Source organism: Ursus maritimus, unplaced genomic scaffold (genome assembly GCF_017311325.1).
Source record: "Ursus maritimus isolate PB19 unplaced genomic scaffold, ASM1731132v1 scaffold_24, whole genome shotgun sequence".
NCBI lineage: Eukaryota > Metazoa > Chordata > Mammalia > Carnivora > Ursidae > Ursus > Ursus maritimus.
The window spans coordinates 4,211,478-4,282,229 of record NW_024424897.1 but is presented as its reverse complement, the minus strand read 5'-3'; the positions used below and the strand labels follow the sequence as shown (position 1 = coordinate 4,282,229).

The following is a 70,752-nucleotide window of genomic DNA, read 5'->3' as shown; positions in this document are numbered from 1 at the left end:
GTCCACCCCCCAGCTTCTCCCTCCAAATCCTCAGGTGCCGTTGCACCCGCGCTGGGCTGGGTACGTTCCCTCACTGCCTCCACCTCCAAGGTCCCCAACTTCAGACATGCATTCCTCAGGACATGCACTGAAGTCAAAGGGACAAGTTTCCTTCTGGGGCTGACCACATCCCCCCAGAAGGGACTCCCCCTCCCCGGGAAGAAGGGTTACACTCACCAGCCCTCTAGTCGCCCTGTCTCCTTTCACTGATGAGCCCAGAGAGGGTAAGCAACTTGCCCCAAGATGCACAGCAAGGCAGTGGCAGAAGATTCTTGGGGTTCTGAGTGCCAGCCTTGGGTCTCCTCCACCAAGCTAGTTTGACCACAGGGTAAAATGGGCCATCATTAAATATGAAAGGCCCCTCCCTCCCGAGGCCTCTTCAGAGCTGCTCTCATGCTTCCTGTTGTCTTCACAAGGTGGTTGCTGGCCCATCTCTCTTCTCCACCTTAGGACCCTGCTGAAGAAGACCTGAGCCCAAGTCAGGGAGGGGGCAGGCATGGGGCAGGGTGCCCAGACAGACGCCCGCCTCGCTGAGCTGCTGTGAGCACCAGTCGCCCCCTTGGCCCTCAGCGTGGACATCAGGCAGCACCAGCCCAGACCTGTGTCCCTGGGGCAAGCGGCTTCTCCCCGCCAGGGCTGCGCGGCCCGGAGCTGCCCTCACTCCCGCAGAGGCCTCTGGGACGAGGCTCTCAAAGGTCTGGGCAAACAGAAGTCACGGCGTGGTTCCCTCCCACACGCCTGTCCTTGGCCCCCTCTGTGGTTCCAGGCCCAGCAGGGAGAGCTCAGAGGACGCAGGGCCCGGGGCCTGAGATCGCAGGAGTACACGGTCGCTGGGACAGGCACGCGGGAAGCACTTCAGGTACCGGGTCCAGTCCCAGCGTTTCTTCTGTTCGGATCAGTGGGAAACAGAAGGTGGCATTAGCCAGACGCACTTTCAGGGACTTGATCTCGCCTGAGCCCACCGTGGCCACGGGGGGAGCACGGGCGGTGTTGTCACCCGTCTGCTGTGTGCGTCCTGCTGCAGCACCCTGCCCTCGGGAGCAGGGCCTTGGAGGCCCGTCAGCCACATTCACGGCTCCCCCCCTCCTTTCTCAAGAACAAGGTCGGCTAACGGCACCTGGGCAGGGACATCACGGGAGAACCCTTGAGAGCATGACAGACACCGGTGGGTGGAGCCCCCTCTTGCCGCTGAGGGGTTCAAGGGAAAGGAATGCTCAGGTTTGCACAGAGTCAGGGCTGCCTGGAAGAGGAGGACTGTGGGTCAGGTTTGGAAGGAGAGGTCCCGGGACTAACCTCGCTCCTGGCCTTAGAGCGTCTCCACCTGCTTTTTTCTGCCCACCTGCTCAGCGGGCACGAGCTGCCGAGTGGCCTCCAGGAGAGGATGTGAGCTCTGCGGTGTCTGGGGCTGAGGGCCTGGCTTTGGGCTGATTTCTACAGTGGTTCTGAGTGTCATGGACGAGATGAGAGGGGTGCTCTTTTCCTCTGACTCATTGTCACTTTCCCACGGTGACCTCGTTGCCTTGAAAGTTTGAGACTCCAGAAGCTGCGGCCACCTCGGAAACGGCAAGTGGGAGGGGCAGAAAATCAGGGGGAACCCAGGCACGGGCACCCCCTCCTCATCAGCTCTTGCCCTGCAGGTCTCTGGGTCCCGGGTCTGTCATTCTGGGGAGGAGGGGCTGCTATAGCACCTGCAGCCTCTTCACACACATACATCACACATGCACACGCGCGCACACACACACACATTCCAGGCTCACTGGGCCGCCAGCACAGGGCCTCGGCCCAGGAGAAAGGAGAGGGCAGACGCCCTGTCTGGGGGTTGTCTCAGCCAGGAGCCCGCCTAAGGGCAGCAAACCGCGTCCCAGGCACTGGGTGGACCTCATCTCAGTCTGGAAAGTAAAGAAAGGGACTCGAAGGAGGGCCAGAGCCCACAGAGCCCACCCGGCTCGCCACAGCCCACAGCCTGCCGTCCAGCCAGGGAGCTCCGCAGGCCCGGCCCAGCTGCCAGGGGAGGCTGCGTGCCGTGGACAGGGCCTCGGGGAGACCCGGACCCTCCGGCCCAGCAGCACCTCTCTCTCGGGCGGTTAACGTCTCGAAGCTGGTAACGGATCATCAGGTAAGCGTGTGGACCATGTTCACACTCGAAGCCGACTGGCCAACCTGGGAATCCCCTTGCTCCTCCTTGATTTTCCTGCCTGCAGGTCTATGGCTGGAGGAGGTGAGAGCAGTCCCTGAAAGGCTTCCCTGAGATAGAGCGGGGGACAGCCGGCTGTCTACGCGAGCCCCGTGAGGAAGAGAACACCAACAGCAGCCCCGATCCTGAAGCCCAGAGTCGCTCCTGCCTCCGTGGGAGCACGGAGACCCTCGGCGCCTTGGACCCCATCCGGGCTGTCTACACACGTCTGTGAGCCCAGTCCTTACAACGGAGCCCACCGCCTTCCTTCAGGAAGATCAGAGTAATGGATAAACATCATATTTAAATTGTGGTCCATCCAGACAACAGAATAGTAATCAGTGCTGTAGAGAAATGAGCTATCGAGCCATGAAAAGACAGGTAGGAACCTTAAACGCACATCAGTAGGGGAAAGAAGTTGGTCTGAAAGGCTAGAGAACTCCAGCTGTACGACGTTCTGGAAAAGGCAGAGCTTCGGAGATGGTCCAGGGATCCGCGGCTGCCGGGGTTGGGGGAGGGAGGTGGGAATCGGAGGAGCGCGGGGGGGTTTTGAGTGGAACTATGACACTATGGTGACGACTGCAGGTCATTATACATTTGTCCAAGCCCATGAGCGCACAGCTCCCACGTAACCCGGATGTAAACCGTGCACTCTGACTAATCACGGGGTGGCAACACTGGTTCAGTTACAACAAATGCACGGCCCACCTGCGAGACGCTGATAATGGGAGAAACCGCGCGCGCGTGCGTGTGTGACTGCGTGTGCGTGTGTGCCTGCACGTGCGTGTATGTGCATGTGTGTGACTGTGCGTGTGTGACTGCACGTGCGTGTGTGAGTGTGCACGTGTGTGAGTGTGACTGCGTGTGCATGTGTGTGTGACTGTGTGTGCGTGTGTATGTATGTGCGTGTGTGCGCGTGTGTGTGACTGCGCGTGCGTGTGTGAGTGTGCGTGACTGTGTGTACGTGTGTGACTGTGCGTGCATGTGTGTGTGACTGTGTGCGTGTGTGTGACTGCGTGTGCGTGCACGTGCGTGTATATGCATGTGTGTGACTATGCGTGTGTGTGACTGCGCGTGCATGTGTGTGTGCGTGTGTGTGACTGTGCGTGTGTGTGAGTGTGTGTGACTGTGCGTGCATGTGTGTGAGTGTGCGTGTGTGTGACTGTGCGTGTGTGTGTGTGCGCGTGCTGGAAATGGAGGGTATGCGGGAACTCTATACTTTGTGCTCAATCTTTCTAAAACCACTCTAAAAAATACAGTCTATTATTTTTTAAAAATGACAAATTACGTGCAGCACACATTTTGTTACGTGCCGTATTAACCCTGTCCTGTTCTATGTTCTCGGTGCGCTGGTACCCAGGGCCCCTCCCAGGGCTGGAACTTCCAGAAGGAGCAAACCACTCTGCTCCCAGGGAGCCCGTCTTTCATATACAAACCAACCCAGAACGTGCACCCTAACCATCCTCTTCGTACTTGGGGCCAATACTGCCCTGTCCCGATCACCCCAGGGCCAGGGACCAGACAGTGAGAGGCCACCCCGACACCTTGGAGTCCATGATTCCAACTCGCCCATCCCAAGCCCGTTCTTTCCCGTGAAAACCACAAGGCAGGCTGTGGATCCCGCCTTCCCCTCTGTCCCTCTGCCCCCTGACCGACCCTGGTACTCCCCCCATGGCCCTGTGGGACACAGCGTGCCCCGCCTCTTGGGATCTACGAATCACAAACTACCTTCCCGATGGAGTTGACCCCTGATCTGTTGGTCACCATACTTGAATGACAATAAAACCTACATTTGAAACCAGTGGTGACTGGAGTCCAGCACAGCACGCGGCCCTGGACAGTGTACCCACCCAGGACTCCAGTTGCGAAGGTCACCTTGGCTTCGTTTCCAAGGCAGCACCGATAAACTCTAAGCAGAAGGGAACTTCTACCTGCAGAGTCGTAGGAGATCCACGGTCTTTGGGGCTCCTGAATCGGGAGCAGGGATGGAAGCCGGCCCCTCATTTCCCAGGTGGGTCAACTGAGGCCCAGAGAAGGAAGGGTTCAGCCCAGGTCTCTGGGCTCGCTGGTGGCCCATCTGGCACTCGGCTTGTGGGGGAAGCCACAGATGCAGAGCATGGTTGCACGTGCCCGACTCCACCACCCAGCTGGGCGCCAACACGGCCGCCCATTCCATTCAAGCTTCTGGAGGCCCGGGGGCCACACAGAAAGCATGTCCCAGGGATCCCATTCTCCCTCCTGCTGCTCAGCGTCCTGTCCTCACACCCAGGGGGCATGCAACTGGCATCCTAGCCCTGACACGTGGGAGAACCTTCGACGCACACAGACAGCCTCCTCTTCCTCACCTCGCTGAAGTTAGCAGAGGGACCCTGGAGTGTGGCTGCCTGTTCGGGGAGCTGGGGGTCGTGAGCGGCCCACAGATGGATGCAGGGTCACCTCTAAAACCTAAATGAGGCCGGCCAGAGGGGACAGAAAAGGGGACCGGGCTGTCACACGAGGTAGTGTAGGGTATCAGGTGGTGGCCTGCAGAGAGGGGGTCCGGGGCCCCGATGGGGTGTGTGCCTGTTGAGAGGTGGGGGGCCCTCCCGAATGGTAGTTTGTTAAGTAGCTGCTGGGGAGGTTTCCAAGGGGCACCCAAACCTGCAGAAGGAAGCATAAATCACATGCAGATGAACAGCAAGGCTGGCAGGATCTTTTCGGGAGAAGGGAGCTGGCGGAAGCCCCCAGCGACATGAAGGGGTAATGAGTTCCATGTCACTCCGAAGACTGCTGCTCCATGAGGCGCGCTGGGCCCACACAGGACGCTCGGTACCTCACGTCAAAGTCGCTGGCGCTGGGTTTGGGAGGGGACGGCTTCCCCCCTCCCTGTGGACCCAAGCCCAGATCCCCAGCCAAGCCCCATTCTCTGTGCCCCTTTAACTCAGCCCCCACTGTGGCAGCCGGAGACGTCGGCGTCTGTGGGACGGGAAGCAGGGGCCCAGCTCGTTGGCGCGGTGACGTGGGGAAATGCGCGCTGTCTGGCATCCAGCATCCTGGGCAGAAGGGAGGGAGGTGGCTTAGGGCCACGGCATGTGAAGAGGGACCTCTGTCTTCACGCAAGGATCATACAGCCGTCTGCCCCTGACTGGAATCCCGCCTCCACCCTTCTCCCGAGTTGTTCTCCCCTTGGGCTGAATGGTTCTATCTTCTCAAGCTCCAGACAAATGCGTCTACACTGCAAGTGCTTCAGGACCCCAGCAAGAGCTCTGCAAAATGGGGCAGCGTGAGATGCCACAGTGGCACGTCAAATACAGAGCCCCAGGCTGGGCCTGGGCCCGACTGCTGGGCCGGCAGGTTTGGAAGCCGCGAGAGAGACAGGGGATGTTGGATTCGGGCGTGTGACGCCAAGACAATCCCCCGCTCACTCCTCCCTGCTCTCAAGCTGACCGGCCATGTGAACTTCGGGGAGCCCCCTTCACTTGGCTCTGGCTCAGGCTTTCTCCTCTAGAAAGGGGAGTCAGAGTTCTGTGTCTGCCGGCCTGTCAGGCTTGGGGCAGATCGCATGGGAGACAAAGGAGTGAAAACACTTCTGTAACCCATCCAGCCCCCGACAAATACAAGATGCGGTTGCTATGATGTCACTTCCCCTGTGCCCTGCAGAGCACCCGGCCACATCCTCGCGGCCTCGGGCCAGCCTTGCCCCCTGCGGACCCGGCTTCCAGCCTCCCCTGTCCGGGCTGCATGGCGGGGCCTTCCCGACCCTTCCTGCTCCTGTCCATCCTGGGTCCGCCTGCCGCCGCTGTGCGTGATTCTAGTAACGGCGATGGCAGCTGAACTTGCCTTAGTGCACTCCGTCCTCTCAGCAACCCTTGTCCAGATGAAGAAACGAAGGCTTAGAAAAGCTTACAAGTTGTCCAACATCTGAGCAGATGATTTTGGGAAACTGGGTCCCCACCTCGGAGCTGTCTGGTGGCTACTGCGCCAGGCTTCGCAGATCATTTCTGCCAGATTTATGCCCCCCACGTGTCCTGCCAGCGGTAACACGTGCAGGTCATGTCCACTCATCCATCAGACACACTCCTACGAGGACCGAGTATGTGCCAGGCTCTATTTTAGGGGCCGGAGTCAGAGCGTGAACAACACAGACAACAGGACCTCCCTGTGTGGGGCTCACCCCAACACTGCTTTCCAATCACTGTGTGAAGTAACCCTTAATTTAAAAAAAAAGTTTATGTCACTACTATAATATGAAAATTCAGTATTGGATTTTCTGATCCTGTAAACATCAGTACCATTAAAAATCAAGGTCATCGAAGTCTAGCTGAGTGCTCTTACCGGCTGAAGTTTTGCATCCTGAAGCCTGCTCTTGTATGATTAAAAAGAGACATATTCATTCTTCAAAAATGTAATCATAGGATTATTATATAACCTAGGAATTCCACTCTTAGGTATATGCCCAAGAGAATTAAAAATTGATTTCCAAACAATTACTGTACCCTATGTTCACAGCAGCTCTGTTCACAATAGTCAAAAGGTGGCAATAGTCCCATCGTCCATCGACGGAGGGAGGAATAAGCAAAACGTGGTCTGTCTGCACAATGGGGTATTTTCAGCCGTAAAAAGGAATGAAGTGCTGACATACACCGCAACATGGATGAACCTTGAGAACATTATTCCGGGTAAAAGTTCAAAGATAATGTAATTGCATTTCTATGAAATATCCTGAAGAAGTAACTCCATAGAGACTGAAAGCAAACTAGGGACATAGGACACTGGGGGATGGAGGTGGGGCAGTGGTGGAGGTGATGGGGGGGTGGGGGGAACATGGGGGGATAGGGGAGGAAGGTGGGGGACAGTGGGGGCAGGTGGGGGGACGCTAGGGGATAGGGATGGCAGGGAACGGGGGGTGGGGTACAGTGGGGGTGGGGAGATGGGGTGACAGTAGGGAGCAGGAGGGATGGTAGGGGAGCAGGGGGGTTGGTGGGGGGACGGGGCCAGGTCTGAATGGAGTGATGCGTCATGGGCACGGGCTTTCCCTTGGGGCTGATGCCGGGGTCCCAGAGCTGGACAGGTGCTGGTTGCACACCGCTGCGGACGTGCTAAGTGCCACGAAAGCGTCCGCTTTCAAACGGTTAACGGTTGATTTTAAGCCATGAGAATTTCACCTCCCTTTTAAAAAGGGAGATTTCCAAGTGTTAGCAGGCAGTAAAGACATATCTTTTCCAAAGGAGATTTTTCTCCTGAATGGAATACAAGGGAAAGAAAGAGACTTGCTCAAGGCCTTCTGATTGCCGGTGGTCCCTGGCGGGGCCCTCCAGCCACCCGGGCTGCCCCCAGGAAGGCGCAGGGTCCATGTTGGTCAGCTCGGGCTGCCATCAGAAAGCACCATGGATGCAGGGGCTTCTAAACAGATCCTTCTTTTCTCCCCATTCTGGAGGCTGGAAGTCCAAGATCAAGGTGCCTGTCTCCAAATATCCTGAGGCCCTAGGAATTAGGGCTTCAACATGTGGATTTTGGGGGACACACTCCAGCCCATCGCTGTGTCCCAGTTGACTGATGAGAAGAAGGCATGGAAAAGTCAACTCAAGACACGGAACTGGTGGGACGCAGAGCAGGCCAAGAACCCAGGTATCCTGATCCCCGTGCAGATCCTTTCCTCCATTCTCACCACTTCTAGTGGCGTGGACGACCACAGGCGCCCTGGCTGCTGCCCTCGAAACTGTTGGTGGGAGCAAAGTCATCCGCACCCGAGACATCTTATTTCAGCAAGTGGGTCGATGTGGTCCCAGCTCCCGGCTGCCACGGATCCCACTGCGTTTCCCTCTTTGTCCTACAACCAGGCTGGACTTCACCAAGGATGGAGCATCTGGGAGGGGACTGTGTGAGCAACTAATCAAATCTGATGAATTATGTGTCCACAAACCTGGCGGGAGGGTCCCACACGGAGGATGCATGCCCTGAGCCCAGACAGAGTTTGTACCTGGAGAGATTGCTAACTGCAGGGGAGCGCTTGGAATTCAGGGCTGGGTCTTTGTTTCATGTCTTCTCCAGGCATCAGAGAGATTAATTTGTTAGAGTAAACAGACTTCGAGCCGGGATTTAGTCTCTGAGCGTGTGTACCTGATTTGGCAGTCCTGGCTCAGACTGCCCCGAGCCTTCATCATTTTACAAGTGGATGAAGGAGACAGCAGAGAGCAGCGGGGCGGGGGATGTCCGCGGAAGTGCCCGCATCCCGGTTCCGCTCCTGCAACCGAAGCCAGGCCAGCGCCAAGGGTGTCGGAGCCAGAAACAAAGGGAATCGGACAGTGCCAAGGACACCCGCTCCCTGTCCTGTTCCTCCCCATACCCACCACCTTGCAGGAGGAGCCCTGTCTCCTCACCAAATAGGACAAAGCTGTGCCCGCGTCATTCCAGGCTATCGTAGAGGACGTCCCTCAAAAAGGTGCTCACCTGGACAAGCGCTTTTTCTCTGGATCAGTCTGTTGGCTCCCTTTCCTCCAGAACGGCCCCTGCACTCTGCTCAAACCAGAAGTAGGAGTCCCCTTCAAGGTCTCTGCTCCCCTCACCCCTGCAGCCAGCCACCAAGCCTACAGAGCCCATCCTCAGAAACCCCTCATTCATGTCACAACATGGAGCTCCCACTCACACCCATCACCCTCCAACCGCATGGCTCTGCCAAAGCTTACAGCTGCCGGGCCTCTCCTGGCCGCCACGAGGGCAGCTCTTACGTCTTGGGCCTTGAACACACACACCACCACCACCACTGAGCTTCCTCTCCCAGCAGCTCCTCTACTCCTGCAGAACCCAGCTGGACCACCTCTGCCTCCAGGGAGCCTCCCCATCTTCCTATGGGCTCCAGGTGCCCCTGGCACCCAGTACAGTTGAGTAAACGCTGGATGGATGAATGGATGGATGGATGGATGGATGGATGGATGGGAAGTCTTGGCTGCTTAACAATGAGCCAGTCCAAGGGTAGTGGGAGTTTACAACACATCATCAGAGAAGGCTCCTTGGCTCTTGGGCTCAATAACCAGCCCCTATCGCCCTGCAGAGCATCATTTTGGATAAATGGCTACCACCTTGTCATGTGATCTGGTGGGTCTAGAAAAGTGCTACAGGCCATGGTGACAGAAGAGACACAGTTCCCACCTGGGCTGCCACCCACTCTGTCACTTGATGCAAATTACTGCTCATAGGTTCTCCCTAGCACCCTGTTTGCTGGCAATCCCCGAAGCATAAAGGGCCTTTCAGGAAATGGGTCAAGCTCTTCTCCGTTCAAACATATCTTCACATGTACAGCAAAGGAAACCATCAACAAGACAGAAAGGCAACCTATTGAGTGGGAGAAGATATTTGCAAATGACATCCCATAAGGGGTTAATACCCAAAATATATAAGGAACATGTACAACTCAACACCACCAAAAAACCAATAATCCGGTTTAAAAATGGCAGAAGGGGGCGCCTGGGTGGCACAGTGGTTAAGCGTCTGCCTTCGGCTCAGGGCGTGATCCCGGCATTCTGGGATGGAGCCCCACATCAGGCTCCTCTGCTGGGAGCCTGCTTCTTCCTCTCCCACTCCCCCTGCTTATGTTCCCTCTCTCGCTGGCTGTCTCTATCTCTGTCGAATAAATAAATAAAATCTTTTAAAAAATAAAAATAAAATAAAATAATAAAAATGGCAGAAGACCTGAGTAGACATTTTTCCAAAGAAGACGTCCAGATGGCCAACAGACACATGAGAAGATGCTCAACATCTCTCATCATCAGGGAAACGCAGATTCAAGCCACAATGACGTATCGCTTTACACCTGTCAGAACGGCTAGAATAAAAAACACAAGACACAACCAGTGTTGGAGAGGATGCGGAGAAACAGGAGCCCTCGTGCACTGTTGCTGGGAATGCAGACGGGTGCAGCCGCTGTAGAAAACAGTATGGAGGGTCCGCAGAAAATTAACACAGAAATACGTATGAGCTAGTAATCCCACTAGTGAGTATTTACTCAAAGAAAACAAAAATACGAATTTGAAAAGATAGGCGCACCCCTGCGTTTAGCACCCCTGCGTTTAGGCGGCATTATCTACAATAGCCAAGATGTGGGAGCAGCCCACGTGTCCGTCAGCTGCTGAACGGATACCGAAGGTGGGCTGTATAGATACACACTGGAATATGACTCAGCCATACAAAAAAAAAAAAAAAAAAAAAAGGAAATCTTGCCATTTGCAACAACGTGGACGGACCTAGAGGGTATAATGCTAAGCGACATAAGCCAGGCAGAGAAAGACAAATGCCATATGATTTCACTCTTATGTGGAGCTTTAAAAACAAAACAAATGAACAAAGGAAAGAGAGATAAACAAGAAAACAGACTCCTAGCTACAGAGCGCGAACTGGCGGGTGCCAGAGGGGAGGTGATGGGGGGATGGGGGAAACAAAGTGGGGAAAGACGTATCTTTACACGATTAGTGGGAGGGGAAACGTCACAGACACTTTAAGAAGCAATTTAGGGCAGATAGCAGGGCAGGGCCACGGGGCAGGCCGGGGCCAGAGGCCTGAGGTCCTCATCTCTTCCCCAGCACAGGGGCTGAGACCTAACAGGGCAAATAAACTCCTCTTTGGAAAGGTGGTAAAAAAGCAGCCGCAGAGGCGGACCCCGGACCCCCTATGTGATCACCAGGAATTAAAAGAAACACCATGTCTGTCCCCAGCGGCACACGTTCTGTGCCCAGCCTACAAACCCAAGGAGGGCAGGAAAGGTCAGCAACACTGCAGACAGCCAGAAGCATCGCCCAGGCTAGCCGCACCCCCAGGCGGGTCAGAGCCCCCCAACCCATAGGCTCCTGTACTTTCTTCCCATTCATGGACTCGCCACCCTGTTCCCCTTCCCCTGCGGAGCGTGAGCTCCTGAAGGCAGGAGGACATGACCCCTTACTCACCACCTTGTCCCTCACGCTCAGCTGGGTGCCAGGCAGCTGGTGGGCGCTGGTACCTACTTGTGGAATAAATGAGCAAATGGTTTATCAACATCAAGAAGAAGCGTGGGAAACAAAGCCTGGTGGCATATTAGGAGACTGGGGCCACCGTGAGATACAGAGTAAGGACCGCTGAGAGCAAGACTCAGCCCCCACCGCCATCTGCCTGCACCCTGGCTCCCTCCGCAGCTCAAGTTCAGAACTGGATCACCCCCCAGGACCAGGTGGAGGTGGGGGACTCAGGCAGCCGGTGGGTGACCGGGAAATGAAGAGGCCCCAGGGCCCGCTGCTTAGACTCTTGCCCAAGGAGTGGGGACAAGCTGCTGAGCTTGGTCTCCCAACTTGGAAAGCGAGGATCCAGGATTTGTGGATCTTGACGTGTATGCATATGTGGGGACTCTTTCAGGAAAGCACATAAAAATATCTTACTCTTGGGGTGCCTGGGTGGCACAGCAGTTAAGCCTCTGCCTTCGGCTCAGGGCGTGATCCCGGCGTTCTGGGATTGAGCCCCACATCGGGCTCCTCTGCTGGGAGCCTGCTTCTTCCTCTCCCACTCCCCCTGCTTGTGTTCCCTCTCTCGCTGGCTGTCTCTATCTCTGTCAAATAAATAAATAAAATCTTTAAAAAATATATCTTACTCTCACACATTTTTATAAAACCCTGTACCAGGGGAACACTTCCCAGGGCTCCGTGATGGCCCTGGGAAATCCAACCTGGGTCATGCTCTGTGGCTGCCTCGAGCCTCCCCCACCTCAGACTCTGCTAGGAATCGCACACAGTACCACCATGGCTAAGTCAGTGCTCCATGCCTCCATTTCCCCACCCATGAAATGGGTACAGCCTTGGTGCCTATGTCGTAGGTGCGTGGGGACATGTAAAGGAGTTAACATAAGGAAAGGGTTTAGTCCAGGTCCAGGCACCTGATGAGGGCACTAGAAGGTGTTGCTGGAAGCTGCTGTTTTTTTCAAGGCTCCGCAGCCCTCCTGGGTCAAACGGAAAGTCACAACTCTCTGTGACTTAACAGTGCGATGGCAGCGCAGAAGTCCTGTCTGCTGTGAGCACAGATTGTCGTTACGAATTTTATGGGTTTTTTTATTTTTAAATATATTTACTTATTTTAGAGAGAGAGAGAGTGCACAAGCAGGGAGAGGGGGAGGCGCAGAGGGAGAAGAAGGAATCAGACTCCCCGACAGATGCTTAACCAACAGAGCCACCCAGGCACCCCAGAAAAAGACCCTTTTAAAAATCATAACCTCAAGGGCCCCTGAGTGGCTCCGCCAGTGAAGTGTCTGACTCTTGGTTTTGGCTCAGCTCAAGACCTCGGGGTCAGGAGCTGGAGTTCGCAGTGGGGCTCCACGCTGGGCGTGGAGCCTACTTAAGATTCTCTCTCTTGGGGCGCCTGGGTGGCTCAGTCGTTAAGCATCTGCCTTTGGCTCAGGGCGTGATCTCGGCGTTACAGGATCGAGCCCCACATCGGGCTTTCCCGCTGGGAGCCTGCTTCTTCCTCTCCCACTCCCCCTGCTTGTGTTCCCTCTCTCGCTGGCTGTCTCTATCTCTGTCAAATAAATACATAAAATCTTTAAAAAAAAAAAAAAGATTCTCTCTCTCCCTCGGCCCCTCACCCCCATCTTCCTCCCTAAAAAAAATAAGTAAATAAAGGGTCTTTATCTTATAGACACAAAAAAACATGCTTTTTTTTTAATTACCCACATCCTATTTCTTGCAGACCTTGCTCTTGCTCGAGCGTGATTTTTGCTTACACCTGGTAAGCAAGTAGTCGTGGCTTAAGTAAAACAATTACACAAATCAGTAAAAAGTGTTAAGTGCCTCGGGCACACCCACGATCTCCGATATTCCAGGAAGCACCTGACCGCTGGTACGTGAAGCCGCACCCTCCCGCCAGAATGGGTGACCCCATCTCCCCCCGCTGGCACCCCCGGAGCGCTGGCAGAGTGCCCAGAAAGACCCAAACAGACTCAACCCTCCCAGGCCCCCACGAGGCACCCGCCTCCTCCCAGTGTCATCACCATCACAATGGGTGGGTCCACACCCTCCTTTCCTGCCCCACTCCCGGCCTCGGCGGCCAAGCCCTGATCTGGACCGGCCCACTATTGGGGGGCAGGTAGGGAAGAGGGGACGGACCGCGTTGGGGGGAGACCCCGTGCAGCCATGCTGGCAGAGGACAACCCCATCCTCCCGGAGCCCAGTCCCAGCCTGGACCCCAGCGCCTCGGCCCGCCCTCGAGGCCTGGCTCCGAGCCCTGCCTCCTCCATCACAGGGCCGCACCAGACAGGCAGCGCCCAGGGCAGGGTGTGGAATCAGACCTGGGTGGACCCAGCACTTCCTCTGTGACATCTTGGGCACATTCTTCACCATCCTGGCCCATTTCTTCTTATGACAAATGGAAAAGATAACCGAATGTCCCTCAGGACTAACTGAGGGACAGGCTGCGAAGTGCCCACCCCAGGCCAGCACTCCGCGGTCACCGGCCCCTTTCTCTCTCGGCCTGCACTTCCCTCTGGCCCTGGGCTCCTGGGGCAGCCGGGAGCTCCGGCCAAGCTGCAGCCCACCGGGCTCCGCACCGTGCGGCAGTTTCCCGACCCTCAGCTCCCGGGCGCCACGCCCCCGAACCCCGGCCTCTGTTCATCTGTGCTGGAGAAGCCCAGACTGCCGAAGCATCCAGGCTGGCTCCAGCCTGGCCACCCTGACCACATACTCACGCTAATTCTGCCAGAAAGACCAGCCTGTGGTTGGGAAGAACGGCCATTATGGTTTCCAGAAAATTCCTCCGAGCCGGGAGAAGCTGTTTGCCATTCCTGAGGCCTCTCCAGTCCGTCTGAATGCGGTTTTCCAATTAAGCTGGGACTGCTCCCAGATCTCTGCTTTAAACAACCAGCTCTCCGCTTTCCCTCTAAAGAAACAGAACCCTCAAGACGTGCTCACCCCTCCCTTTCACTTTGTTTCAAACGACCTCTGGGTGTTTTTTCCTGCTTACTCAGGTGGTGCGTGTTGTATCTCGCAGGAGCGCTGGTGCGAGGGCACCTGGGGGGTCGGAAGTCCACGGCCATGGATGGGGTGGGTCTGCTCACCAAGTTGGGGACTGCACAAGGAGCACGGAGCCTGGGGAAGGAAGACAAGTCCTCCTCTGGGCGGGACGAGCGAGATGGCCCTTGGGAATTCTTAACTCTGCCTCCTGTCAGGAACGTGGGGAGAAGGTTGAAGACCCCGGGCCGGCTCTCAGGTCCTGAGCCCAAATGAGGTATCGGCATCACAGGGTGGCCGTGACCTCTAGGTCATGTGGGGGCTCAAGAGAGGAAAGAGCCAAGGACAAAGCAAGGGAGAGGGGGCTGGTGAAGAGGAATGGTCAGAGGCCTGGAAGGGAATGGACGGGAGAAGGCGGAGAGAGGCACGCTGTGGGTCAGCCACATCCCATGGCTACTTCCTCCCTCTTGAAAGGACCTCTCTGAGGACACTCCCCGGCAGAAGCAAGCCCCCGTGCCAAGAGGAGCCCAGCCTGGGACACGTGCAGCCTCCCCGGTCAGCATCGAATGCCGGCTCTGTGAGCAAGGCATCCCGGGGGCTCCGGCGTGCTCAGCTCCCCTGTGACGGCAGCCCAGCCCAGAAGAACGTCCCCAGAGCCCAGTCAACTCACAGGATCAGCAGATAAATGACTCCCGTCAGAGCCTTCACCAGAACAAGGTTAATGATTTGCTGGGGACAGACCCCGAACCAAAAGGGGTAAAGCGTGAACAGGGGTGTATGTCTGCGTGTGCACCTGCGTGTGCAGGGAACAGGGACAGCGTTTAGAAGCCCCTCCTCGAGGAAACTGACCGACCGTGAAAGGAGGAGAGGGAGGGGCCCTGCTCACTGCCCCTCACTACTTAGCAGCTTCCTTCCTCAGGTCCTTCCTTCCTTCAGGTCCGGGGCCCCGAGCCCACCCCTGAAAGCCGGCTCACAGCCTCCTCAGGGGATCTACCGGAGACACCGACGACGGTGACGGGAGCAGCCCTTGCTGATGGACCCTTGGCCGGGGGCCCAGGCCCAGCCCTGCCACTTAAACTCCTGGGCCTCAGTCTCCAGCTCTCTAAAGTGGGGCTAATGATACTTGACCTGCCAATGTGTCAGGGCTGTGGCTGGAAATAAACAAAAGGAAGGATATAGAAACTGTCAGGGGAAAGACCAGTGCAAGGGATTATTATGATGATGACTAGCCAAGGGGGGGAGGGGGCCAGGAGCTCACAGCCTCCCTCAGTGGCCACCACACACACAGAAGCCGCTCAGGGGATCAAGGTTGCCTGCAGGGCTTTGAATCAGCACCAACTGAAGAAGCCCCCCCGAGTGGCTCAGACCGTCCACCGAGCGCCTGCCCGGCCTTTGGCCCCCATGCGGGCTTCTCAGATCGGCAGGTACATTGAGGGCTGCTTCTGGGACCAAAAATGACGGCCCAGAGCTTCTCCCACAGGAGCTGGCACCCTCTCTGTTTATCATCATCTCATTTGCCGCCTCCAACCTCTGTAGCTGAAAATCAGAGCTGCCTCCTGGGTGGGGGGGAGCGAGGACCAGAAAATGAGGCTGAAAACATCATAAAGTATAAAAAAATTCTGAGCACCTTATCCCACTGACCCGCAGGCCGTGTCCTGAGCTGAGAGCGTACAAGCTGGGAGAGCAGGGGAGAGGGGGCATGAGACCCGTGAGGGGGGGAAATAAATAAAATCGCACATCGTGCTAGGAGAGGGTCCGCATGGCCGACCAATCGCGGCGGAGCAGGCTCTCTTGATGGAGGCAGCTTTCGGGCTTTCCAGTGGTTTCCATGGTACCCGCGCCTTCATAATCCTCACCCAAACAGCTCTCCTTCAGCTCACCTTGTGTCACCGAGCCAGAGGAGAAATGGAGTAAGTGTGACAAATACGCCGATAGCGAGAAAGTCGCATGTGCATGTGTGTGCGTGTGTGTGAAGGGGGCGGGCAGAGCTAGGGTTTTCCTCCAGAATAAGTGACCTTGGTCATTGCCTGGGGCTCCGAGGTATTTCTGGGAGCCAGACCAACCAAACTCCGATTTGGAGGAATCCGTGGACTCAGACACCAGCCGGGTTTGGAGGGGAGGATGCCCGGGCCCCCGTGCCATGGATGGTCGGGTCCTCCACAGCCGGTGGCTCATGAGTGCAGAACCTTGAGCCTTTCTCAGCGTCAGAACCCCTAGGAGAAGGAGGTGTGCAAACCTCCCACCTCCCCGTGGAGTTAACCGCCCTCCATCTGGTGGGGTTTCCTCTTGCATTCGTTCAACAGCTGCTGAGCGTCTCCGCGGGCCAGGCACAGGACTGGGCGGCGGGTGCAGCGTGCGGCCGGACCAGCCACGCGCCGCCTCTCCCTCTCTGCACCGGGCTCAGCAGACAGGCAGGTTGCCCGCGACATCTCGCCCCTGTGGCATCCTTCATTTGCCCGCCATTCCGATCAGAACCCCAGCAGCAGCAAAGCTGCAGAAAAGGATTCCAGGGGCTCCATTCTCCCTTTCATCTGGTTCTCGCTCCCTTTTTTGTCTTTTTAAAAATGCTCTTTAATGGTGGGAAAGTTAGCATGAAAAAGACAGAAAATGAGGCTCAGGAAGGATGTCTAATGGGCAGCGGTGTACTAACCTGCCAGAGGCTCTTCCTCTCCAAGCCCAGCAGCTGGGAGACGGGCCTCCCTCTCCCCTCTGCCAGTGGAGGCAGGCGATGGGTCAGGGGGGCATCTGGCCTCATGGTACCAGGTGAGCTCAGGACCATGGGGGACCAGCGTCCACTGCTGGGTCCGTGTGGGCATCTGATGCATCACCCTAAGGCCCTGGAGAGTCAAAGTCTCCATGAGGTGTGCTCCTTCTCTACCCAAAGACTCAAGCCGCCACTGCCCCCTCCTTCCCACCCGGCCCCTGGCCATGTGCCCCCCCCCCCGCCCTCTAGAAGAGCCAGTTGGGCACCTGCCATGGACTCCCCCAGGACCCCAACTGGGCAGCCCTCTGGACTGACCCTCCTGGCACCATCACTTACCCGCACAAACACACCAGGACCCTGGTCCAGAAAGGAGCCAGCTAGAGAAGAGCCACCCCAGGTCCCGCCTTCCCAGAGAGGGGCTGGCTGCCCACCATGCGAGGCAGGGGTCTGGGCCGAAGTGCCCTCAAGGTGAGGGGGCTGCTTGAGCTTATTTCCCTGGAAACAACGGAGGGGGTGGCCCAGGCTTGCCTGCGAGAGGAAGGCTAGATGGCCCATGGTTGGAGCATGGGCTCTAGAGCCAGTCGGCCTGGGCTCAAATCACATCGGATCAACTTCCCACTTAACTGTAGGACCTGGCCTGTCCCTGTTTTCCTGCGCATCCCGGGGCGGGGGGTGGGTGGGGCAGCAGTAGCGCTGTCTCCCTGAGTCATTGCCAAGGTACCAAATGTAAAGCACTTAGAACAGTGCCTGGCACATGGAAGGGACAGAGCAGAGACCTGGGGACAGAGGCACGAAGCAGAGCTGTGCGTTCAGCCTGGCCCTGAATGAGCTCCCCGCACCACCCCCTCTCAGTGACAGACAGGGTAATCCCTGCCCCCACTGGCAAAACACAAGGTTGGAAGATGTGTATTTTCCCCCACAGTCAGATCCAGGGACACAGAACCCCCCAGGGGCACCGCTGTCCCCAGAGCCCCAGGGGCCCTCCACTGGGACTGAAGAACCAGACTGGGCTGTGGGAATGGGGCTGAGCTGCTGCCTCAGGGTCACCCCACTCTGCACAACTCCAGGGGGTGCCTCGTACATCCATGGTAGACGGTGGCCTCGTCCACGTGGAGGGCAAGCCCTGTAGGAGTCAGGCTGAGGCCTTTCGTCCACTGGAGGCCATGTAAAGGCCCAGAAGGTGAGCCCAAGAAGGGAGAGAGGCAGACGGAGGACAAGGAGTGCATGGGAGCCCACTTTGCCAGCAGGGTCCAGCCTGGGGGGTCATGGGTTTTCCCTTCCCTGGAGCAGGATGGTCTGGCTCTGTCCTTGAGATAAAAAGGGACTGGGAGAAAGAGCTTGCCATGGTCCTGGTCCACAGCAGCTCACACCCCGCCTCTAAGACTGGTGACTCGCAGGGCCATGGGCTCCCTGCAACCCCCACCCCACCCCCGGCCAGAGCAGAGCTGCAGGCGCCCTGAGTGACAGTGTGGTTTCCTCCCTGTCTCTGTCCCTCGGTGACTTCCGCTCAGCAACAGCACCAGGGGGATGGCAGCCGGTCCTCACTGACAGAAGACAGGCGGGCAGACGGGGGACAAGGCCAGGCCCCTTCCATGGGGGGGGGGGCAACAGGTGGGGAATCACAGGGAGAGAGCAGTGACTAGGATACAGGGTGTGTGCGTGTGCACGCGTGTGCAGGGACGTGTGTGTGCGTAGGTACGCAGAGGAGAGTGTACGGGTGCACGCACACGCGTGGATTTGTGTAAATGCAGAGCGCTCAAGCGAGTGGGCGTGTGGATGTGTGCAAATGTGCGTGCAGTTGTGTCTGTGCACACACGTGTGTATGCAAGGGGGAGAGAGGGAGGGAGTCGGAGAGCAGAGCAGAAAGGCAGCCACAGAGAAAGCCCTACTGCCCAGCAGAGCCGGCCGACCAGAAGCCCCAGGAAGGAGGAGCTGCTGTGCTCGGGGCTGGCTCATCCTTAGAACCCGGCACACGGGGTGCACGGTGACCTGCTGGTGCCGCCCACCTGATCACGCAGGTCACAGGTGCCTCCCGGTCCCGGCTGTGTCCCCACTTCCCCCTCACCTTCAGCAGCAAGGCCCTCTGGGCCAGCACGCCCCACCCCCAGACCCCCAACGAGCCTTCTCTCAATATGGGCTGGCTTCTCCTCACCCAGGAACAAGGGGATTTCCTGCCTGTTTCTTCAGGCTGGGTGATGTAAGCTGTTTTTCTAGTGTTCAGCCAAAGAACCTTCCAGACCTTCATTTGTCTAAATGCAGAGGCCTTTGGGGACAAGCTTAGCTGGCTTACTGCCGCCCAGCATCTTGTAGCAGTCAGGCCAGCACTGCCTCTAGACCATGGGGATGCAAGAAACAGGGCCCTGCAAAAGGAGCAGGGGACCAGAGTCTTCCTCAGACCAGATGCGCCCGAGGACGTGGCCGCTGTTTCCTGCTGCGTCTGCTGGGGTTGGAACTGAGCCCAGTCACACCTGGGAGCACGAGAGGCCCCAGAGTGCCAGCCGCAGCCCCGCTCTGGGATCTGCACTGAGTATGCAATGGCCCGGACATGTGCAGAGATAAGCAGACAGCTGACCTCACCCCAGGAGGCCCCCAGAAGGCCCTTCTCCTCTGGGCTCTGCAAGGGTCCTGGCAGCCTGCTCTGGGCATTGTCACCCTCAAGGTCAGGAAATTCTCCTTGGGTGAGCCTGTCGAGTCAGAAGCCAGCTATGCCTGCGGACCCACCTGGCCTATCTAGGGCCCCAGATGCAGTCTGGGAATCACGGCATGCCCAGTTCAGGGTCTCGTGAAGACCAAATGCATCCCTCACCCAGGCCCTGGTCTGGAGCAGACCCCCTTCCTTCCTAATCTGGACCCCAAGATGGGCCCGGTTCCCCTCTCCACACCTCTTGCCTCACCTAGCTCCAGAGTCTAGGTGCTTGGGGCCCTGCAGACCCCGGTGCTTCTATCTCTGTCCCTCCCGCCGTCCCTTCCCTCTGCAGAGATCTCTTGCCCTATTCTTCAGGAAGCCATGGAGTCACTCCCGTCTCCTGGATACCTTTCTTGTTCCCAAGTCTGGCTTGGGTGCCTCTCCTAGGGGCTTATATCATGCCCCAAACGTCCTCGACCACAGCACCGATCACAGTGGACTGGGATTACCCGATTACCTGCCTCCCAGGGTGTGTAATCTCTCAGAGAGCAAGACAGCCCGGGGCGGAGTGGGTTGCGTGCCCACTGCCCAGCACACGGTACGTGTCCATGACGTACACGTGGAATGAACAGGTCTCCCCAGCACAGAGCCGAACCCCACCCTGGAGCCAGTGACCCCAACAGATGGGACCGAGGTGGGACTGGGAGCCTCTTCCAAAGGGCTGCTGGGAGCGCGGCCCATCTCCTGGCCCTACCCCCACCCTCCAGCTCCTGTCCCCCGCAGTCCCTGCCACCTCCTGATGCAGGCTCATCAGCTGTTGCCATGGAGACCAGCCCGCAATCAGCTCGGTGCCCTCCCACTGCACGGGGCGGGCAGAGCAAAGGTGGCAGCCAGCTGTGTGCGGAGAAAACCTGCCCAGCAAGACGGGCGCCAGGCTCTGGACTCAGACAAGCCGAGGTTCGGGGCCAGCGCCGAGGACGCTGCCCTGCCCTTCCCACAGCAGGGTGACCTCGGGCAAGTCACTTCACCTCCCTGAGACATGCAGGATTTGAGGGATGAGATGAACCATCCCAGGCAAGGGTCATCAACATGTCATTTTGGGGTGCCAGCCTCGACATTAGCTTTCCTTTCCCAGAGTTTCTGTCCCTTTGGCCTTTGTGTCCAATTCTTCCCAACTCAGGTGGGACTGGAGGAGGAAGGAGAGACTGCAGTCCCTGCTGGCAGTAAAAGACTGTGTGTGACATGTGAAGACTAAGAGGAAGCCTCCAGGGCCACTAATGTGGGTGCCACGCTGGCCACTTGCTATATAATGAGCAAACCCACACAGGGCCATTGGCTTGCCCTCAAAGGACGTCAGTTGGCCTCAAACTTGCCTGACGGCCTCCGTGTCTCCCTAGAGTAGGGTTGGGTCAGGAGGTGTCCCCTGGTCACCTTATTGCTTTACATGGTGCCTAGTTCTGGGGACAGCTGAAGATCCCTGAGCCCACGGGGACCTGGGGACAGGAACGTGCCGAGATGCCGCGAGTGGCCCGTGGCACCAAGAAAGCCGGCTCCCCGGCAGCCTGGGCCGGCTCGGGTCCCGCATGGAGCTGATCACCTGCATCTCAGGCAGGCCTGCAGGGGCCCTGATACAAAATGCGGCCCCCCCACCTCCCTTCCCAGAATGTCAGTCCAGCCCAGTTGCTGGGCTTTTGTCACTGCTGGAAACGGTCCCCAAACTTGGAGACAGGAAGTGGTCCCTTTTGTTAAATCATGGATGGACAGATGGACGGATGAGTGGATGTCTACAAGAACTGGAGGAAAACAGCAAGTAAGGGACAAAGGCCCTGGGGCAAAAGCCCACAGAAACCATGAGAGCAGGTGGGGGGCCGGCCAGGCTCTCAGAACCAGGATTCCAGGGCCCAGTTCTCTGAAAGCTTCTCCAGGGGGTGGGGGTAGAGAAGGATGATACCCACGACTCTGCTCCTTAGGCTCTTTCCCCTGGAACTCTCCACTCCCTGAAAGGCAGGACTACCTCCCTCACCCCCAGGCAGGACTCTCCACCCCAGACTGGCCTGTCACCGTGCCCCCGCCCCCGTGCCCACCGGCCCTACCCACAGACTCACACCTGTCAGAACAGACGCAGAATTGTGTCCTGACCTCGCTGCCGGGCCAGTCGAGATGAAATGAAGGAAGGAAGGTTGCAAATGGATTGCCCCAGAGTCTGCCTGTGAACAAACTTCGATAAGGCCTTAACACAAAGACAGAGGGTCAGAGGTCCTGTGCGCACTTCATCGATCTGGAAAACACCGAACAGAAAGTTGGAGGAAATTTAGAGAAAAGATGACTAAACATAGTTTTTGGTGAGGATGATAAAAATGAATAACGCCCTAACCTCTCAGAAGGCCCGAGAGTTCTCGGAGAGCTGTACTTGGCCCCACTGTGAGCTGTGAGGGGCGTCCGGTTACCCCATCCCAGAGCAGGACTCCGGGGCTCGAGCAGCTGTGGCTTGTCTGTACATAGGGCACGTGCGAAGCAACACTAGGGTGTCCATCGGAGAACCGGGAGCCTGATTAAGTTATTCCTACAGAGCTCGGTGTCTTCACTGTTTTACGAGATGCTGCTGGATCTGTTATACTGTGAGACATGGCCTCGGGGGCTTTCGGCAGGACCGTCCGGCTGTTTGTGCCGTTTGCTTACAGCTCCCCAAAAGTAGACAATCTTGGAAGTTCATGTTTTAATTCTCTCCAAGGCATTTGTAGACACTCACTGGGAAAGAGAAGTGCCGGAATGAAAGTGGCCATTCCTCATTACCGCAGCCTGTGCGGCTCGGGAGGAACCCACGGACGAGGTGAGACCCAGCGGGTACGCGGAAGGTTTTCACAGCTGCAAAGCAGGTGAGCAGCTTGTGTCTCCCAGGACAGAGAGTCTCCTGACCTCTCTCTCCACATGTGAGCACATGAAGAGCTAGGAGGGTTCTCACATGTCATCAGATCTGGTATTTGCAGCAAGAGAGGAAAGAGAAAGACTTTGCTAGTCACCCTTGGAGCCCCCATGGGGCCTGCGGTTCAGGGGCTGCACAGTTGGGGAAATAGTTGCTCAGGACCCCCGATAGGTACCAGAGATGATAAGGAGTATAGTTCTGGGTGAGCAGGGGGACATCCTGATTCCTCAAGTTCCCCTTCCCATCCTGGCCACCCCAAACTCTAAAGACCACCCCAGGATTTCTCTGATCTCCCCACAACTTGAAAGGCATGACTCTACTATGCCATCAACCCCTCAAGGCTCGGGACTATCTAGGGACACTGTCTTTCCATCTCCAGCACTAGCAGCCTTCCTAACCAATGGCAGCCCCTTGGTGTTTGTTGAGTGAATGAATGACCTATGAATGAGCCAGCCACTGCTATGATAACACTGTGTAACAGACAATCCCCAAATCTCAATGACTCACAACTGAAAGCACTGACCTTTTCTCTTATCTGTGAGTACAGGCCAGCAGGGGCACTTCCAGGACCAAGCATCTCCTTTGGGGACCAGCAGCTACAGGGGGCCTCTTCTGCTCACGGCGAATAACAGAAACACAAGAGCCCGGTCACATGTGCACACCCAAAGCCACTGTCCGGGTCACACCCACAAACACTCCACGTGTGGCCACAGCCAGCATCCACGGGCTGGGGCAAGCTGTGCACCCACTCCAACGGGGGCACCACAAACCACCTGGCCGAAGGCGCAGATGTGAAATTCTACGTAGAGAGGGAAGGAAGATTTTGGAACCAAGCGTCCGATCTGCCACAAAGCAGAGAAAGGAAACAAGGGAAGAGCATCGCCTCCTTTGCAGGCTCGCTGAGACGGGATGTACAGAAATCATGACGACATGTCCCCTCCACCAGACAGCACGGTCACCATAAAGAGACCTCATTCTTGGAGAGAGGAATGGCATGCTGGGTGGAGGGACCCGCCTCACAGTGGGACTGGAGCCGCGTGCAGCTTGTTAACGTGGCTCTCACAAGCCCCCTGAGCCAGCAGTCCTCGGAGGATGGCGGTGGGCCAGGCCGGGGCGCCAGGCTGGCATTGCAAAAGCTGTTCAGATAGAGGACATATGAGGGAATTGTCAACCCTCCCAGTCCCGTGTCGACGTATCCCCGGATCTGGGATAAGTGGGACGGGCCCCAGATTCGGAAGGTTCCTGCCTCCCCCTTCCAGGTGCACGCACGCACGCACACACACAGACACTCCCTCCCTGCTGGCTCCCCACAGAGACCCAGAGATGTGGGGACAGTGAGCCGCTGACCTCAGAGCCTCTTTGGGCGGTGGCCGGAGACCGGAGCAGGCTTGGGGAGACAGGATCCCTCGGGTCCCGGCGAGGCTCCTGGCGAGAAAAGGGAGCTCCTACCAGCTCTGCTTGTTCTCAGAAGTTTGTGCGTTTTCTAGTTTCCTTTTTTTCCTCCTTTCCAAAGCTCTGCTCACCCAAGAGAATAATGTGAACACTTAGGATGGCATTTTAATAGTCCCAGGGGCATTGATCATTATCATGAATTTGAAAATAGCGGAGTTATGAATGTTTGACGGTGCGATCACGCGGTGCTATATACGCTGTAAAATCTTAAGCGCCCAGCGGTGCTTTTATTCTCCAAGCACTTTCTGCTCTGTTGTCTCAAAGGGGAGGAGTTACTCTCCCAATTAGAGCAATTGGGAGCCAGGGGTCAAGAAGGGTCAGACCACTTGCCAACCGGGCGATGCCGCCAGGAGGGATCAGAACCCGGTGGCCTTCTCTTCTCGCTGCTAGAGTTCCCCAGGCTTCATCCGTAGCTCCTCGAACCACCTTCACCCCTCCTCGCCCCCTGAGACGCCAGGTCCCTGCCTCACTCCCCAGACCCCGCCCTGGCCCCACCTGTGCCGCCTCCGGGTCTCGTGCCACCAGTTAGCTCTCTCCTCCTGCAGCCTTTCCCGTGCACAGTACCGTCCTGCCCCTGCGCACAGATGTGTTCATGCCTGGCCCCCAGCAGTCTGCTCCCCGTATAGGTCACCCTCCTGCAAACACACAGATGCCCCCCCCCGGCCCCTCCCGGGCTCCCCCGAAAGCAGAGGCCAGCGGGCTCTTTAGCAGGTGGCCCCAGGCAGTGGGGGCCGGAAGGGGCCTGGGCTCTGCAGCCTGGTCCACAGCCACCACGTGGGTGCCATAAGGACGGACGTGCTATGGGTCACCCCGGAGACCAAATACGGATGCTGGACGTCTGAGGCTCCCAGACTGGCCTGGGGTTCTGGAGCATACGCCACCATCCTCGCTTCCTGGGTGGGTGCCCTGCCTGGGCTGGCGCTTAGGTCTGGGCCTCGTGCTGGGACCCCCTCCCCCAGTACCACTTCCCACTTCCCTACCTTCTGTGGTCGCTGGCTCTTCCTCTCCGTTTCCCTCGCAATGGGAATCAGCCTCCAGTTTCAAGGAAAGCGTTTCGGGGCAGACTAACCCCCTGCTCCCAGCCGAGGAGGAGGGCGTGCTAGGGTGGGGGAGGAAGCACCAAGAGTCATCAAGCCCCCATCCTGTGCAGGTGCCAAGACAGGCGCTCTGCACACATGCTGTCATCTCACTGTCCTTGAACCCCAGGGGGCGGGGCTCGGCATTCCCCTGTTGCAGATGAGAAAACGGAGGCTCCGAGAGAACAAGGAGTTCGAGTTTCCTCAAGGCTACTCGGCGTCTCAGTCGGCTCGGGCTGCTCTAACACGCCAGACGGGGGCCTTGAACAGCAGACCTGTGCCGCTCACCGCTCTGGAGGCTGGAAGTCCAAGATCAGGGTGCGGGCAGACTCCATTCCTGGTGAGGGCTTTCTCCCCGGCTTGCAGACCGCAGCCTTCTCGCTGTGTCTTCGCGTGGCAGGAGAGAGTCTGGCGTCTCTTCTCTTCTTATAAGGGCACGAATTCCATCATGAGGATCCAACCTCGTGACCTCATCCAAACCCAATGAGCTCCCAAAGGCCCCGTCTCGAAATATCACATTGGAGATTAGGCCTTCAACGCCCTAACCACCCCCCACCAACCGCTGCTACACGACCTGCCCGAGCCCAGCAGTGAGCAGCCGCGTGGGGAGTGTCCTGGCCCCACACGAGGCACTCCCGTCTTCCCGAGAGGGCATCCCCTGCTCCCCGCTAGGCCCACCCTGAACGCCCACCCTCCTCTTGGTCCAAGAGAGCTTGGCCACAAAGCGGGCACTGCACGGGGGGCACCGGGGAGCCCCTGAAGCGTCCCTCCAGCGAGGGCAGCAGCAGAGCCCAAGGCGCGAGGACACTAGCGTTGATCATTCTTCTCCTGTTCTGTCAGGCCCACCACGTCCTGTAGGTGCCACATACGTACGCTTAACCTTTAAAGGGGTGGGAGGCAGCCCCAGGGAGGGAGAGCTAAAAATCCTCAGCTGCTGCCCCTCCTCGGCCCCCTGACTTCCGCTGTCCCAGAGGGAAGGGGGTTCGGAACAAGGAGGAAGAGCTCCTCGCAGACCCAGCCCATGCGTCAGACTGACTGAGCTCGGGGACCAAGAATCCAGGGAGGTTTTCCAAGCAGGACAAAGGCCAAGGAATGATGTCGGAGTGAGCGACTGAGCCTCTCTGTCTACCTTCCTGGGGACAGCTGTGTCCCTGATGACGGGACCTTTCCCAAGGTCCAAGGGGGCAAACGGCCCTGAGGGTCCTGGGGGTCCTGGGGGTCCCTCTGCCTGGGGCCTGACACCGTGGGGCGCCTGTGCTCATTCCACCGTTTGCTCAGCAAAGCCACTGAGCATCTGGCACCTTCCAAGGCATGGCCCTCGGTGCCAGGGATGCTGGAGAAATCAAAGATTTCTCTGACCCCAGGGTCCGTGGGGGAGGGGAGCCAGGCTTGCTGGAAGTCATGTTTATAGGCATGAGGGCACACCCCAGGAGGGGGTAGGGAGGAGGCGCTGTGGAGCCCTGAGAGGGGAGAGAAGCACAGGTGGCCGGAGAGAAGACAGAGACCACATCTCTGCAGAGGGGTCTTTTGGTCTGGGTCCCACTGCACAAGTAGGAGTTCTCTAGGCAGACAAAAGGAACTTGGATGGAGTGGCAAGGACACGGATAATGATGAGAATGAGGCCAAGGCTGGGGTCCTAGGCCACCCGGGGGGGTCAGTGAGGCCAGCCCGGAGCAGCGCCACAACGTGGTGGACACTGGTCTGTGCCGCCCAGATCCCCGTCAATGCTGGCCACACGCACGCACACAGGGACAGTCTCAGCCGCAGAGGGGCGCTCCCAAGGCCTCACCGTCCCTCAGGGGGCCACAGCCAAGGTCCCATCGATGGAGGGTATGAAGGGTCAGCTCAGGACAGCTCTGAGGGCCAGACTCGCCCTCTGCCCCCTCCCTCTTCCTTCCCTGCATTCTTTCTCTAATTAACGTCCTGCAGGCTCAGTCCACCTCCGGGGAAACCAAACCTGCAACACAGCCGTTGGGTGAAGGTAAAGGCTGTAATTTAGAAGTAAGTGGTCAATAAACCAGATCAGAAATAAAAGCTCCCCACCAAGAGGAAGCACAAACTCATCTTAATTTCATCATCAAGACTCACTCTGCTCCTGAAACGTCCTCCAAGGAGAAGGGCGAGCATCTGCGTCCACTGGGGTGCCTGGGGTGCTGGGTCCTCCACGTGCCCAGCTCCCTCAACCAGGGCTCGGCCCACGAAGGACAGTAGTGGGTGGTGCAGAGAGCGCGCCCTAAAGAAGCACCGTGGTGTCAGAAGTGGGCGAAGGGGCGGAGACAACACGTCACCCTCCAACGATGCAGCCAATGCAGAGGGCGTCCAGTAAGGGCGCCAAGAGTAGAGCTCAACAGAGCTGCTGGAAAGCTCCAGCCTGCAAACAGGTCGGTCCCTACCCGTAGCTCACGGATCAGGAGAGCGGAGTTACCTGGGCAACAGATGAAGGCACCTGTGCTCTCAGGTTGGGAAATCGAGAGGTAACCCGCAGAACTCACCTCCTCCTCTTCTCCCCAGATCCCTGGCTGAGACACTCAAGGTTGGAGACAAATTAATTTGCCTTAAGGTGCTTGAGTTTATCCATTAATTACACACGTCCTCCCAAGCAATTTTCCACCTGCTTCCCATAAACACCGTCACGCCTCTCATGAAGTACCCACCGCACGCCCGCGCTGAGCGCCTGGTGAAGGCACTTGCTCATTTGTTTACTATGAGGACGCTTAGTTGCCAGGGATTCGTTAAATAGGACACCGAGCTATGTCACTCGCTTATTTTGACCTGCCTGGCTGTCTTTATTTGCAGCTTCGAGAAGGAGGCATTGTGTCCTCTGCTTCTCTAACGTGCCAGGCACAGGTGACGGCGGTCCCTCCGGATGCTTTGTTCCCATGACAATGTGCAGGTGAGCGTGCATCTTCCCCTCTCACCTCCTCCCTGGCCGATCTCCGGGGACCTGCAGGCTACGGGCTTGAGGCGGCCCAGGGTGGGGGGAGGGGAGGAGGCCCCGGGGGACACCAGGTTGAAGACCCACCCCCTAAGGCATGAGGGTGGGGGCAGCGACCTGGGGTGAGGCAGGTGCGCGCCCCTCTGGGGACAGCCCCGAGTCAGAGGGTTCTTACGAGCTGAGTAGCACCTGGGCAGCTTGGAAGGCTCCAAGGTGTAAGCCTAGAGAATAACTGGGCACAACACAGAGGGGCCTCGGGGGGCCTTGGGGGGACACGAGGGCCAGGGAGCCCAGAGTGGGATAGGACAAGGCCCTTCGTGTGACAAGTGGAGTGCGCCGCGGGTGCAGCTGTGGCACCCCAGGGGGCCGCTGGAGGGAGGACACAGGTGGGACTGGCAGGTGGGATAGAGTGAGGGCGGGGCCTGGCCGGCCGGGCCCTCCCTGGGCGCTGGGCATCTGGGCCCACCCCTCAGACCTGAGTCTGGGCCGGGTCCCCCTCCCAGAGCGGGCGGGGCCTGACAGGGTCACCGGAAGGCCAGGCCTGGAGAGAGGAGGCCGTCCAGGAGAGGAAGCAGCAAGAGCAGGGTGGGACAGCGAGAGGCCTCGAGGAGTGACCGGGGAGCTGCCTGCCACCGCGACGGCAAAACGGGTTTCCAGGGAGGCAGCCCGGCAGCTCCTGTGACGTCACGGGGCCGCCGGAGATACTCTTGGTAAAAGTCCGTCCCCACCGCCGCCAGCCCAGCCCTCCCAACATCCAGGCGCGGGGCCTGTGCAGGTGGCCCTGGTGCTCTAAGCTCTGAGAGCAGCTGTGACCAGCCTGAGCTTCGGGGTCACGTCTAGGTCACGTTCTCCGCCAGGCACTCAGCACTAATACGTCTAACAAGCTGACCTCCACCTCAGTTTCCTTGTACGTCAATGAGAAATGATAACGATCGGTAGGTGCCTCACAGGAGTGCCGTCGTAACTTGAACAATGTGCTGAGCAAGTGCTGAACACAGGTGAGCAAACGGCAAATGCGACAGGCCTGTTTTGAGGAGGATGCTGGCGATGGTGGTGATTGCCAGCGGCTGACCTCCGGCCCCGCGTCCCAGGAGCGGGAGGACAATGTCTTTGTCTGATATTCGGACAGAGCCGCAGCTGAGGCTCCAGCTCAGAGGGGTTGGGGAGGGGAGAGGCAAAGAAGCAAGGATGGCCCCACTGAGCTCGGAATGTTCCAGACTCTCAGCACGCCCGTGGGAGAGGCCTTCATGCCAGCTTTGGCCCCTGCAGCCACCCCCAAGCGCGGGACTGGACAGGAGGGTAACGGAGCCGGAGCAGGTGGCCCTGAATTTCTTCAGAGACTCCCCTGTGCCAAAGAAAACCAGGCACTCGGGCCCCCCGTGGCTGCTCCTGGGCTCCTTCCCAACCTCTCTCCTCCTGTCCCACCCCAGGAGCAGCAAGCAGAGCGGGGAGAGGGTCGGTCCAGTCCCCCCAGCTGCCCGCACCTGCTCAGACCCAGAGGGAAGCTGGGACTCCGTTCTGTCCACTTTGTCCACTCACCCATCCTCACCCATCTCCAGCAGCCCCCTGACTTCCCTGATACCCCGACACCCCGACCCCAGGCCTCCTCCCACAGAGACCCCGCCCCCCCAGCCCTCTACCTTCAGGTTCTCTGGGCTGACAGCACCCCGGCTACCCTGCCCCCAGCCAGCAGGCAGCATCCTGACTCCCCACCTGTCCCTCGGAGCCCCCTCCCCACCTGGCACCCCCAGCCAGCCCATGCGGAGTACAAGGCCAGACCCTGTTGCCTTCGTTACAGACCATAGCACAAAAACATAATAAAATAAAATGAATGTTTTCTCAGTGAAAATCCATTAGATGAGTTACTGGTGTAATTTAATAATAGGGACGGGAAGCTGCAGCAAATTACCGAAGTATATAATTAAAGTAAATCTATTTTAAAGTCCTTTATTGCTTGGTGTTTCCCAGGTCCCGGTCCCCACCCACCCAAGCCCCCCTTCCCTCCTCGGGTGTGGGGAGAGAGACGGGCTCGGTGAGCTCTTTTGGAGCCATCAGTACCTGGTAGTGGAGAGCCAGGCGTGGCTGAGGCCCCCAGCTGGCCTGCCCTTGGGCAGAGCAGGGGGCCAATGAGAGACGGGGACTGGCTGAGGTCAGATCCCAGGACCCACCTCTGCTGGAGCCTCTGGGTAAGGGCTGATCTTCCCCCTGAATGCTGGACCTGTGAAACGAAGGAGGGGGAGGGAACGGGACGGGGAGGTGTATGCCCTGAGAATCCCTGTCATGGATGTCATGGAGGGCAGATGCCACTGACCCCTGGGCTTCAGATTTGCTAATAGGATGGTGGCGTGGTTATGAGGCAGCAGGAAGCTAAGGCTCAGAGGGGTTCAGTACTCACCCAGAGTCACACAGGGACAAGTGGTAGAGTTGGGATTTGATCTTGTCCAGCTCGGGACCCAGGACACGGAGCTCCCAGCAGAAATTGCAGAGTCCGCTGGGTAGAAAAGCTCCATGTCCTCATCCCAGTCAGTTACTGTGTGTTTCCAAAGGAGGCAAGAGAGGTGGCGTGAACGCAAACTGCTCCCACGGCTGTTTCCCACCTCCTGGAATTCGGTGTCGGGGTAGGGGGCCCAGGGTGGGCACAGTCAAACCAGACCTGTGATTCTGTCCCAGTCCCTCCACCTTCCAAGTCTGAAAAGGGTAAAGGCGTCAGACCCTCTGGGGTAGGTCCCGGGGGGCTCCCCGAAGCCCCCAGACCCTGAGTTTGGCCTGGCATGCCATGGTGAGAGGTGGGCGGGCCCGCCAGCCTGGCCCAGGAAGGGGCCGGCGGAGCCTTCGGTCACCTGAAGTGGTGGTAATGAAAGAATTTTCTGTAGAAAGAATTGCATTCAAACCGAGTACAATGCATTTCCCCCTGTTCAGGAGCACTCAGGACCGCTGTGCTATGGGCGGCAGCAGGAACCGAGTGACCCAAATGGACATTAAGCCACAAGGGTCACTTACTTAGCACAGTGAGCTCTTGGCTTAAGAGAGAAAATGACACCCCCACACACAAGAAAAGGAAGAGCTTCCTGCCCACTGGCAGGTGTTCCAGGGAACGCTGGGCCTCAGGAGACCGATCCTGCCACTGCAGCCCTGGGCAGGGGCCCTGGCCTCCTCCTGCTGGCCCTCCTCCTCCTCCTCCCCACCCCCCCCAACCACCGTCACCCCCACAAGAGGATGAGCGAGAGGTATGGGCTTGGCAGGCTGCAGGGTCCATGCAAATGAGATGCAAAGTGGATGCAAATCCGAGCTTTCTCTGAATCTCCTGTCGTCATCGGGTAGCTGAACCACTGCAGCCCCCAGGCGCTCTGAAGGCCGCCGGCTCCTTGGTCTCCTTCGTGTCCATCAAGGATAGGGTGCTCTGGCGATGGGGCAGCGAGTAGGGCTTTGTAGGAGGCTGGGGGCGGCCCACCCACCCCAGGCCCGACCGACCCTCGGGATGCCACGTTTCCTGGGGTTCAGGTCACAGCTCCTTCCTTCTCCATAGCCAGCCCTTCCAGTTCCAGGGTGGTGCCCGAAGATGTGCCCCCCCAAAGCCCCAGGGAGTGCCCCATCCTGCATGTGCAGTGAGCCCAGAATGCAAATGCCCCCCACCTTTAGCCGCAAGGGTGGTGGTTGGGGGCGGGGACAGTACAGACGGTGAATTCCCCGAGCCTGGAGCAGCCTCAGGTCTGCTCCCTGCCCCAGGGAAGAGAATGGAATGGGGGAGCACTTCTGCTCCTCCGGGAATGCGCCTCAAAACCACACTTCAGTCCAGCGCAGGCCGCGCACTCAGCCCCCATCTGTCCTTGTTCCCAGGCCCAGGGCACCTGGGACTGGCCGAGGAAGCTCTCACGTTGTCCCGCTCACGGAGCTGTGGACCAAGGCTGATGGCCGTGATGTCTGCAAGCCACCTGGATCGGTCGTGGTCGGCCTGTGGCAGGCTCCACGGCAGACGTCACCGTTAGCTACCGCATCAGCACTTGGGATCGACAGTGGCCACCCCGTGTTGAAAACGTTCTATGCACCCGATGCTGTTCCAGGTGTTGAACGGCAGAGACGGCAGTGATTAGGAATACAGGGTCGGGAGTCCAAACGTCTGGGTCTGAAGCCAGCTGGACCACGTCTTACTGTGTGATACTCGACAAATGCTGCAACTTCAACAAAAGCTTCCTCGTACGTAAAACAGAGAGGTACAGACAGTCCCCCTCACCTTTCCTCCTGGGACGAATAAATGAGGTCCTGTGTGTGAGAGCACCTGACCGAATGCTTTGTCCACAGAGAGGGCTTCAGCTACAGAAATAAAATGTAATCTATGTAACAAAGCTGCAAGTATGATTGTTTTCCTATCTTACCAATGAGGATACAGAAGTCCAAAGAGGTTAAGAAACAAGTTCAAGGTCGCACAGCCAGGCAAAGGACCATGTCCCAACCGTTGACAGGTCTGTGCTCCCCTGAGCAGGCTCCCTCACCCCACCTGTTTATAACAGTGGCAATCGTGGCCTTCTCTGAGCCAACACGTCGAGTTGGCCGGATTTCAGCAGCTTCCCTAGGTGGGGCATGCTCTCAGGGCAATGGGGAGTGTGGTTCAGACTCCTTTTGTTGGTTTGTGTGTGTGTGTGCCTCATACAACTCAGAGCTGGCCAGGGCTGGAAAGCAGACCAAGGACACACATGCGGGGCTATGCACCCAGCGGGCCAGCTGGCCCCCGTGGATCGAGCTGGGGCCCCCAGAGGAAGGAGGCAGGCACAGCGGCGTCCAGGGCTCACAGCTGTATCCCCGGCCCCTAACAGGGCACAGCACTAGTAGGGGCACCATAACCATTTAGCAAATGAAGGGAACGGATGGGGTGGGGGTAGCAGGAGGCTGTCCAGATTGGCTTCCACTCACTGGTTTGTAGGGAGGAGGAGAAAGAGGGATGCAGGATTCACTTTCCTCTCCATGCCTGTCTTGTCATCGCAAAGGGCTGTGTAAATGAGCACACGGTCCAAGGAGCCGGGTGCGTGTATGCGGCACCTCGTTGGGCCGTCCTACTTGGGAAGAGGCCGTGTCTACAGAAAAAGCAGGAACACGCAGGGAGTTGAACTTCCTCTGAAGCTTAGACTGGCCTTCAAGCCACAGCCCTTAGCTGTTAGGAAGAAAGAAAAGGCTTTTGTTAAGAGAGCCCTCTTTAATGGGAAGGAAATGCAGTCTTGTCAAAAGCCCAGGGTGGTAACACTTCCCTAACACAATACACGCCAGTGACAACGTCTAATGAAGACTTTTATGATAGGAACATAATTGTTAAAAAAAAATGATTAAAAAATTGGTTTCAATGCTTTGTGATCCAAGAGTTCATTTGTTTCGTCATTCATGCACTAAATAAGCCCCTAATTAATCTTGAACCTTGAAGAAAGGAGACTAGATTGGCGTTTTCTCCGTAAGGACGCACTTCACATTTTGGAAAGTTTGAAGAGGCTCTTAAGCATTTTCCTTGAGTAGTATTTTATCAGCATTTTAGAGACGCCTCATTAGGCTGCCGGGGCTGCTAATTGCATTACCATATTTTTAAGCCTTATAGGTGAGGGTCAGGCTCGGGGGGTCTCCCAGTTCCCCCCACCCATTTGCTGGTTCGAGGCTTCAGAGATCAGACATTTGTTTTGCTTCCTGGAGGAAGGGAAGTTGAGCCCCGGGCCGTGGACTGACCAGGCTCCTCTCAGCCGTTGGCTGGCGCCAACAGAGGAGAAAGGCCTGCTCTCACACCAGCAGGGACCAGGCTGCTTTCTCTTTGCAGAAAGTGTAGCTTTCAGGAATCATTATGATGCCGTCATTTCTAGGGAGGAGGAAGGAACCTCCAACTTTCCAGCCAAGAAAAGCAAAGCAAAAGGAATGTGTGTATGTGTGTATACATAGATAGATAGGAATATACGTGGGGATAGATAGAGATAAATATATATGCATATGTAAATACATGTCTACGGACGTGTAGATGGATATGCAGAGATGTGTATAGAAATAGACGTGAATAGATGTGTGTGTGAATGCACACATATGTAGACGGCTATAAATATGTGTGTATATAAATACATGTGTGTGCGCGAATAGCTGGGAACGTGTGTGCGTGAGCAGTGAACGGTGAGGCTCACATGTGTCCGGATATTTCCCCTCTAGTTGAAGAAAATCTTGCTGGAGAACTCATTTCCACCCCTGAGCAGCTGGACAGGTAAACACGTGCCCTCCACCGTGGGTTCACATATGTGTGTTTGAGCCTCACTGCAACCTCAAGAAGAATGGATGGTATTTCCCTGGCTTTCTGGAGCAGAAAATGGATTCTGGGAGACCCTAAGTCACAGATCTCGAAAGTGGGCAGCGAGACCGGCCGACTCCGAGACCGACGTGCTCGGCCGTGGAATAGCCCGCGCAGAGTCAGGAGCCCAGGAGACGAACAGACCCGGGTCCGCACCCCAGCAGTGCATCCCTGAGCAAGCGTCTCACCCCCTGTGAGCATCTGGTCCCCGAGCATAAATGAAGCGCAGAGATAAGCTGAAATGAGATCATGGACGTAGAGCAATAGCCCCTGGCGTGGCCGCTGGCCTCTCACCCCAGCTGGCCTGAACGGGCCGCGGACACCACGAGCAGAGGCAGGGACCACAGAACCAACACGTACACCTGGGTCTCACCCCCAGCGCCACTCGGAGACTTGGGATGGAGACTTGGGATGGAGCAGCTCCCGGCCGCTGGCTTGAAAAGACCTCCCTCGTTTCTCCTTCCCAGAACCTCATCCCCCAAGTTGTCCTGGGTCAGTTCCCCGCTGGGCAGTGAAAGGCTTTCCCCTCTCAGCTCTGTCGCTGGTTTCCCATAGATTTTTTTTCTTTTTTAAAAAAAGTGCCTGGGACCCAGCAGTCACCCAGAGCCCCTCATATGCCTTCCCCCCGCCCCTCGCCTCCCCCCAGTCCTAACCCCACAACCCTGGGTCTGCCCACAGGCACAGAAATAATGGTGTTGGGCTTGGGGGCGCCAAGAGGCTGGGGCTCCTGTTCCCCAGTTGCCACCTGGGGTCACTGGCAGCAACCAGGAGAGGGCTTTTGGTTTTTAAAGATTTGAGAAAGAGAGGGCACGAGTGGGGGGTTGGGGCAGAGGGAGAGGAAGAGAGATCATCTCAAGCAGACTCCCTGCTGAGCACAGAGCCCGAGGACGATGACGCAGGGCCTGATCTCACCACCCTGCCATCTTGACCTGAGCCGAAACCAAGAGTCGGATGCTCGACCAACTGTGCCACCCAGGCAGCCCCCCGGAGAGCGCTTCAATCGCCCTGACCCGCCTGTGCCCCACCCACTAATAGAGCATCTGGGTTAATACGAGGACCACCTCTGGAGGTGAGCGGTCCCCTCCCAGCTGGGAGTTGAGGCCCCCAGACCAGTGCTGCTGAAGGGCCATCTGAGTCCTTGTTACACACAAAATAAAGAGACCCTCCAAGTGGACCCCAGGCTGCAAGGCAAGGACTCCCGGTCAGGCCACTGTGCCGGAGGAGGAAAGGACAGCAGGCAGCCGGGGGAGTCTCCAGGGCAAGGCCCGGCTGGTTGCCTCCTGCTGGTGGCCAGGACAGACAGTGAGAGTCATGTGCCCTGACAGGCTGGCCGCCGCCCCTCCTCGGGCTGGGTGGGCTGGCTGCAGGGGTGCTGCCTGCCGTGGGTTCGGTGCTCTGCCAATGCCTGGCCATCTCCTCTGTGGGGCCGGCAGTATTTGGGACTAGGTTGTCCAGGTGGTCCTGCCCGATCCATCTGTGTCCCCAGGTCTTAGAGAAGGAGAGAGGCGTGTGTGTGGGGTCGGGACAGCGTGCACGGCGTAGGTTCTGGAAACAGGCAGACACGGGCGCAAGCGCCAGCTCCGCCACGGCCCACGTGGGTGGCCGCAGTGGGGGACTCACCCCCCAGACGTCTGTTGCCTCACCTGCAAGAGGCAGCTAAAATCATCTCCTCTTCTAGGATCCTGAAAGGACTAAGACCGATCACTTGGGAGGTCTCTGTGGGGCACCCACCGCGTGCCAGGCTGCGGGCGCACCGGCCGGCTGGGGAGAAGGTCAGTGAGCAAGAGAACAGACAAGTGCGGAAGACGAGTCGTGACAAGCGCCGTGAAGGGGGCGGAGGACGCCGTGCGCGACGGCAAGGAGGACAGGCTTCCTGGTTTGGGGGTCAGGGAAGGCCAAGAGCTGAAGGGTCAGCAGGAGCCCACTGGGCACAGGAGGGGTGGGCGGAAGTGGGGCTCCCTCAGTATCGTGCGGTGCACCCCTGCAGAGAAGTTCGGGCAATACCCGCTCCCCCTCCCACCCAGAGGGCTCCCCGGAGAGCCATGTCCCCCACCCCAGCGTGTGACCTGGCAACGCCACGTGTGCGTGCCCAAACCCCAAACCCCAAACCCCATCCCGCCTCAGGACCAGGGCACCGAATCTTTCTTTCTTTTTTTTTTTAAGTAGACTCCATACCCAGCGTGGAGCCCAACTCAGGGCTTGAACCCACGACCCTGAGATCAAGACGTGAGCCGAGAGCAAGTGTTGGACGCTTAACTGACTGAGCCAGCCAGGCGCCCCGGGGCACCAACGCTTAAACTTCACAACATGTCCCGAAAATGGTTTTCTTTTCTACCAGGAAATCCTTTTTCATTCTGATTTTTCTCTTGGCTGATCTCACTAGGAACTCAGGCCAAAAGAGAACGGGTCATATGACCCAGCTAGGAAGTGTTTTCCATCCCAGGCAGACTACTCGTTCTCCCCACCACACACATTTAAATGCACACACAAGGACCCGCCGTAGGAAAAAACCAGGAAGTCCTGGTTGAAGGAAAAAACCTTCAGCCAGTCCTGAAGGTGTGAAATGACACACCTATCCCCGCACCTGAGCGGCCTTACTTGCCTGTTCCTCACCACCAGCGCAAAACTAACACACGCAGACGAAACAGTTGAAATGCTCGTGATACAGGTTTACCTATAAAATACACGCACACCCGGACACGGTCATATACCGTCCTGGCCAATGAAATTAGCCAGGGTTGTCCCGTTTAGCAGAAAGGAGCTCCAGTTACTACCCCAGCAGCATCGTGACTTGGCTTGGGGCAGGGGGGCGGGGGGGGGGACACGTGATGCAAGCAGCGTCCACCCTCTGATGGCACTTGGTGACTTTTAGTCTCAGCCCCCCATGCACACCTGCAAGCAGGGCCCATGTCATTTATCTTGGTCTCCCCAGGACCTCACCCGCTGTCTCTTATAAAGCAGGTGTGCAAGCAACATTTGTCGAATGAACGCCCTCCCAACGCCCAGGTCAGTAGAAAGGGTTCCTGGGGTTCTCCCGCCCTCCCCACTAATTCTGTCCCTCGGCTAGAAGCCCTGCTCCGCGGCACCCTCGCCTGGACGCATCACCTCCATGGCTCCATGTGGCGAAATTTCAGACCGGGAACGTAGGGGATGGCTACGGATGGCCAACTTACTCTCTGAGTGAGCGCGACCTTTAAAGCACGTGCCAGCCCACATCGCAGCCATTTTATAAAATAAGGGACTTCTTAACCCCAAAAGGCGGGAAGGCTATAATCGCAGGATAGAGGGTGGCTCTTTAAAGGGTTTGCTTGCAGCATTTTGAAAAACTCAGAACTCTGTCCGTATTCTCCTCCTTTTGCCTCCTTCGAGAACCAGCATCAGACAGTGGACTAGGAGGGCTTTCAGGAAGAAGGGGCCCGGCCGGGAAAGGAGGAAGGAAGTGGGGAGCAGGGGCTCACGGTCAGAGCAGGACACCCCGGGTTCCCACACAGAGGCCAAGACCTTGGGTAGGAGATGCGGGGGGGTCCTGACCAGGAAGCCCACAGGGGAGAAAGCTGAACTCAAGAGCTGGGAGCTGGCCACGCTTGGTTAAGATTTCACCTGGAAAGCTGAACGGGAAACTCGAAATCTTACAGATTCCCTCTGGACACTGAGATTCCTTCAGCTTCTCAGTTAAAGAACCAGAGACAAATTGTGTTCAAGGCTGGCTCTCCGTCAGAGCTCTAATTTTAAACCGACATGGTCTTCATTTTTCATGAGCGTTTCCTGTGAAACCAGGGCCAAAGAGAACAGAAGACCCCACTTCCTCAGCCCCACCTCCACCCCACAACCACACTGTGTGAAAGCATCAACCAGAAGGAGCCTGAGAAGCCAGGCCCCCACCCCTCCCCCACCACCACTCCAGTCCCCACCTCCCATCCCCTGTCCATCTGTCTTCCCACACCCTTGTCCACCCCGTCCCTCCCCACTCCCCCCCACTCCCTGCCCCCACCTCCTGTCACTGTCCCCCCCATCTTCACCGGACACAGTCCCTGAGCACCTTCTCCGTGCCCAGCACACGCAAGGTTCCCATCCACCAAAGGTCCCCAGCCTGTTTGTTCCTGAGTACCCCCCTCGGCCCTCTTGCCTCTCTCTCCCTGACCCTCCCCCTGCCTCTTCGGTTTTGGGTCTCAGAGAGCTGCCAACCAAGCTGAGGACCAGGGCGTCAAGGCACAGGGAAGGGTTAGCCCCAGGCCTCAGCTCCAGCTGCACGTGAGAGTTGCCTGGGCTCGCAAATCTGCTGAGACCCAGGCCTCACCCACAGACCCTGGCCCCGCGTGTCTGGGATGGCCAAGCTTCCCTTCCGTGGTTTTAAAGCGTCCCGGGGGATTGTACCGGGCCGTGCACTGATAACCTCTGGCCCCGAAGGCCACTTAGGGCTACCCTGTTAACGGCTGACCTCCCCAGCCTTGTCCTCCGGACAGAAGGAGGAACGAACTGCGAGGTTTTCCAAAGCTTAGAGCAGAGCCGGGTGATGCTTCGGCCTGGGAAGTCACCTCAATGCACCGAGGCAGGTGTGCAAGGGAGGGGAGCTCTGCGTGTCCATTCCAAGCTCTTCCCTCCCTCAGGGGTTCAAAGCTGATTCTCCCAACCTGGGAGCTGTCTGGATGGCCGCAGGGGACTGGCCAGCCTCCCAGGGTGCCCCACCTTGTGCTGGCTGTAAGGGTTACTCAGTGTCTGATGCAGAAGGCCTTCTGTTCCTTCACGTGCGTGCCTTTCCGCGCGTGGCATGTGTGGGCACGCAGAGCACCCGCGAGAAGCAGCGGGATTTCTCCTTGAACTCATCATCATCCGTCCTGCTCTGCTCATCTCAGCTCCTCTTCCTCTGTCCCCCCGCTGCGGACACGTGTGCTCCCCACTGGCACGTCGGCTCTGAAAGCCATGTCCCCAGCGTGTCACTGCACTGTCCCGGTGCCTCGCGCGGAGGAGTACTGTGCAGAGGGGGTACCCAGTGAACACGTGGGGTGACGGCACACGTACCTGCACACGGGCAGGCATCTGCCTCTGCGAGGAACCGCCAACCCCCAGGTCCCTCTGGCTGGACCCCGGGCACGGCCTCCTCCATCACCCTCACCATGTCAAGGCAGGTGCTGTCCCTCCCGTGACGGCTACACCCTCCCCCTCCATTGGGCCATGCTCCAAGCTGGCTCTGAAGCCAGAACACGCTGGTTCATCTTAACCTGCTGGAAGATGTGCTTGTGCAATCATTTACTAATAATCGCATTCCCCCAAATGATTTGCTTTTTAGAATACAAATTTGAACTAAGTCAGGGTTATTATCCCTCAGTGAAAGGCATCCTCCCTCCGGTGCTTCCCATCCAGCACGCACTCCTGGGGAGCTGAGGGAGGAGGGATACAGCACCACCCCTGACCAGGGCAGCGTGCATGAGATGCTCACCGGCCATGTGGGACCCCTGCGTATGCCAGTGTCCTCATCCGTAGCGTGAGCGCGTAACAGTATCTCCCGGAGAGGGCTGCTGTGTGAAGTGAGTGGCTACATAGAAAACTTGGAGCAGAGCGTGGTCCGTTGTAAGTGCTGTTGTCATCACCGTGCCCATTTCAGTGTGTGCACACAGGGAGGCTGAGAACGGCCGTTCTGCCCTGGAGCGGGTAATGGCTCTACAGTTACACACCTCTGGTCACTTCTCTCCCCTCAAAAATCTCTCCATGGCTCCCCAGTGCGCTTGGGCAAAGCGCTTGGTGATGTGGTCCCCGCTGACCTTGATAGCATCCCTTTGCACCTCATAACGCCCTGTCCAGCCGCACCTGCTGACTTCAGCGGAGGGGGCGGTGGTCAGGAAGCACAGCGCTAGCCCTGAAGGGACTAAAGCCACTCAGAGCCGCAGGAAGAGTTTGCCCAGCATCTGATCAGAATCCGCCTCAGGCAGTGTCCTCTGGTTTAAGGGCAAAATGCAAATGATAAGCTCTGAAATTAACAGCAACCAAGATGACTTATCCGGTTCAGGAAGCTTTTCTGTCTGCAGCAGAATGCGACCTGATGGTGTCTGCAGTATTTCCGACCGACCGCCGCCTGTGTTACAGCCGGTGCCTTATCTCTCTCAACATTATTATTTTTTAGAGGGTAAGATAGCAATGTGGGCTCTACCCAGAATGATCAGCCCGCAATCGCACGTACCTGCACTTGGCATTCACGGCAGACATAGAAAAACCCTCTAAGACTCATAAGGGGATCCGAAGGGGTGGGGGGAGCAGCGAATACAACAGAAAACCAGCTTAAGAGTCGAGGATATTAGGATAAAATATTATCCTAATTAAGTGTGGGGGAGGAGCTAAGGCACTACGGTTAAAGAGGCCGGGTTTTTCTGTTCTTTTTTTCTTTTTACAAATTGTGTTCTTGTGTGTTTCACGACGTCTGCTGTGATATATTCTTGGCTTTCAGAGCAAGGAAAGTCGTCAGGGTTTCATTTGTTATGTTGATGCCAGCAGAAACAAGTCTCAGCAGTCACGGGGAAGGCTGCTCACACACACCCCCCACGCCGTCTGGGGAATCCGGCCGGTCGCATCCCCAGTGGGGGCGCAGAGCAGATTCGGGGTAAGACACACTCTGGCCTTATTGATCACAAAGCTTCTTCATTACTTCTGCAGGGCTGCAGATCAATAGACAGGCCCACAGAAACATAATAGATTTTTTTAGAAAATCAATTAAACAGAATATTTCTTACAGAATTGAGTTTGCATGGCTGCTCTGTCGTCTTGGCTGTGCAATGTAACGTGGGCAGTGAGACTTCTCTGTAAGGGCTGCCTTCGCATGACCAAGAGTCAAAGCTTTGTTTAAAAGGTTGAATTTAGGGGCGCCTGGGTGGCACAGTCGTTAAGCGTCTGCCTTCGGCTCAGGGCGTGATCCCAGAGTCCTGGGATCGAGCCCCACATCGGGCTCCTCCGCTGGGAGCCTGCTTCTTCCTCTCCCACTCCCCCTGCCTGTGTTCCCTCTCTTGCGGGCTGTCTCTCTCTCTGTCAAATAAATAATAAATAAAATCTTTAAAAAAAAAAAAGGTTGAATTTAGGGGCGCCTGGGTGGCTGAGTCGGTTAAGCACCTGCCTGCCTTTGGCTCAGGCCCTGATCCCAGGGTCCTGGGATCGAGTCCCACATCAGGCTCCCTGCTCACTAGGGAGTCTGCTTCTCCCTCTGCCTCTGCCCCTCCCCCTGCTTGTGATTCTCTCTCACACGTGCTCTTGAATAAATTAAATCTTTAAAAATAATAATAAAATAAAAGGTTGAATTTTTTAAAAAAATTTTTTAAATGAAAGGTTGAATTTGAAAGAAGAAAGGATTATCTGGGAAAAGCAGGAGCCCCAACTGAGCCCCGAAAGGTGGGACTCAGCCTTTCTAGAAAGTGGTGGCGTTGGCGGCCTCACCCATCCCCTGAATGTCGTCATCTGGACGAAATCTGTCAGCGTGCCTCCTCTCGGGCTGAAAACGTGGAACTGAAACTCCTTGGAAAGCTCAGATTGATGTCTGAATTTCCCCTTTCTGAAAGCAGAAGGCAGCTCAGCAGGCGTCGAGGTGGAATACAGCCGGGTTGCGGCTGCCCAGACTGGCCAGATCCGAGCTCGGCTCTCTCCCCGAAGGACCCGGAGGAGCAGCTGGAGGCTGGGGGACGCTGGGCTCAGGCTTTGCAGCGACATCGGGAGGCAGCGAGAGCCTGGAGCCTCCACCAACTGGCCGCTCCCATTGGGGCTCTTGTTTTGGCGGGTTTTTGGTATTTGGTTTTTGGGGTTTTTTTAGTTCCCAGGTACACATGCAGATTCCCACCCTACCAGGGGGAGCCACGCGTGGGCGGGCCGTGGCTCCCCCAATCCTGATCCTGGCTGGCGGGGACTGGCCCCACGCCTGCTCCCCCGCACCTCAGCCTTCCCGCCTCTGTCTTCCTGAAACGGCGGGATCCTACATGACATCTATTTAAAAAAAAAATTTCTGCTCGCACGGCCGGCACCTCTACGAGGCGGGACTCAGACGGATACGGTGTCGAGGCGTGGAGCCCTGCGGGACGGCCGGGCTGCGCGCACTCCCACACCGCCGAACAGAAGGAATTACATGTTCCTGGCGGTACGTAATAAATAACAAAGCTGTAATTCCACAGAGGAGCCTGGTGATGACATTTAAAAATCTCCCTTAGCTTTGTTCTTGTGGTTCACGTCATCAGAACACCAGGATGGGATCTCAGCCTGAATTTATGTCCACGGGCGGGGAGACGTTCCTTCACATCATTTCCTCTCATCTGTCTCTTGTCTGGGGCTTGTCTTTCGGTAACCTGGGCGTTCCATCTGGGCCTCTCTTCCTTTGCGCTCCACCCGAGGGCGGCCGGAACCGTACCCCGAGCACCTAGGTTGACCCCCTCTCTAAGGGGGCAGGAGGCGTTGGCTCTGAGATTCTGAACTGAATCACGAAAGCTGGAGTAAAGTGTGAAGCCCCCATCCCTTTTGGCAGGGTCAAAGGAGGACCACGGAGACCTCCGAGCTAATCTCAAGCAGCAGGCTGACTGCCGGGGACCCAGGTCTGCCTGAAGGTGGAGATGCTGTTCTCTGTGACGTTGAGCGTCGGCCTCTCTGGTCCCTTTGCCTCCCTGTCACCATGGAGAGCAGGGCTGGGTGGGATCTAAAGGCCGGAGCAGCATGCCCTGTTGAGGGCTTAGGGAAAGGGGGAGCATCGGAAGGCAGAGTAAACATTGAGGGCCAGATGGAGGTCTTACGTATCCAGTAATTTGGGGGAAGTCCTTCTTCTCAGGGCAGGTTTCTGTCCTGTTAGATTTCAGGGTATCTAATACTTGTCTCGGCCAGATGATGAATGACCATCGAAGGATCATCTTGACACTGTCCATATGTAGTTGTTCAGAAATTCGGCTCGGGTCCACGATAGACACTGAATTCCCAGACTTTGAGCAAACCATGAAGGCGAAACAATGGCATCGCCACAATAAACCGCGTGGAAACGGGAAAATCCTTTTTCGTCATCTGCTGGGACATTTTTACTCGGAGAGCCATAACCGAATTCTCGCCTCTCAGAGATGCACCCAACAGGACCTGAGCTGGTTTCATCACTGTTCGCCGAGGCCAGACACGTGCCAGGCCCCCCTCCTGGGCAATGTCTAATCACCAGCTAACGCACCTGCCCTCGAGGAGCCTGTCTTCTGTGGGTGAGACAGACGCCAAACAACACGCACGGGTGGGATAGAAGCCCCGCGGCGCCGGGACTGTCTGTGTCTGTTGCCGAATCATGGATCAGAGGGCTGAGTGTGTGTCCTTACGGCAGACGGAAATACCTCGCTCCAGGAAGAACACTTCCTAAGATTAAGTCATAAAGGTCCTACAGGGGCTGAGCTCAAATACCCTTGAACCTGGAGCAGGGCGGGTGTATGGCCCTACAAATAACCCCACACTTGCCCTTCACACACCCTTCAATCCGTCAAGCCGGTGGACCACACACAAACAGATGCGTGCACACACACACACACACACACACACACATCCCTGCCTTGTGTCAAAATACAAACTCCGTCCCCCTCCATGCCTTTGACAGAACCCGTTCTCCACAAGCATTTTCTGCGACATCAGGCCTCCGGCTTCTAGTCGCACGCAGACGGGGTGATGTTTTAACCCCCACACCCTGCAACAAAATGATTTTTGGGAATTGTTGGCAGGCTGGAAAACAGCCCCCCAATGTATCCTAATCCCTAGAATCTGTAAATGTTACCTTATATGGCAAGAGGGGTTTTGCAAATGCGGTTAAATTAAGGACCTTGCAGCCAGGGGGGTTACCCTGGATTATGCAGGTGAGCCCTAAGAGTAATTGCACGGGTCTTTCTAAGAGAGGCAGACGCAGATGTGAGAGAGAGAATATGAGAACAAAGTAGAGTGAAGTGCTTTGAAAATGCAGGAAGGGGCCTCGAGCCAAGGCATGCAACAGCCCCTAGAAACTGGGAAAAAGGGCCTCTGCAGGGAGCGCAGCCCTGCTAACACCTTGGTTTTGACCAGGTCCCAACGCCCACTGCAGACCTCCGGCTTCCAGAGCCCTAAGATAACAGGTGCGGGTCACAGTGAGCCACGAAATTCGTGACAATTTCTTAAAGCAGCTGCGGGAAACTCATACAGAAATAAAACGTGTACTAGTCATTCTTTTCCTGATTTGTGATTTAAAACAATCATTTTAAAAGAAGAATAAATTTCCACCTTAAAAAGACCATTCCCATTCGGTACAGTATTTCATGTGTGAACTGAAATGGGTACTTGCCAAACGTAAATAACTTCTCGTCACAGTTCATACTGTGTGACTGTTGGTTTTTTTTAAAGATTTTATTTATTTATTTGACAGAGAGAGAGAGAGAGTGTGAGAAAGCACACAAGCAGGGGGAGCAGCAGGCAGAGGGAGAAGCAGGCTCCCCACTGAGCAGGGAGCCCGATGAGGGACTCGATCCCAGGACCCTGGGATCATGACCTGAGCCAAAGGCAGACGCTTTACCAGCTGAGCCTCCCAGGTGCCCCTGTGTCAGTCTAAATTTTAGACACAAACAAAAACTATACAGAGGCGCACAGAAGAACGGAGTCAAGTCAGTTCTGAGTCAAGTTCTGTCTCTTCGTCCCTGCAAACCCGGGGCCACCAGGGTTTATTCCAAACCTGCTGTTCAAATGCAGGACGGAGCCGTTCTGGGGGGGCGGGCTGGACACACAAGCTGCCCCCAGAGCCATCGTGGATGATCTAGGACCCTTAGGAACCACAGCGACCTCCCCAAATGAAGCCAAGTGGCCGTGCCCATGCTGGGAGCCAGCCACACAACGGGGGTTTTCCAAACTGACTCCCACAAAGAATACGAGGTTTATCAAAGGTTAAATAATAAAAACGCGCTAATTTGAAGCTTACATGCGTGTTATTCAAACCCAACAGCAACAGCAATTGTTTAGAACCAAGACCAACGAAAACATTTTTCAGGGACATCGTTGGGAATTGCGGGTACATAATGTTGACAAAAAGCAGACCAGAAAAAAAAAAAAAAGGGAAGACCAACTTTTGCTGGTTTTATTGTTGTTTTTAAATTCCTACAGGTGCGGCACGTCCTCACTGGCCACACGTGGAACAGACTGCTCGCACTGCCTGCCCTCAGTCCCAGGTTATTGCTCACCATCCAGGAAAAGGGAAAGCCAAGGCTTCCTTGGACACCCCCCAACCCCACGCCCACCCTGGTCCAGGGGGCTGAGCCACACACTCAGGGCAGTGCCCGGGGGCTAAGCCATACCCCCAGGGCAGTGTGTGGTCTCAGAAAAAGAACCTGAGGGCAGAGGACCAGGGGAGAAGGGGAGTCCACAGAACACCCCGAAACCCTTACCGTGATAAGGCTTGCAAGGGATGTGCAGAAAAGACCAACCTTGACAGAATTGCCTATGTACCAAGTGGGTCCTCTGTACAGCCTCGTCTCTGGTTTGGGAAACTGCTCTCCTGGAACACCCCAGCCCCCACTGAGCCTGACCTCCCGGAGAGCCCTGTGCAGCCCTCCCCAGCCCCTCGAAGCTCCCCACACTGGCCTTACCCCGAAGGGACACCCTCAATCGGGACATCCCCAACCCGTGGCCAGTGACACGCCACCCCCAGGGTGACTGGCCCTGCAAATTGGGAGGCTCTGAAAGTCTCTGGGCGTGTGGTGTGCCCTGCTGGTGGAGGGGTGGGGTCATCGGGAAGCAGAGAAGCAGGGGCGGGAAGGAGGAAGAGGTCTGGATCTCAGCCACCTGGCCCTGTTCCTCCAGCCAGCCCTCCACCTGGTCGCAGCCTCCAGAGCCGACGTGCTGGCAAGTCACTGGCACGGCCCACCCCCGTCTGCCCGGATGCCCCCGGGGTGCAGGTAGCTCCCTGTGACCTGTGAGCGCTGGAGGCCGCAGACCTGGCTTCATATGCTGCCTCTCACGGGCTGTTTGGCCAGGCAAGGCCTCCCCTGTAACTGGGACTGGAAGGTGGGCTTCGGAGCTGCTGTAAGTATGAGACTGGAAGGGTTCAGAGGGGGCACCCGGCCGAATTTTTATAGGACACCCGAAGGGTAGGGCTCCGTGTCATTCATCACGAGCCCCTCGTCCCTGTCGCTACAACTGGGAGAGGACTTGCTGGCCCTCGGAGGAAGCTTTGACTGTTTTAACAGGAGCTTTTCGGAAACACAATGATGGTCTCTGGCAGTGCCGGTGGAGAGATGATCTAGGGCTTTAGGGCGCCGCTCAAGGTGGCCCAGGGGCAGGCGGCTCCCCTGGGAGTTGTGCTGGAGTGGGAGCAGGAGGAGCCGGGAGGAGTGAGCAGGGGAGGGATGCGGAGAGAAGCAGTTCCCACCCCGTCAGTATGCAAATCACTCACCGCGGAGATAAACGATCCTGCAGGAAGGCAGGCAGGGTTCGCAGCGGGAGCCATTTGTCATTTCCACTCCCTTCGAGTGAGCAAGCCCCGAGAGCTTCCCCAGCCCTCCCTCCCACCCAGGTAGCTCAGCCCAGCACAGGTGCCCAGAATGAATAGAGAAGCATCTCCCTGACCTCCACCTCCCCACGTCTGAACAGGGAGGGGCAGGGGTTCCCTGGCACAGTCCTGGTCTTGGGTTGTCCGGTGCCCCTCTTTGGAAAATGCTCCTCCGAGGCCAGAGGAGAAGACCCTTTGTCTCTTGGAAGGACAATGTGAAGTCGCAAACCTTTTTCTTTTGCAGTCAGCTCTCCCGCTAATTGACAAGCCCGTGTCCTATGCATGGGCTGCTAAGATTTTCCATGACGTCGGCAGAGCCCAACAATATCTGGGGTTCACCCAGCAGGCCTGGCACCGAGTGGAGAAAGTGTGGGGCCGGGTTGTGTTCCAGCAAGAATTTGAATTAGTAATGCTTGGAGCCATAGCCCCATTCATAAACGGTTGATGAAGGACTAGACGGATCAGTCAATCCTGGAGATTTTGAAATTGCCAGAAATCCAACCCAAGTCAACCCACCCTTTCCTTTTTGGGGCTCCTCATCTTGACAGCAAAAGCTTGAGAACATCACACTGGGCGAGACTCAAAATGCCATCTGGGAGCAAACACCAGGCCATAATGATTTTCAGAGCAAGACAGCTGTCACTACCGGGAACACCACTCCTCCACTACCGCCTTCCGGTGCCGGAAACGTCTCCCGGAGTGGTGATGGGCTGCGTGGGTGCATCCTGCCCCCTCCAAGAGCTCAGAGCCTGGTCGGTAGTCGGGGGTGGGGGTCAATAAATATTTGCTGAATGAATGAATAAGCAACAGAGAGAGCCCCTCATGGGACCACATAGCACAGATTTAATCCTGGAAAAGAATAAAGCTCTTTGGCACAATTAGGGACCGAACCCACAACCTTTGTGTTTAAAACGTATGGCCCTACTTTGGCCTTTTATTCAGTTGTTCACTCATTCACCCATTCACAGCATATTTATTAAGCACCCACTGTGTGCTCAGCACTGAACAATGCTGATGCGTACACAGTCAGGGTTGCCAAGAGTGGACTTCCTAACGCCGAGCGGCGGGCTGTCTGTTGTCAGCGGCTAGTCATTGCTAAGGGTTTTCATGAGCAAAGGGCCCGAAGCTCTTGGTGAACCCAGGATATTGTTGGGTTCTGCTGATGTCATGGAAAACCTCAGCAGCTCACACACAGGGCATGCGCTCGTCAATTTGCTGTGAGTTCACGCTCCAAGAGAGAAGTTTACGGTTTCACGTTGCTGGTCTAGCCTTGGCCAATAACCAGCATCAATGGCTGGCCACCTCTTCGGTGGAGTCCCTCCTCCTGATGGTAAAAGCCTGGACAGGCTTGTCACCTCTCTGAGGTCACCTCTACCCACAGCCCCCTTACCACCAAAATTTGGGAACATTCCAGAAATGCAGATGCAATTCAGTACTATTAGATGACACCTACTTTGGAAGATCCAAGGATGAAAAAGATCTGGGCCTGTTTCTTCGGGGACTGGCAGTCTGGAGAAGACAGACGTGCCGTGTCTGTAACACGAGACTACAAGGCTGGGGAAGGTGCCGGCAAAGGACACTGATCACAGGTCACGTCCCCTGAGCGCGTGCTCAGTGCTGGAGCCCGCACTAACCATTTTGCGGCGGGCCTTCATCATCTTCGGAGCTCCAGGAGGCAGCGCTTGCCTCCATTTCACAGATGAGCTAGTTGGGACTCACGAGGCCAAGCCACTTGACCCGGGTCATGCAGGTAGAGAGTCCCGGGGACTTGAACTGAACTTAGCTGCCTGCAAAACCAGATGGTTCCACTGACCCAGGCTGGGACCTGGCAGGGCTGGGGAGCCGTTGTCCGATGGGGCAGGAAAAGGCATCTGTGGGTAAAGAGGGTGACTAAAGCCTCCTAAGTGAGGTCCATGATCTCCAGGACAGCTGGGGAGCCCCGGAAGTGGCCGATGGTCTAGGGGACAGTTGAGGAATCGGGGAGGAAGGAGGAAGGAGAAGGGGAGCGGTTCTTGGGGACAGTGAGTCCCTGCTGTGCTGCGGCCAGAGCGAATAGCTTGGGGGGGGGGGCAGAGGGAGAGCCCGTGCATGATGGAAAGAGAAGGGAAGCAGGGTTGGGGACTTCCTGAGAGGAAGAAGAGCTGGAAACTGGGAACCCACAGGGAAGATTGTCAGTCTGGAAGCATCCATGGGAGGGCACTGTCTGGGTGTCTCTTCCCAGCAGCGGGTGGGTGAGTAACAGAGGAGCAGGGGAAGTCCTGGGAGGCCTCCTGGAGGAGGCGTGGCACACATGTCCATCAGGGAGATCCAGGTTTCTGCGAATTCAAGGGAGAGGACCAATGGGCCGTCCCAGGAAACTGAAGGAGGTGGCAGGAACTGGCCAGCTCAGAGTGAAAGGAGCTAGGAAGGGACTGGCAGGAGGACGAGGTGGAAGGGGACGAAGGAAGCTCAGCATCAACGAGACCACCACATCTGCTCCCAGACACCAGGCACTGCGCGCGCTGTGCGGAACCTGCCCTTCGGCGCGGGCCCCAGAACTGGCAGGCCCCACATGCCCCCACACCCTGCCCTGCACCGTACTAGTTGCCAGGAGGTCCGACAGGGAGCAGGACAGCCAGTCAGTGCTCTCTTGGAGCAAATCAACGTGATGCTTTGGTGGCAGTGATGAAGAGACATCGCAGGCTATGGGAGGGTGGTGGGTGCAAAGTGGGGGGGGGGTAGAAATTGCGTTCCAGGAACGGCAGGAAGTCTCCTTTCTCCTGAGGGCTCAGTCTCCTGCCAGGTTAGCTTTCCCGAGTCTCCTTCCACCTCTCCCGGGGGCAGGTGCAGCCCCTCCCCCGGTCCAGCCCCGTCCCAGGCAGCTCTGGCAGGGTGAGGGGGGTAAACCGGGTCTTGAGTGTTGCTCCCGCTTGCTGAGGCTGTTTGTCCCAGCTGCCACTCAGGAAGGGGGGGGTCTCCTCCTACCTCTCCTCACCCCACCAGTCAAGCAGTCTGACCCCCTGGGTTTTACCTGAGCCTGGCCCCAGCAGGGAGCAGCAGGGCCCAGCAGGGTGACCGGAATCCCACTGAGAACTGAGTCTCTGATCCTGCCTCCCTCACAGCGACATGGGGGGGGGAAGCAACCTCGGGAAGCAAAGCTCTTCTCATTTCCAAGTTTAAAGAGGTATGGAGCCAGGAGAGTTCTCGCAAGGATCCTGAACTAAGAGGAGGCTAGATGTGGAGGCAGGGGGCCAGCCAGGTCGTGCTGAATACAGGCACCTCTCCAGCGCGACGCTCCGCCACCATCTTCCGGGCGGGGCTTCTGCAGTGCTCAAGGACGTTAAGTAGCCTGTCCAAGGCCACACAGCTCCCGAGCGCATACCCTGGGGCTGACGGCTTTCAAAGTCAGTGTTCAACTTTGCAAAGCGTTCTACTATCTTTATCAGGCAAGATTCTCCCTCCTCAGGCACCTTCCCTGAGTCCACCCAACAGGCCTCTCCCGTGGGCCTCCTAAGGCCTGAATCTTTAGGGGTTGATGGTCTGTCCCCCCCGCGTCTAGAGTTTCTGCCCCTGGGATTAGGAAGTGGGGGGCTATGGATGGGCTACAGGGAAGGAGCCAGGGAGCGTTCTGGCTGGAAGTATTGAGACCAGTAGGGAAGACATTAGCCCTTGTGAAGTCTGAGCCCCTCCCTCCCTCCCTCCCTCCTGTTTCGCCCCTCTCCCCCCACCCACCCTACTTCCTGAGAGCCCCAGATCTCTCACTAGGAACTTGGGAACCTGTCACTTCCTCATGCCCCCACTGGCCTTCCTCCTCCAGGCCCCAAAGCTGATTCCTGCTCCTGCCTCCCGGCCCCCACAGGGCCCCCAGATCTCCCAGGGGTCTCCTGAGCCTCAAACTGCTGGGTGGAGCCAGGTGTTCAGTTTTCGCCTCAATGGCAATCAGGCTGGTGGCAGCTGCCTAGAACTGTCCTCCTGGTGGCAGGGCCCGGCCTTCTTCTGCATTGAAGGGAGACCTGACCTGCAGCAGCCTGCAGCTGTGGGAGCCGGATTCCTGGGGAGGGGCTGGGGCCCTGTCATCCCACTCCCCAGGAGCAGCCCCAGCTGAGAGCCTTTCTGCTTGTGTGTTGCCGGCCTAAGCCTAGAAAAATCCACCCAAGGCCAAGGTATCCGGGGGCCACTGAACTTCCAGGCATCCACTGAGGAGTCGCTTTGGCTGATGACAGGCAAACCTGTCACCAGGGCAGCAAAAGGGAGCCAGAGACCAGACATCACATTTTATAAAAGGAAGAAGGCTCTGGACCCAGGGCGGGAGACCCAGTTTGGAGGCTTCTCCACTCCCCGCCCTTCTCTCTCCATCCCCAGACCCCATCCTGGAGCAAAGAGAGATCCTGAGTCAAGAGTGAAGTCCCCTGCCTTGCCTCAGTCTCCCCTTTTGTCAAACAAGACCCAGAATTAATGAAAAACTTGGAATATTGACATTTCCTAGTCCCTGAATTTGAACCCTCCCAGCCCAGGATCCTCTGCTAGACAGAAGGCCTGCCAGGCTCCCTCCTCCCCCTCCATCCATCTTCCCTCCCTCCTCCCCTCTTCCCCTCCCCTCTCCCTCGTTCTATCCTCCTTCCATCCCTCCCTCCCTCCCTCCTCCCCTGCTTCATCCTCCCCTCCTCCCCTACTCCATCCTCCCGTCGCCCTCCTTCCATCCTCCCTCCTTTCTCCCCTATTCTTTCCTCTCCTCCCCCTCCCCCCTTCCGGCCAAGTCTCACTCTGTTCTCTGGGCCTCCTGAAGCCTGGTCTTCTGACACCTTGGATGGCTCTGGCCTGGGCTGGTGGAGATGATAATTACTGCGTTAGCCCAGTGGCCTGAAGAAAGATCAGGTGGGGGGGGTGGACTGAGAACAGGAGGAAAAGAAGGTTCTTTATTAAATGCAGATGTTTTTAAATCACTGTAATTAACTGGAATGGATACAGAGAATCACAGGCATAAAAGCTAAATGGGCTTTTGTTTTAACTGTTTGTCATATATTTAAAAGGGTCATTGGAGAATATAACACAGAGATGTCCTTGCACTCTTCCCAGCAAAGGCTTTCTCTGGGCCCTTGCACGCTCACGCACATGCACACACACACACAGTAGGGCCAGGCCCGAATGGGGCTTGGCTGGAGGGGGAATGGGGTTCCACTCAGGCCACTGTGGGAACTTTCTAGAGACAGCGGGACTTCGACACACACAGAGGCCTGCATGGCCTCTGATCTCCACAGTGACTCGTCGCACACCCATGGAGACTTGCAGCCCCAACCCCTTCCTTGTCCCATGAAAAGTGTAAGGGGACAGAGGCATCCTTCTTTGGGGTCCGACTCCACCTTTCTTCCCAGGGATGTTGGGCCTCTCTTTCCCAGTCTCAGGGCAGCAGGAAGGAGGCGGGGTCAGGCTGTGAGCAGCCCAGCAGAAGCGCCTTGAAAAGCCTCCAAAGGTCCCCCTGGCCAAACACCTCTTCCCACGCCTCTCCCTGGGTCTGCACCCAGGCCGTGGAGCCTGCAGCTTGCCCAGGGCTCGTGCAGAAGGAAGTGAATAGAACAGGCAGGCAAGATTAAGAGTATCTCTGGGCCAACCCTGACCCAACCAACCCCCATCCTGGAATTGCCCCTACGGGGTTGAACTAATGTCAGCCCTGTCCCTTTCCAGAACCCAGCCCCTACCTACAGTCCACATAGCCAACAAGGAGCACAGTGAGTTTTCGATTCTGCACCATGTGCCTGCCCTTCCTCTTCAGCCTCATCACCACGGGGAACAAGCGAGGGGGATGGGGTAAGACTCCCCAGATTGTGGGGGAGGATCAAGATGTTTCTGGAATGTTCTATGGGAGCCAGAAACCCACTTCCCCCACTTCCCAAAGAATCTGGCTTATAGCATTAGGCGTCTAGTGTCACATTTTACATGGCAATTTAGCTATACTCTGAGTCCAGACAGGACCCAACCCCACAGAGCACAAGGCCCAGAGGCTCTTCCAGGCCTAATGCCCACAAGGACTGTCATCTTCCAGGACAGGCTTTTCCTCTTAGTGTGGTCAGCTGAGACATCCAGACTTCCGGCTGCCACCTCAACGCCCAGCCGCCCTCACCTGAGCCCCCTCCCCCACTAGCAGACTCCTCTTGGGCAACACATTTCTGTCCGGGTTCCCTGGGCCAGCAGCTTTCCAGCCTTGAACACTGAGACCCCTGCACCCAACCCCGTCCCACACACGCATTCGTGTGTATAAAGAACTAAAATGCATGGCACAAAAGCTCTCCCTCCTGTGGGCCTTACACACTGGTGTCTTCTGTTCCATTCTATTGTTCTATTTCCAGTTTCCATGGCCCACAACCTGGGTTTCACCCACTAGGGGGTCTTTACTTGCAGTTTGAAAACCACCGCTCCAGGCCAGGGCTTCTGGTCTTCAGGGAACAAAGCTGCGGCAAGCTCCCTGACAGCCACGGGACCACACGGCTGCTGGCGGGACCTTCCTCACAACCCCGGACAAGCCAGCGTCCGAGCATCCGCAAAAGCTGGGCGATGTCACACCACCCTCTCTTTGGGCCTCCTCTCCTGGGCGCCCTCTTTCCTGGCATCCCTACGCTCCCCCCACCCCATCCTCTTCCTCATGGTGTCCTTTCAGTTTTCCAAACCCCAAAAAGTGTCTTCATTATTCAGAGAACACGACTTGAGAGATGTTCCACAACCGTGAGAGAGGGTGGCCAAGAGAGCCAGCTCCTTTCAAGTCAAAGAATCCATTCACATGTCTGACGTCCAATCCAACTTTAGACTGGTCTAGTCCGGGCCCGGAAGGAGATGCTCTCAATCTCTGCAGGGTTTCACAGGTAGGAGAAGAGCTGGATGTGTGCGGAGCAGACATGTGTCTGGAGCTCTCCGTGGAGTTCTAAAGGTACCACGTCGGGGCGCCTGGCTGGCTCAGGCGGGTAAGCCTCTGCCTTCAGCTCAGGGCATATCTCTAGCCCGGGGATCGAGCCCCGCATCGGGCTTCCTGCTCAGCAGGGAGTCTGCTTCTCTCTCTCCCTCTCCCTGTGCCCCTCCCCACTGCTCGTGTTCTCTCTCTCTCTGTTGAGCACGCACACGCATGCTCTTTCAAATAAATAAAAATTTTAAAAAGTAAAGGTATCATGTCATTCACTGCTCTCCAGAGCTCTATGAAACAGGATGCACTACAACTATCCCATCAAGAGACTCAGAGGAGCAAAGTCAATTACCCAAGGTGGGCGGGAGGGGGCTGAACCCAGGTGGCGTGGGGACAGATGGGGGATGGCAAGAAGCACGCGGCTGGCCCTGGGATAGCAAAGCTCTGTTCTTTCTGCTGGAGGTGAGGGTTGCTTCCCCAGGGCTCAGCAGCCGTGGCAGAACGGGTCTCCAGGCAAACGGGGGGTGGGAGGGCAGACATCTCTAAGGATTCCCACACACCCTCTCAGCTCCTAGAGTACTGTACCACCAAAAATGGAAAGCAGCGAAGGGATAAGGGGTGGAGGGAGGAAGGAAAGAAAAGGCGAGAAAGAGAAACAGGACAAAGGGAAATAATCATACCTTTTAATACCACGTTCTCTCCACTTGAAAATAAACATTTGGTTCACTTTCTAATGTTCTCCAAATTGAAGCTCATCTTATAATCAGTGGCAGGAGAAACCTGCCAGCTAACGGTACTTCTTACAATCATGGTGAATTGGAACGGAGTGGGGACAAATTGTGTTCAAGGTCGTCCCTGAGGCTCGCAAGGTGAATATCACCTGGGGCGGTCTAAAGTTTTAGTGCTGCTCGCAGACCGGTGTGGACTTTCCTGGTTTGCTATCGGAGGGCTTAACATAATCTGGTCACCATACTTTGAACCACACTGATTTAAGAGGAGGGAAACTGGAGGGGGGAGGGGGCGCAGTTGTATTTTTACTCGCACGGTCCATTGTGTCTGTTTTCAAATATGCGTCCCCGGCAGCAGTTTGGGTGCGTGTGTGTCGGGTTTTTTGCGTGTTGTTTTGTTTTGTTTTGTTTTGCATCAGCAATTAACCTAATAAACCGCCCTTTCTTCGCTCGGGTTGAGTAACCACTTCAGAGAATATCAGATCAATGCGGAGCTTTGATTCCTGTGCCTTCAGAAGCCGGGACAAACAATGGGGGTTGTTTTAACTGTGCGATCCTGGGAATTAGAGAGAACAGGTCCCTCCGGTAACTGCTGAGAAAGGTCCCTTAATTTGACCCTGTTTCACACAGTCCAATTTTCAATAAAGTGAGGCCCTTGAGCACAGTCCCTTAGGAAATCACTGTAGGCTGTAATCCCCAGATCTTCCTAGGGGGTGATTCTGTGCAAAGGCCTCCCTTCTGACCTGTTTGCATCCAGCCAGCCCCTCTTTTCTGCTGGGTATTTACCGGCGGTGCTCCCATGCCCTATGGCAATGGCAGGCAAGTGCAGTGCGGTCCTCTTCCCACGGCTAGAGCCTCCTCCTTACCGTTATCTTTGATAATCGGCTTGAACTTGCTTCTCTTCCCAACTGTCAGTAGAAACCCAAAGCGGTATTTGATGGTTTATTCATTATTTACTTACTTATTTATTGAATGGTATTTCTATTGCAAATACATTTTTACCAGAAGCAGGAGGGAAACTATACTCCCGCGTCTCAGCCCCACGCTCCCCTCCCCTGCCCAGCTCTCCTGCGTAGTGAATGTTCCCGGTGTAATCCCAAACCAGCCCGAATTCGCTGTGAAACTTCCTCCCTGCGGCCTTTAGTGCTAGGTTTGCATTTTCCCCCACTTTCCCTCCTCGAAGCTTGCTCTGGCAGTCTGGAACCAGACAACGGTAAAGCACAGCCTTCCTTCGGGGAGAATTCCCTTCCCGGTGGAGCTTACATGTTTCCACTCTAGTACCCAGGAAATGCGGGCGCTTTCCGGAAAGCATCCATGCAGACTTCAGTATTTGCAGCCCCAGCACCTGAGCTTCTCACAGGGCCTCTGCCCCTGGGATTCAGCCTCCCCCCACCCCAGGGGCTTCACACCATGAGCTAGAAGCACACCAGGATGCCAACAGCTCCCCATGCTTCACTCAGTCCACTCGTGCAAAATTCAGCTCGGGCGCCCGTGCCTCTAAGCCCCGCGAATAGAGGCCTGGCCCCTACCCTTAGGTCCCTGTGCCAAACACCCCGTGCTCCACTGCAGTCCTCTGTCTGTCTGTGTCCCCAGGACAGAAGGCTCTCCGAGTGTACTGGAAAGCACGCCTCCAGCTGCAAATGACAGAAAACGGACCCAACGAGATGAAGCACAAAAAAATGTCCTAGCTCCCGAGGCTGAAGCAGGGCTGTGTTCAGATGCAGCTTGATGCAGGACCCCGGACAATGCTATCAGAACTCGTTGCTGTCCTCTTGGCTTCCCTCCATTGGCTCCGCTCCCAGCCCCACTCTCGCTGAGATGCTCTCAGCTTCATATCCAGTGGGGAGGAGTCTGGTTTCCTGGTAATTCAAATAAACATAGTGGAATAGTGACTCATTGAGCTTGCTTACCTTGCCTTGACGGATACCCATCTCAGGACCAGAGCCTATGACGGGGAGGACGAGGTGCGTTGCTTGAACGCAGGAGTTCATCACCATCATCACCATCATCGTCATCCTCTCACCATTAGTCATCTGGAAGAAATGGGGAGGTCCTTAAATAAAAGTTGGGGTGGCTATCATCACGAAAGGAGGAGTAGAGCTGAGCCACAAAACCACCGATTCCTGCTGCGGCTAGCCGGGCTGTGCCGATCCACCCGCGCCCAGGAGAGAGCCTTCTGAGAAGACAGGAAATTATAAAACCCCAAAACACTTACCAAAAATCTCACCCCTCAAAGACAACAACTGCTAGCGTTTTGGAGTGCTTTTCCTTCCAGTCTTTTTTCCATATGTAGACATTTTTTTCTATAGCTGTCATCGTATTACCTATTTGTTTGATGTCTTTTTTTTCACTTAAAACTACAGCTTTTATAAACACGTAACAGCTGCAGAATACGACGTTGAAATGATGTATACTGATCTATTTAATTATTTTGTAATGGGCTGCTTTTCCAATAGATGCTATTATAAAAATGCAACTGGAAGCATCTTTACAGTTCATGTTGGGTAGAGGAGATAATTCTTTAAAAAGTGGTTGATGGGACCTCAGGAACCCACCCTGGTGACCCTTGATTTCCTGAGACTGCCTCAGTCGGCCCTCTCCAGTCGTCCCTGGAACCATGGTGAGCAGGGCATTCCGTCTGGCATTCCAGACCCTCCCGGCTTCACCCAGGGAACCACACTGGGCTCGCTGGTGATAAATTCATCACAGGGCTGTGGCTGCCCTCCTGAAATTCTCTTCAGGGAACAATTTTCTGAGATCTCACATCGTGCCTAATTGACAACTTTCTTTAATGGACTGGGATGATAACTCTTTTCTTTAAGCCACAAATGATGATTAATGGAGTGTTCCAACAGGACACGGGTTTCACTGTACTCTCACCTTCGTTATTTTGATCTCTCTCTGAATGACTGTCTAATGGATCTGTAGCGCTCTGACCCTCCATGAGTGCTGGGTGGGCGTCCATAAGTCCCTCCAAACCACGAGAGGTCCCACCGCCAGATTACGTAGGCGACGGACAGGCTCAGTTAAAAGACTGCCCAACCCTTGACTGCTGGAGAGTGAAGAAAACGGGGAGAGACTATAAAGTGGCCAGACGACATCAGTGTCCCCAGCATGGCACTGAGAGTCAAATTATATTCACTCTTTGTGGGAAGAGATGAGAGGCAAAGGTTGAAATGGTCATTTGCAGACTGTCAGGAATCCAAAAGGTGGTGAGGAATTAATGATGAAGCTGTCGATTGATTCATTCAATCATTTCGCATTTTGCTGAGCTCGCTGGCCGGGGGCAGGCTCGGTGCCAGGTGCTGGGAAATCAAGATCGCTGGAATGGCCCAGCCCTCCAGAGTCTCACAGCCTCCGTGTTGGAGGAAAAAACCTACAGTGTGACGATGACCATATTGAGCAAGGTGCTTTAGAAGTGACTTAGGCTAGCAGGGCGGGCTCCCCAGGCACAGGACCTGTGCAGTCCTACAGCCTCCCCAAGCAGAAGGACCTCAGGCTTGGATTAATGCTCTGCTGTGGGTATTGTTACCCTTCAAACCCATTCATTTGAACGAATGTCTGACTGGCTCACCGGCTGAGCACGTGAGTCTTGATCTCAGGGTTATGAGTTCAAGCCCCACGTGGAGTGGATCCTGACACTCCTCTGGGCCCCGAGGACAAAGCAGACACAAACCCAGGAGAGGCAACAGCAAATAATTACATAAAACGTATATGATGTCAGATAGGAGTAGGCGCTAGAGAGGAGAGCAAGACTGGGGACAAGGTAAGGGCAATCCTAGGATGCTTGTTTGTGCAGTCTGCGGAGTGACCAACTATCATGTGCCACCATCTTGGGCACCTAGGCAATTGTGATGGTTAGTTTTACATGTCAGCTTGGCTCGGCTACACTATGATATCCAATAGTTCGGTCAAACACCAGTCTAGTTGTTGCTGTGAAGTTCCTTATCAGATTTTTTCAGACGCAATTAACATTTAAATCAGTAGGCTTGGAGTAAAGCAGTTTACCCCCCACAGTGCAGATAAGCCTCACCCAATCAGTTGAAGGCCTTAAGAGAAAAAAAACCTGAGGTCGGCTTGAGGAAGAAGGAATTCTGCTTCCAGATTGTCTTTGGAAGTGAGACTGCAATGTCAACGCTTCCCTGGGTCTCCAGCCTGCCCGCCTCTCTGCACATTTCAGGCTTGCAAGTCCCCGAGATTGCCTGAGCCAATTCCTTGAAATCCCTGTCCTCTCCCTTCCTCCTCCCCTTCCCTGTCTCTCCTGCTCCCTCTTATTCTCACTGTTTCTACCTACCTTTTTACCTATGTCTCTCTCCCCTTGGTTCTGTTTCTCTGCAGAACCCTGACCAACACCCCCATGTACGAGGTGTGGCTGCTGGCTCTGGGCTGCTCCCAGACTCAAGAGCTGCCAGAGTCAGGATGCAAATGGGGGTGGCGTTCAAGCCCAGGGATGCATCTCAGGACTCCGTCCTTGAAGTTTCTACCCCAAACAGCGTGGGAGCTGCCCCTACCTGTGCCAAAGATGAGGTCACAGGTGCCTCTCCATTTCCCCCTTTCAGGGGTCTGGGAGCGGGAGGCCCTGCGCTGCCCCTAGCCAAAGTCCTCTGGGGGCCCTTTGTATGGAAAAGGGGCTTGCTTTCTCCCTGACCACAATTGTATTCGGCTTGAGTTGGACCCGGGATGGAGGGACTTGATGGCAGGCAAGGCCCTTCAATCAAGCCCAATAAAAGCTTGCAAGCTGCTAATCGCTGTTTGGCCCTGCAGCACCCAGTCATCTCCTGCGCGCCCACAATCCCCACAGAGGGGCCGTGGCCTCCGTGGCCTGCCGACCTCCGTGGCAGGAGGTCGTTGCTGCAGCCGTCTGGACCATGTACAACAAGGTCTTTTAGTGAGAAGTACAGGATTCTCCAAAGAGATTTTCTCTGGAATGTCAGGCTGTGCTCTTTTTTTTTCTTTTTTTTTTTTTTTTGCATTGAGAGCGCGTGTCATTGCAGAACACTGTTGTCTTCTGGGAACAAAGACAGAGGCCCATTGTTTACACTGCCAATTAGGAGCCATGATTGACCCCAACACACAAAGGCCCGGTTGTGCCCAAACGGCCGAGGAAAGTGTCTTGGACCTTTGGACACAGGTCTTGGACGAAGGAGCCTGAGCTGCTCGTTTATGGGCTCTGCGGAGCCACTTTCTCCTGCTCCACGAGCGGCAGTGCAGCCAGGAGCCGGGGTGCAGGTCCCGTGCCGTTTCCCGGGCATGGCTCCGTTGACAACTACAGCGCCACTGGGCTTTCCAAGGTCACATCTCACCCTGGGGCGAGTGCTGTCCCTGTTCAAGCAGCCTCTCCTCCCCGGAGAGCTGCAGAAGAAAGTTGGATCTCAAAGGAGCAGCTAGTAAACTGAGGCTTCCTGGCTCCGAAGGGGGTCCTGTTCATGCTCTCGACCGATGGGTATCTTTTGCCACCACAGGGCTGGCCACACAGGCAACATGGGGCCATCCTGAGCAAGGCACTTGGTGTCCGTGAGCCCCAGAAAGAAGGGGCTCCCTTCTCGGCAGAGGATCCCCAAGGCAACAGCAAACTGCTTGAGTTTGACTTCTCTCATGAAAACCAACTCACAGGACCTGAGTGACTCATTCTGTTGAGTGTCCGACTCTTGATTTCGACGCAGGTCATGATCTCAGGGTCCTGGGATTGAGCCCCACGTCGGGCTCCCCACTCAGCAGGGAGTCTGCTTGGGGATTCTCTCTCCCTCTGCCCCTCCCCCTGCTTGTGCGCATGTGCTCGCTCTCTCTCTCTCAAATAAATCTTAAAAAAAAAAAAAACCCACTATTTCACCTGCTTTAAAAATGAAGACTAGGGGGCGCCTGGGTGGCACAGCGGTTAAGCGTCTGCCTTCGGCTCAGGGCGTGATCCCGGCGTTGTGGGATCGAGCCCCACATCAGGCTCCTCCGCTGGGAGGCTGCTTCTTCCTCTCCCACTCCCCCTGCTTGTGTTCCCTCTCTCGCTGGCTGTCTCTATCTCTGTCGAATAAATAAATAAATAATCTTTAAAAAATAAATAAATAAAAATGAAGACTAGGGGCGCCTGGGTGGCTCAGTTGGTAAAGCGTCTGCCTTCAGCTCAGGTCATGATCCCAGGGTCGTGGGATCGAGCCCTGGGTGGGGCTCCCTGCTCAGCGGGGAACCTGCTTCTCCCTCTTCCCCTCCCCCTGCTCGTTCTAACTCTCTTACTCTTTCTCAAATAAATAAATAAAATCTTTTAAAAATAAATAAAAATAAAATAAACATGAAGACAAATGGGGGCAGTGCCTGGCTGGCTCCGTCGGTAGAGCGTGCGACTCTTGATCTCAGGGTCATGAGTTCGAGCCTCCCATTGGGTGTACAGCTTACTTTAAAAAAAAAGAAGAAGAAGAAGACTAACAGAAATAAGAGTTTCCCAAATAAATGCAGCAGTTACTGAAATCTCTTCTTCATGGTTAAACTTCAATCATTAAACAGGTGGAAGAAGGCGAGGGGAGTTGCTTTTTCTATAAGCAGGGCTGACCCCTCTAAATGCATCCTATACCCACAGCACTGAAGGGGACCAAGAGCTCCCAGGTCCCAGCGGAGGCGAGGACTTAGATCTAAGACCCTTTTGCCTCTAGTAGGAGATTCATTACGTAAAGTATGGCAAATTCATTTGATAAAACAGTGTGTCTGCTATTAAGATGGTTTTATAGAGTTTATTGTAATAACATGAAAAATTATAATGTGAAAAAGTTTCTTACTCCTAGACTAAACATGTTCCTCTTTTCCCCAGAGAGTAATTCAAAAACAATTCATAGAGCGTGAACATGTCTATGTTTTTTTAAATTATGCTAAGATATGAGTCTGGAAGGAAGCACTTTTAAATGTTAACATAATCTTTGAGGAGTGGGACAATGTGATTTTTTTTTCTTTCTATCTTTCTCCATTTTCTACCATTTTTCATAAAGAGCGTGTATTCCTTTCTAGTTGGAAAGAATAAAATAAACAAAAATAAACAAACAAGTGGTTGCTATGAGAGAATAGGCTGGGAACCCCATTATCCAGCTTCTCCCTTGTTCCCAAATCGCATTTACCCGTGGTCTGACAACTGGCTGCTGGGCACCCTGCCCGGGCTCTGCCAGATGAACAGCCAGGGCCTCTCGGCCAGCTCCTGATCACACCACATGCCAAACGCAGAGGTTTGCAACCTCTGAATTTTAACAGGTTTGGGTTTTTCTTTTTTTCTCACTCTGGCTACACACACACACACACACACATGCACGCACATGTCCCAGAATCTGTACATTTTGGCTAAAGGAGCTCAACCTGGGGGACACCTCTGCAAGAAACAGGTGCACAGGGCACATGACACAGTGTCCTTATGGGAAGATGACCTCCTTTCATTGATCCCGCTTCTGTTCTTCTCCAGAGGATTCTGCCCCTTGATGCCCGGCCATGGGTGAGATGGATTTCAGTGATCATTCCCGGAGCCATGCTTCCCAACACAAAGGTTGCATTCCAGAGGTGACTTGGAGAGAGTCAACACAGGGAGCCTCTCTGAGTGTCGTCCTCTGGGTCTAAGAGCAAGACCTGTCCCCCGGAGGAGGGAAGCACACTCACGGCCCAGGAGATTGGCACACACACTGTGACAGGCTCCAGGTAAACCTGCTCTTGTTTCCACTGCATCAACTGATTGAAATCTGTGGTTTGGGCAGCTGCGCGCCACTTGCGGGTTTCTCTCCAGCCTCGCTCCCCTAATTATTCATCCTGTTGATCTGAGCAAGAATTGCAGCTGAGTCTCTGAGGTCAGAATTATTCCCATTCTCCAAACTGCCAGGAGGAATCTGCTTCCATTCCCCACACTGGCCCCCTCACCTTTACATACATGGAACCCTGAGCTGGAATGCTCGTCCCTCCCTCCCTCTGCCCCCACTCTCCCCCACTCTTTAGTTCTGATGTCATCTCTTGATGACGCCTTCCTTGACGCCCACAGGCAGAGGTAAATAAACCAGTAATGACTGGTATGGAAAACCATTCATTCATCCAACAAATATTTATTGAGCACCTGATATGTGCCCCACACTGGGGACACAGGAGTGAACCAGTGAGACGTGATTCTGCTCATGTGGAAACAGCTGGACACTTAATAAAATGGCCAAAAGGACGCCAGTGGAAGTTGAGCCCCTGTGGGAGCACAGCGGGCTCTGAGCTTAATAACAGCACTGGACTGGAAAAGCGAGGAAATATCTTGGTTGAAACCAGGTTGGGACTCCCTTGGGTGGACTTCAATAGCAGCTGAAGGTGGTTGGTGATTTGTTCACTCAAACATTATTAAAGATGAACTATCATCTGAGTGTTAACCCACCCCCTCACATGCCCCCATCCTTGCTCCTGGCACCGCCAGTCTATCCATGGCTGGCTTGTCATCAGAGTCACTTTGGCTGCCCTCCCATTAGTGGGCAGACTCACGTCTCCCTTGAAAATGCCTCCAAGTCTGTCATCATGGCCACCACCCGACTTAATCTCCACATTCTCCACATCTGTCCTTCCTTCCTTCCGCAAACATTTACTCAACTCCTACAGGGTGCCAGATCCTTGGTAAGCACTGGGGCAGAGCAGCAAGGACAGGAACACGCAGTCTCTGCTCTCTGGAAAGTAGAGGCTGGTAGGGGAGAGGAACACTAGCCACAGCCCCGACGTAAATGTAAATGAGGATAAATGAACGGATGAACGAATGCATAAATGGCCGATTACCTGGACTGCCTTATGATCCTTGCTCTCATCCATCGTACAGTGGTGCTGCCTGAGTAAGCATCCTCTCGTACATCCCCTCCCCTGCATAAAACTTTCAATGGCTCCCTACTGCACACTAGATTAAGTTCTAATTCCCCAGCCTGGTGGCTCTTCATGCTTTGGTTCCGAGCTACCTCTCCAGCTTCATTTCCTTCTAACCTGCTAGGATAACCTCTGTACTATTATAGTTATTGCTATGCTTAGTTTCCCTGTCTAGAAAACTCACCTCTAGTCCTGCTGTTGAAATCTTACTCATCGGAGGGAGGGGAAATGTGTAGGATAGCAGGAGTTGGTGGAGAAGAGCCAAAGCCTCATCTTCGAGAGTGGGAAGTTCTGATGTTAAAAGAGAATAATCAAGAAAGAAGAGAATAAGCTTTTTTTTTTTTTTTTTAGAAATATGAAGGTAAATGGCAGAAGAAACAGTTGAAGGACTTGATATTGGTTGCTTCTGGGGGTAGAAATTGAGAATTAAGAGAGAGAGGACATAAGACTGGGAGGTTTTGTTTGTTCTAAGACTGATATTACATAATTGACTTCTAGAAGGCATGGATTCGTTTGTTTTAAAGCATTTTTTTTTTACCTTTTTTAAAGTAAGCCCTACACCCAATATGCGGCTTAAACTCCCGACCCCAAGATCAAAAGTCACATGTTCTACCAACTGAGCCAACCAGGTGCCCCTAGTTTGGCTTTTAAAAGTTGTTTTGGGGTTGCCTAGGTGGCTCAGTCAGTTAAGTGTCTGCCTTTGGCTCAGGTCATGATCCCAGGGTCCTGGGATTGAGCCCCACATTACGCTCCCTGCTCAGCGGGGAGCCTGCTTCTCCCTCTTCCTCTGCTCCTCCCCTTGCTCATGCTCTCTCCCTCTCTCTCTCTCTCAAATAAATAAATAAAATCTTTTTTTTTTTAAGTAAAGTATTCTTTAAAAAAAAAAGTTGTCTCTAAGGGGAGCCTGGGTGGCTCAGTTAGGCTTCTGACTTCGGCTCAGGTCATGGTCTCCGGGTCCCGCGATCGAGCCCCGAGTCAGGCTCCCTGCTCAGCAAGGAGTCTGCTTCTCCCTCTGCCTCTGCCTCTGCCTCTGCCCCTGCCCCTCCCCTGCTTGTGCTCTCTCTGTCCCTCTCCCAAATAAGTAAATAAAATCTTTTTTAAAAACTCCAAAAAGTCAAAAGTTTAAAAGAAAAAAGTTGCTTTAAAAAGTTGTTTTTAGGGGTGCCTGGGTGGCTCGGTCGGTTAAATGTCGATTTTCGGCTCAGGTCATGATCCCGGGGTCCTGGGATCGAGCCCCACGTCAGACTCCCTGCTAAGTAGGGCGTCTGCTTCTCCCTCTCTCTCTGCCCCTCCCTCCCACTTGTGCTCTCTCTCTCACTCTCTCAAATAAATAAATAAAATCTTTAAAAGAAAGTTGTTTTTAATGCCCAATGAAGCAAAATAAAAATTTAAATAAGAAGTCGGAGAGCCTGGGTGGCTCGGTTGGTTAAGCGTCCAACCCTAGATTACAGCTCAGGTCATGATCTAGGGGGTCAAGGGATCTGTGCTGGGCATGGAGCCTGCTTAAGATTCTTTCTCTCCCTCTCCCTCTGTCCCTCCCTCCCCTCTCTGCCTAAAAATAATAAAATAATAAAAATACAATTTAAATAAGAACTAAAGATATTAAATGAGGTGATGTCTATAAAGTGCATAGCATAATGTCCGGCATGTAATAAGCAAAGAAGAAACAGTCCTCATTACTTCTGTCTTTTCCATGAATCCTGCCACGAAGCAGAGGCAGGAATGGGGATGCCATACCTCCTCCCCTCACCTGGCAATCCCACGGCAGCTTCCTAACCGGTCTCTCCGCCTTTGGTGTTTGTTCTCCCTTCTTATTACCCCCATCTCAGGACCAATGGCACACTCACCTCCCTAACACTATGCTTCTCATGAAATCCCTATGGAAAGACTTACAAAGGTTTTCTGGTGTGTGTTAGGGCAGTGGTATGGTAGGTGCTGGAAAAAACAAACCCCAAACTGTCAAGGGCTCCACGTGATACAGGCACATTTTTCTCACTCCTCTGGCATTCCAAGGAGATCTTATTCTTGGCGTCTCAGGAACATAGGTCTTTTTTATTTTGAGACGCCTCCATCCCCCAGGAGCCCGGAAGTTCTTTCCATCCAGGAAGAAGGGAAGGAGCTAGAGGAGAAGACATAACTGCTTCTCCGCCGCCTTGGCTCAGGAGCAAGGCACATAATTCTGGTCACACCCCATTGGCTAGAAGCAGTCACATGGCCCTACCTAGATGAGAAGGGGATGCTGGGAAATGTAGTCCCTGGTTCCCCAGCATCTGTTCAGTGGAGACTCACACTGCGGAGGGCGCTACGCATTTTGATGCAGGCATCTTTGCCATATTCACCACCTACAGAATGACCTCCAGAATCTTGGCTTAGCCGGATGGTTCACTTACTTATCCAAACTGTGTGGGTCCTGCCTCCCAACAGGAACCTTCTGTAGTCCCAGCTGACAGTCTTGCTAACATCTCTCCCACTTAGTTCTGTATGTTCATTCCATGGGGCACATTCCATCCTTCTAAACACAGTAGGGTTTTTTGAAATACAAACTCCCGCTCTTCTTTGAAGACTTTTTCATTTCTATAACCACATACTGACTCACTGAAACTAAACTTCTGAGTCATAGAGTTTGAGAGTTGGACAGTTGGCAATATGGCCCACCCCACCGATAGAAGAGATGCGAAATGAGACCCAGGAAGGCTAGGGAATCCCCAAAGCATGGCATTCAAAGCAGACCTGTTTGCCTGGCATGTGAACCACTCAGCAGGAATTTCAAAGGCAAGGACGGGTCATGATCTGAATTTTGCTGAGCCAGGAATTTGATTGTATGTACAGGGAGTGAGCCTTGCTGACCTCCAAGCATTGCATCTCCTTGTGGATTTTTTGTTATGGGAGCCAGCCTCCAAGATGGCCCCATAAGCTCTGCATTCTGATATTCACACCCTTTGTAGTCACTTCCCACACTGAGCCAGGGCTGGTCTGTGTGACCAATAGCATCTGGCCGAAGGGACAGGTGTTGCTTGTAATATTTGGTAACAGAGGAGCTCCACTTCTGTCATGGTGCTCCCTCATTCTTGGATCACTCACTTTGGGGGAAGCCATGTCCTGAGAAGCCATCTGGAGAGGTCTACATGAAAAGAAGCGGAGACCTCCTGCCAACAGCCAGGAGAGTGAGCTTGGAGCAGATCCTCGGGCGCCCTGATCACGAAGTCTGCCAGCACTCACCCAGAACCTCGTGAAAGACTCTCAGCCACCAGCTAGGCTGCTCCTGGATTCCTGATTCTCAGAAACTGCATGATACACCACGGCTGCGGTTTTAAGCTGCTAAATTTGGGGATAATTTGTCACTCAGCACCAGATAACTAACACAGCCATTGTTTTCTGCTCAAAATCAAGGATGCATTTTGGTTTACTTGGGAGGAGAAGAAAAGTGAAAATTATAAAATATATCAAAGTCTTTTTTTTTTAATTTGGGTTCTACAAAGGGCTCATAAAATGTCTACTGTAAATATCAGACATTCTGGTATTTCTTCTGTGTATTGTCCTAAGTAAACAAGTAAACTACTAAGAAAAAGAAAAAGAATAAGAGGGAGGGAGGGAGGGAGGGAGGGAGGGAGGGAGGGAGGGAGGATGGGAAGAAGGTCAGGAGGAAGGGAGAGAGGGTGAGAGGGAGGATGGGATGGAGGGAGGGGGCCTCCTATCTATCTCTTCAAAGCTGTCTGAATGCCACATCCCTATGGGGCTTTCCCTGATTCACCCCCTACTTATAATATCTAGATGTCACTTCTCCTATAGCAGTTTGATATTAACTTTATGACATTTATCGTAGTCTATCTTAATTCGTTCATTAATTCAATGAAGAAATATTTATTGAGCACCAAAGCCATCTCTGCTCTGGGTACTTAAGATTCATCCGTGAACAACGCACAAGGATTTTGCACTACTGGAGCTTACATCCTAACTGGAGAGAAAGAAACAATAAACACAATAAAAAGCAAACTATATATCACAGAAGGTGATAAACACTATAGAAAAAAGTAAAACGCAGACAGGGAGATAAAATTGCTTATATCTTTATCATGTCTCCTCTGTTAGAGGCTCAGGAGGGGTTGCCAATGAACTTGGAATGTCTGCAGTGCTTTGCATACGCCAGGTGCTTGCAAATATTTGCTTAATTCATGCAAGCATAAAGGAGCTAGCCCCGGAATGGGGAGTTCCTGCAGATGGTAAATCCAAGAGTTACTGGCTGCTGAGACAAAACCCCCACTCCTAGGTGATCCGCAGATATATGAGCAGATTGGGGCCACAGAGAAGCCCAGCTGGGGGACAGCCTATGAGGGAATCCTTCCTTCAAACCCCAATGCAAAGAATTTCATTTCATTCATTTCAACATGAACCGCCTTATCTCTCTCTGGTATACCAAATTGTCAGTTTGGCAGAACTGGATCGTAGAAGGAAACAGCAGTGCGCCCAAAGATTTCTGCTCAGTATCACGGGCCCCAGACAAACAAAGCTGCTTTATATACCCAAACACCTTGTACGGGTGATATCCTTACGTGACTTCATCAAGCATTTTATGTTCCGTTCCCAGATGACCTCACAGATTTCCACCCCTGAGTCTGGAAGGAATAGATCTAAGTAGAAAGAGAGCACCATGAAGTGTCCAGGTGCTGGGCACATGCAAGATCAAGGCTTGCCTCCCACACATTCAAAATATCACGTTGAAATTCAGACCCAAAGAAACAAAGGCAGACAGAATATGCCTCCCATGGTTTAGTACGTGGTCCCCTATAGTCTGAGATTTGGAATTTGTTTTAACAACAGGCAAAGATACAAGGAGTATGTTTTCCTATTAGGTTTAATACACCACAGATAATAAGCTACAATGCAACACTATTGATATAGAATAAAACAGTAATTTGTATTTAAATAGCAATGAGTTCCGAAAGATCTCGAAACAGAATTTTAGATCCAGAAGGAATTTAGGCTATTTATAAAAAAAATAATAATCATAACTACCTAGAATTTAAATTAAAAAACACTTTTTAAAAGATTTCATTTATTTATTTGAGAGATAGAGGGGCAGGGAGGGACAGAAAGAGAAGCGGGCTCTCCGCTGAGCAGGGACTCCATCCCAGGAACCCAGGATCATGACCCCAGCCAAAGGCAGACGCTTAAGTGACTGAGCCACCCAGCGCCCCTAAATTAAAAAAAGTTTTTTAAAGGTGGTAATGCCTTCCAGTTTTTGCAAAACATGCCCCCCCAGCGCGCGCGCGCACACACACACACACACACACACACACACACACATATGCACACAAACACGCACTCCTGCACCCACCCATTTGCCTCTAGCTTCAGTAACAAAAGCGCCCCTCTCACACATGTACCCCAGGCCCTTCTTACTCCTTACTCCATGCTCAGCCCCTTCCAAACAAGTAAGCTAACATCTTCCTCTTTGCACTGTCCTCTTTACTGGCTCTTTCTTCTCAGCATATTAACACACACAAGTTCTCTCCCTTTAAAAAAAGCAAAACAAAACAACGAAAAACCACTTTCTTGGCCTCACTTTCCTCTCTGGCCGTGCTCCCTCCATCTTTGGCTCTACTGGTGTCCTGGGGCTGCGGGGACACAGAACCACACGCTTGGGGGGCTTCAGCAACCGAAATGTGTTGTCTCCCAGCTCTGGAGGCCAGAAGGGCAGGGTCCCTGTGTCCGCATGGTTGGGCCCTCCTGCGGCTGTGAGGAGGCTCTGCTGGGGGCCTCCCTCCCAGCTACTGGGCTTCGCTGGCCATCTTTGCTCTTCCCCGGCTCGGAGACGCATCTCCCGGATCTCTGCCTTCATCTGTATCTGATCTTCCCCTCTGTGCGCATGTCTGCGTCCACATCTCCCCTTTCTGTAAGGACACCAGGTTAGGGACCCCCAGAATGACCTCAACTTGACTGTATCTGAAAGACCCTGTCTCCAAATAAGGTCACATTCTGACATAAGTGAGGTTAGGACTCCAGTGAATCCTTTGCATGGGATACAATTCAACCCATAGAACAGCCACACTTCAACACGGGATCCCTCCTTACTCCTCCGCTCCCTCTGCCCTCCCCCAGCTGACCCCACAGCCTGCAGCCCTCTGGCACCTGCACTGCCCTCACCCAGGACTAAATGACCTAGTGGTTGCCCAGCCTAGTGGAACTTTCCTGACCCTAACATGTGGAGCTTACTGTCACACTGTGGACCATCTTCTCCTTCCTCTTTTGGCCTCTCCAGTTCCACGGGGATTCCATGTGTCCGGCTGGAACCTTCTCAGCCTCCTCTAGCTCTTCTCCTCCTCTTCCTCCTCCTCTCCCCCCTCCCCTTCTCCCCCTCCCCCTCTCCCCCTCCCCCTTCTCCTTCTTCAGTCTCAGCACCCAGCCTCCTCAGCTTCTCTCCTAAGCCACGCCCCAGGCTAATCCTCTGTGCTCTGGCCCTCAGCTTGCACCCCTCCGCAGCCCATCCCTGATCTCTCCAGTCCGGACACTTTTCCCAACTTGCAGATCTGACCATCTCGGCTTGCTATTCCTCAGGTGCCTCCCACTCCAAATGTACCCAACCTGATTCACCCCTGAGTCTCACCTAAGGCCTCTGGCTGCTCCTTCTCTGCCTGTAGCCCCTGCCTCACCATCCCTTCGTCTCTTGCTGAGCAAGAACCCAGGATATCGTCCTTTACCACCTTGCTTAGTATCATATGTATCAGTTCAGAGTCCCCCAGAGTCCCCAGGGGTGAAAATTATCTTTCAAATGGATCCTTCCTGTTTAACCTCTGTTGTCACTCTGGTCACTCGCACAGGTCCTCATTTCCTGCTGCAGGACTCTGCTCTGAGCCATCACCTCCTGTCCCACCTTCCTCCTCCTCCTCCTCCTCCTCCTCCTCCTCCTCCTCCTCCTCCCCCTCCTCCTCCGTGCCATCTGCCACAATGTTTCCACAGTGATCTCTTGGACAGCCAAGGGTAATGTCTAGAATCATTCAAGGGCTCTACATTGCCTTCAGGATAAAGTCCAAACTCCTAAATGTGACGTAAGAGGCTCCTTAAAATCTGGCCTCTGGTCATTTCTCCCACTTCCTTTTCTGCCTTTATATGAGGGCTCTTTCTTTCTTTTTTTCTTTCTTTTTATTTGAGAGAGAGGGAGAGAGAACACAAGCGGGGGGGGGGGGCAGAAGAAGGGGAGAAGCAGACCCCCCGCTGAGCAGAGATGTGGGTCAATCCCAGGACTTTGGGATCTTGACCTGAGCCAAAGGCAGACACCCAACCGCCCACCTGCCAAACCGACAGAGCCACCCAGGCATCCCTATGAGGACTGTTTCAACTCTGTTGACAGTTCGCTGCCCCCCAAAAGTGCTACACTGTTCTTTCACATTCCCTTTATACTGACTGTTCTCTCCAGCCTCCCTGCCCTTCCTCAGCCTCTGCCCATTGCTCCCTTGCATCTTTCAAGAATCAAATCAGAGGTCTTACTGGGAAGTCTTTCTGAGCCTTCCAGAATGGCCTAGGTCTTTCCTCCTGTCTTCTTCAGCACTTTGTCATGTATTATAATCATGGCTTTCACCTCAAAAGCCCTAGTCCACTGCCTGACACACAATACAGTTTCAATAAATGTTTGACGAATTATCTCTAACTCACTGAGGAACACAAAGAAATCTGAACC

The 70,752-nt window shown here is 55.0% G+C and overlaps 1 long non-coding RNA gene across 1 annotated transcript; it reads right to left on the bottom strand.

Moving 5' to 3' along the window:
* Window positions 1-22,044: 22,044 nt before the first annotated feature.
* Window positions 22,045-23,898, bottom strand: LOC121104918. The gene is made up of 3 exons (XR_005837266.1): window positions 23,746-23,898; window positions 22,922-23,010; window positions 22,045-22,223 (listed from the first exon to the last, which is right to left on the bottom strand). It is a non-coding gene; the product is annotated as an uncharacterized LOC121104918 (long non-coding RNA).
* Between the last annotated feature and the right edge of the window lie 46,854 nt (window positions 23,899-70,752).